The sequence below is a fragment of the Uloborus diversus genome, chromosome 8, assembly GCF_026930045.1.
Source record: "Uloborus diversus isolate 005 chromosome 8, Udiv.v.3.1, whole genome shotgun sequence".
Classification (NCBI taxonomy): Eukaryota; Metazoa; Arthropoda; class Arachnida; order Araneae; family Uloboridae; genus Uloborus; species Uloborus diversus.
Genome location: NC_072738.1, coordinates 70,372,831 through 70,444,919, shown reverse-complemented (window position 1 = coordinate 70,444,919; position 72,089 = coordinate 70,372,831). Strand labels below are relative to the sequence as shown.

General features: G+C 34.5%; 1 protein-coding gene across 1 annotated transcript; it reads right to left on the bottom strand.

The window, feature by feature from the left end:
- Nucleotides 1-33,467: 33,467 nt before the first annotated feature.
- On the bottom strand, nucleotides 33,468-63,244 carry LOC129228159 (decapping and exoribonuclease protein-like). The gene is made up of 6 exons (XM_054862814.1): nucleotides 62,387-63,244; nucleotides 57,658-57,869; nucleotides 49,198-49,420; nucleotides 41,954-42,089; nucleotides 38,333-38,418; nucleotides 33,468-33,765 (listed from the first exon to the last, which is right to left on the bottom strand). The coding sequence occupies exons 1-6, from the start codon at nucleotides 62,698-62,700 to the stop codon at nucleotides 33,606-33,608; spliced, it is 1,131 nt and encodes a 376-aa protein (XP_054718789.1). The 5' UTR covers nucleotides 62,701-63,244; the 3' UTR covers nucleotides 33,468-33,605.
- Nucleotides 63,245-72,089: the final 8,845 nt, after the last annotated feature.

The window sequence follows — 72,089 nt, the reverse complement described above, 5'->3', positions numbered from 1 at the left end:
TTCTTAAATTACATATATTGTGCCCTACATAATACATTATACTGAAAAAACATATTGTAATTTTAAAAATAATTATTATAATTTTATAACTTAGAAATACTTGAACATGAATGAGTAGTTTACTCTGTATGAAACCTGTATGGATTGACCCTTATGTGAAATTACGAGAATTCAAAACACTAGATAAAAGACTCAATGATGCAAAAGCAAGTATATCTAACATTTATTTCGATTTTTAAAAAATATACATTTTAGCAAATACTTCATAAACATGCTTTTGAGAAAATGAAACACGAAAGAAATGGTTAGTTTTGCTAAACTTACAATAAAAAGAACTAACTAATGAAATTTTGCCTAAGTTCAAGTTACTCTAGTAACAAAAATACGCTGATACCAATGATTAAAATTTAATAGCATCTAAAAGACACTTCAATATATTACATAAAAAAACTTGAGTGAGTTTAGAGCATTCCCTCATCTTCAAAAAAACATCTAAAATTTTCGATTTTTTAAAGTACGATTTCGTCATCAAGAAATTCATAAACAATAACTAAATTAGAGCAGATAGTTAGTTACAGATAGTTTTTCAATCTGAATCATTTTTACTCTTATATTTTCATTAAAAGAGCTAGAAGAGTGATTTGAAATCTGAAGTAAATTGGCAAAATTTCAATATTTGTTAATATCTCAAATTCAAAAAAAGATCCGAATATATTTTACTTTGCTTTTTCCCAATAGAGATTTGTTTATAGAATGCGGAAATATTTATTTTTTAAGTGTACGTTTATAACTTATGGAGTTATTGAGTCACAAACTGGCAGCAATGAACTCTGAAAATTTAGGCTTAGCGTAAGTATCAACTTCTAATGTCAATAACAAAGCAACAAACAGTTTTTAAACTTCCATACTTTGCATTCCCTCACAGATATGCATGGTTTACCTAAATAAAAATTTTCATTGAAATCTGTGACATGTCAGCCACAGCTCATTTGCTCATTTCGCATGGAATGACCCATATATGAGGCAGTGAGAAGCAAAGGGATGCAAATGGACTATTTTAAGTTTTGTGTAAAACGCGTTAAAGATCCTAGGTAGGCATTCATTGAAATTTATTTCTAAATCGTGCTGTACAGCAGCACCTACCAGGGCTACTAGTACCATCTCTTGCCCCGAGGCAGAGGCGAGGTTCATCTAATATTTGTACTGGTTATCTCCAAATTTTTAATTTTGCCACTTGCATCCCTTTGCTACTCACTACCTCATATGTCTATTTTTTCTATTTAAGAACAGTATTTGCATTTTCAAAATATCCTATCCATTATTTAGAACTATTGGAGTCCAGATACATGTCTCAAGTTTTGCTATTCTTTTCTGAATATTCTGAAGGAAAAAGTGGTGGAAAGCGATCACAGGTATAGCAACTTAATGTTCATATTTTGAGTGCTTATTCAACTTAATATTGATTTCTGTATCAAAATCTTACTACTATTATATATGCGAAAGTTTGTCTGTATGGATGTATGGATGTTTGGATGTATGGATGTATGAATGTTTGTTACTCTTTCACGCAAAAACTACTGAACGGATTTTGATGAAACTTTACAATAATATAGCTTATGCATCAGAATAACACATAGGGTAGTTTTCGTCCCGTTATGGGGGGGGCAAAACCCCCCTTAGGGGAGCAATAAAATACAATTTTCGTATAAATTCTCTAATATAGGGATGAAAAAATACTTGCACATATTTACATTATATGTCCATCGAAAGCTCTGATTTTTCTGCTGAAGATGGCACTTATTCGAAATTTCTAAGTAGAATAAAAAACGAGTTATGAGCTTTTTAGTTACATTTTCGAAGGCTTTCCTAAACTCAATACAGTATTTAGTGTATCATCTCAACTCTCTGTCGATAGCGACAATTGTTGTATTGTTGACTATCTTTGCTTTTCGTGACTGTTCAAGGCTTTTCTCAAGTCAAATCTTGAAGTAAGATTTTTGCACAAGATTGGCAAATAATACATGATTTGGCTGATCATTTTCCATTTAAACGGAACTTTAATGTAATTAATGGTTTTTATTATTATTTATGCTGATTGAACACTTACTCATTATCCAATCAACCAGCAGATCGCCAAAATTTTTGCGGAAATATTTTCGTAGCTGATGCATTTGGCAGTTTTTTTCAATGTCGCTGTTTTTGAAGCCGAAGACTACGTCATAATGTTTCTCAGTTTTCACAATGTAAACAAAATATCGCCAATCAAAGAATCTTTAAAAAACTTTTTTTACTGTGTTAAATAAATCCAGCAACTAAATTAGGCAAATCCATAAACAGCACAAAAACTTCCATTAATTTTTCCTTTTTGCACAATTTCAAACAATCGCCAAATTTTACTACTTATTTTGGAAACATTTCGGATGAAACTCTTTAGCGCCATTTTATGGTGACCAAAAGTATCTCAGCAGCTGGCGATAATATCTTTGTAACGAAAATTAATAGATCGTTTTACAAAGTAAGGAAAGAAGGAGGGAGCATCATCTAAGGTATCCCAAAACGATTCCCGTAAATTCGGTAAAATCGCACCAAGAGCCCACATTGATTGAAATTTCCCAAAATAACTAAAGCAAGTATAAGGGGATTACGAGCAACGTCAATAGCAATACAGAGAAGGTTTTAGACTCCATGTTAAAAAAAAGAGTATCAACAGATTAATCTTTTTAAACATGAGAAGAATACTTTCATGTTTTGGAAATTTGTATATGCTTAAATATAGTGCTTTCGTTTCTAAATCAATACTATTTTGTTCTTTATACTTATTGCTATTTTACTTTTATGTGTAAGGAAGAAACTCTACTTTTAATCATGTCAAAAAGATGTGTTTTAAATTCTTTCACTTAAACCAGAAAAAAAAGCAAGTAACGATTTTTTCTCATAATTATTACTGACCCAGGCAACGCCGGGTATTTTTGCTAGTACCATATAATTGTTTACCTTGTTATTAAAGAGCTGTTCGCGCGGACTGAAAAATTTTGCAGCTTCTTTGATTACATGCAAACACTTATGTAACCAACATTTTCTGTAGCCCTTTTTATTTTACTTCACCTTTTTACCCTGTAAAAAAAATTCCGAAATGTCGCTGATTATTTCTGTGTAACATTTCGGGATTTCACAGAATTCATCAATTTCCTGGCAAAATCAAGTATTTTTGCCAAAACGTTTCCTGAATGGCACTCCTTCCCAAATTTCGTGAATTCAAACTTCAACCTGATGTGAAAAATATTTTTAGCTGCCAGTTTAAAGATTAACTGAGCGTATTTATTAAGTGCATTGTCTTCAAGTTCGATTACTGCTCGTCTAGATTAACAAAGCTCCTAATAAGAGCTAAAAGGCCACTATATAACGGGAACTGACTTATCTAACATTTTGGTTCCAAAGCTATGGGGGGGGAGAAAATTAGTCTTTGTACAAAAGCATCGTTGCAGAAAACTGATGCCCAAGTTTTGAAAGTATTGAACGATGTTTGATTATTTTATTCCGTAAATGAAGAAGTGTTAATTAATATAAATATAAAATAAATACGGTGTGAAAGATTTACCTTAAATGACATTTTACTCAACTTATTATCAATTGTTTTACGACATATTGTTTTACGAATATATAAATACTAGAACAAGGATGGATCCAAAGTTGTCTTGGAACCAAAATGTCGGATAGGTTGGCCTGTCCCTTTCAAGGGGTTATGTCTTAGCTTTGGCCATGATTGCAGTAATGCTGTTGGGAGCTTTTTTAGTATATCAGGAAAGTATTAAATTATTATTTTTAATCTGAATTTTCTCTGCAGAGACATGATTGGCTTTAACCGGGGAGATTTCAAAATTCTTCAGAAATATTCCAAGATAATTTCAGGAAGGTTATTGAATTTTAGTGGAAAACGTTTCTGTTTTTGCAAAATATGTTACTGTCACAAATTGGGCATCCTTTTTACTTCCTTTCACAAAAGAGGAAGTATTGTATTCGTGAAAAAATTTTCACTCAAAAATCGACCTTAATTTCCATTTTACTCACCCCGAATGAATATTGAGGGTTTTTTTTTTTTTTTTTCGACTCGACCACACGTAAATAAGTGCCTAAGAAAGTATAGACCCCCTAAATATCCATTTCGACGATTCTCGAGTTAATTACAACGAGCATTCTCGTGACATCTGCATGTGCGGATGTGCGTATGTATGTCGCATAACTCAAGAACGGTATGTCCTAGAAACATGGATAAGTGCCTAAGAACTAGTGATGTGCCGGATATCCGTATCCGCGGATATCCGAGGGAAAATAAAGATCTGTATCCGTATTCGTATCCGTTACTTTTTTTGACGGATCTTTTCTGTTCTCAAATTCTTAAATATTTGTATAAAACACATAAATTCTGTTTAAAATAGATTATACTCCCTATTTAAATTATAAGATATTATTTACAAAGGCAATTTGTACCCCCCGTCACAAAAAAGAAGCGGTAATAAGTTTTAAAAGTGTATCTGTGTGTCTATTTCCGACATCGTAGCTCCTAAACAGATGAACTGATTTTGATAGTTCTATTTTCTTTCAAAAAGTGACTTGATCGAAAGTGTTCTTAGCGTGGCCTCGTCTTTGCTGAACTTTAATTACCAAAAATATTAATTAAAAACCGACTTAACGTTTTTCACACTTATGGTAGTGAAAACTTACCCGTACATTAAAAATATTGACAGTAATTTAAAGAACAAAGTTCTCTGCGTTTAATATTCACTTGAAACTTTAAAGTAATGTACAGTAGGCTCTTGTTAAGTAAATTTTAAATGCAATTCTAAGCCGTTATATGCGTGATTGTTAGAGATTTAATTGTTAGAAGAAAATAAGAAAAAGCTCAATGATTTAAAATTTCTATCTGCTGTCAGTTCATATTTGTTAACAATGTGTGTTCTGACCCGCAAAATTCATCTTAATCTGAAGTCGGCTCTCTGGGAAATTTTTTTTTTAATTTTCAATTTATTATTAGTTATATTGTTATTGATTTGGGGTTTCTGTTGTTCTTCATTTTGGTTTTTCTCGGCATTCTTAAAAAAAAAAAAAAAAAAAAAAAACGAGGCTAAACTCTTTATGTACTGTTTGTTAGACTCTTGCTCCTGTATTCCCTACTTCCACCGAGCAAGCACAAATTTTATTTAAACATTAATGCACCACTGTCATGTTCCTCCCAACAGTTCCTCTCTTTTAACGGATATTTCTTTAAAGAGTAAATCATAGTTTTGATTTTATTTCCGCCGTAGATGATATTCTTTGAAGAAACAGTGCCGTTACCCTGACGGGAATTCCTTAACTTATGAATTTGACACTTGGATAGTTGAATTAGGTAAACAAATTTTGAGCTCCGTATCCGTATCCGCGGATCCACACACTTATGATTAGGACTCGACCGATGCATTTATTTTGGTCAAGAAATGTCATTTTGCGTATTTCTTATACTTGTTTCACCTATATTTCGTAATGCGCCATCTTTTTTGCATCGTTAATAGCGCTCGATTTTTTTTCTGTTGTAAGTAACTATTTTTATGTATTTATATAAAATCAATGAGTAAGTTATTTTCGTTTTCATCATATTTTTAATAAGATGTTATAGAAACGTTTCAAGAATTTTCTACTATGCATTTTTTTTTAAGTTTCAGAAAATTATTGGTAAATTGAAAAATTTAATTTTAACTTGTTTGTAGTGCTTCATAAAAGATTAAACAATCAAATTGTTCAATACTATGTGTGCAAACATCAGATCAAGTAGTATATGTATTCAGTTATTAACTTGGTGTAAATATTGAGTTTGTTTATTGTACCTGCGTTTTAAGAACCTTGTTCTTTTCATGGCTATTTTTTTTTCAACAAAATGTATGTCACTGTTATAGCTTTTATGAAAAATGCAAACTTTTCTATTCATAAATTTTAAATAAGTATAAAAATATTCCTATTTTGATTTAATATTGTAATTTATCTGTTACCTTTTTTATTTAATTTGATGACTAAAAAATGTCTACGTGCAATCTTTCCACTTTAATTGCGTAATTTGTTGACGGTTTCATAGTTCTATTCTTATTTTTTTTTTTTAAATGATTAAACAACATAATTTAATTTTTTTAACTATGTTTAGTGTACCTAAATCCATACATTGCTACAACATTGCTGAAATCTTAGTTATATGCTCAATTTAAAAAAAAAAAAAAAAACAAATCAATTGGTTATTAAACAGTCTTTTTGTTTTTCTTCCTTCTTTTTTTGGCTATTGTTCTTTCTCTTTCATCATACAGCAGTCAAAAAAGGAGAAGCATAACTACACCCTATACAGATTGTACGTAGTACGATGCAAAAGTTCGGGGACAAGCTGTATAAAATCTTACCCAGAATAGTTCACATTACCGAATCACATCCAAATTCAAAAGGTCGCCTTAAGGGACTATGTACTTCTGCCAGTGGACTTTTGGAAACACTCCTGGAAGTCATTTTTCGCTACCTTCTATGATGCAGCTTCATCTTCTCCTGACGGAAAAAAGCGGCGTCTATGCAAATGTTTTTTTGCTGGGAACAGGTAAAAGTCACACGGAGCTAAGTCCGACGAAACGTTATGTTATTTGTTTGTCATATCAGAGTATTGACCAATCGAACCGTGCATCCTCAACATGAAAGTCGCCTTCTTCCCCACGATGAAGTTAAAGCAGCAGCGCAAGAGGCCTTACAGGAATTTGCGAAAAATGTCTTCCAGGAGTGCTTCTAAAAGCTATACGAACGTTGGCAGAAGTGCATAATCGTTCAAGGTGACTATTTTGTAGATAGATATATGCTTCGGTAAATTGAACTATTCAGGGTAAGGTTTTATACAACTTGACCTCGAACTTTTAGATCATACTACGTACGTATGAGTTTTCAATTTACTATTTCATAACGTTTTTGAGTGACGCAAGTTTACGCGCATGAAGACATCACAAGAGAATTTGCGATAATTAACTGAGGAGGCGTTCAAAATGGATATTTGGTTATCTATATGTTCTTAGGTACATATGTATGTACAGATGTGCCGAAAAAACTTGTGAAGTATAAATTTGGTGATAGTAAAATAGAAATTTAAAACGAAATCTCATTTTTTTTTTTTTTTTTTTGTGATTACAATTCTTTATTCGTAGAAAGGAAGTAAAGTGAAATGAATCAATGATCCTTTAAATCCCTGACAATCTTATCAATTTATTTCTGTTTGATTTTTTTTTTTTTTTTTTTTTTTTTTTTGCCATCGGCCAACGGCATCGGCCATCGGCCATCTTTGAACAATCGACCAACAATCGGCATCGGCCCATCGGCCAAAAAATGCCATCGGTCGAGCCCTACTTATGATCCGGATCCGTCTCCGCGGATCTACTTTTTTAACGATCCGGCACATCCTAAGAACATGTAGAACGAAATATCCATAACGACGATTCCCGAGTTAATTACAACGAATTTTCTCGTGACGCCTGTATGTACATATGTATGTTTGTGCGGATGTGCGTATGTATATCGCATACCTCAAGAACGGTATGTCCTAGAATGTTGAAATTTGGTACGTAGACTCCTAGTGGGGTTTAGTTGTGCACTTCCCTTTTTGGTTGCATTCGGGTGTTTTTAAAAGGGTCTTTTGCCCCTTTTGGGGGGTAAATCATTGTTAATTTCGATGTAAACTCAAGTGGTGTTACAACTTGGCGGACACTTGGCGATATATCGCCAGTCTTTTGGTCGCAACGTTTTGTCACCAATTTGGCGATTTTGTTTTTTAATCTGTTTTAATTTGGCCATTGTTGGTGATATTTAGAGAGTAAACTATTGAATCACATTAAAATGCCAGTAATGGGGGAAATGACATTAAATTGGAGTAAAAGGAAGTCGTTTTTTTTTCAGAAACGTTCCTAAATTATTTTTACGGTGTACGCTCGCTTCTGTTCATATGATTAAAACATACCACTACTGATCAGCTTTTTACCTATACTGTCAACTCTATAATATTACTAACTATGGTCAAATTGTCACTTAATTAACTGTCAAAATGGTATTAAATCCTGAATCCCGAAAAAGTATCATTGACGATAGTATTTCCTCTTAGTCGTTAAAAGTTCAAGCTTCTTGCTTTATTCTTTACAAAGTTCCAGATGGTGTCAAAGCGCCAATTTACGCCACGTGTGCAAATATTTACGTGAGCGAAGAACGAGACGGATTATGGGAGAAGAAAGTGACTCTTATTTCATTTATATATATATTTCATCAATTTCGGAATTAATGTAATGGTGGGCTCCTCTATTTACTGCTTAATTTGTAAACATTCGCTCTGAAGAGAGAAGTGCTGTAGCTGAGCTCCCGTGTGCTACCATGTATATTAATTCCTGTTTATAACCGTTAAAAATATTCTAATTACCGGGATATTCTATCATCCGGGAACAAAATGACATTCATCAACTGTTTGGTACATTGAAAGTTTGCTACACTGAGAGGAATATTCCATTAACCGATATTCTAATAAGCGAACTCGTCTTCGTCTGTATAGAGGTAATGTTGCAAATTCAATCTTTGTTTACAGGGATGGAGCACCATTCAATTTTAAATTAACTTCTTACTTTTTTACTTCCTTTTACAAAAAAGGAAGTATTGTATTCGCGAGAAAAATTTCACTCAAAAATCGACCTTAATTTCCATTTTACTCACCCCCGAATTGAATGTTGAGTTTTTTTTCGACTCGACCACACGTGAATAAGTGCCTAAGAAAGTATAGACCCCCGAAATATCCATTTCGACGATTCCCGAGTTAATTACAACGAGCATTCTCGTGACATCTGCATGTGCGTATGTATGTCTCATAACTCAAGAACGGTATGTGTTTGCGCATGCGCGAGCTTGCCACTCGGCCATAGTCAGTCAATTGATGAACGGACGCCTCAGAGAGAAGGCATATATTTCTGACGTGGGCATTGATATGTTTTCCTTTGAAGCCCACATTCTATTACCATTTAAATGTAAATTATTGTACGTAATTTTGTGTTGTGAAGTTTATTAAAGCTCATTAGGAAAAATCTATTGAGTCAAGGTTCATCAACCAAATATTACAGTCCACTTAAATATAATCGGCACCAGTATGTCCTAGAAAGTTGAAATTCGGTACTCTCAGTGGGATCTAGTTGTGCACCTCCTCTTTTGGTTGCATTCGGGTGTTTCTAAAGGGATCTTTTGCCCCTTTTTGGGGGAAAATCATTGTTAATTTCGATGTTAACTCAAGTAGTGTTATAATTTGGCGGACACTTGGCGACATATCGCGAGTATTTCGGTCGCCAAGTTTTGTCGCCAACTTGGTGACAAATTTGGCGATTTTTATTATTATTATTTTATTTTATTTAAATCTATTTTCAATTTGGCCACTGTTGGTGATATTTAGAGAGTAAACTATTGAATCACATTAAAAATGCCAATAATGGAGAAATGACATTAAATTGGAGTAAAAGGAAGTCAATTGGAGTAAAAGGAAGTCATGTGATGCACCATCAGCTCGTTTTTTTTTTTTCAGTCGTAACAATATGGTATACCTCCATTTTTACTTCCTTTTACATAATATGGAAAGTGTTGTATTCACGAAAAAAATTTCACTCAAATATCGGCCAAAATGTATATTTTGCTTACCCCTAAATGAATGTTGAGTTGTTTTTTTCGACCCGACCGCACGTGTATATGTGCTTAGACGTAGTAGTAAGAACGTATAGACGCCCGAAATATCCATTTTGACAATCCCCGAGTTAATTAACAGGAGCTTTCTCGTGACGTTTGTATGTACGAATGTATCTCGCATAACTCAAAAACGGTACGCCGCCGCCGTAGAAAGTTGAAATTTAGTATGTAGACTCTTAGTGGGGATCTAGTTGTCTACCTCTCCTTTTGGTTGCGTTTGGATATTCTAAAAAGGGTCTTCTACACCTTCTTAGGGGAAATTAGCGTTAATTTCAATGCAAACTCAAATGATGTTATAACTTGGCGAACACTTAGCGATATATCGCCAAGCTTTTGGTCGCCAAATTTTCTCGCCAACTTGGTGAGAATTCGCCCATTTGGCGACAAATTTGGCAAAAAAAAATTTTTTTTGAATCTGGTTTATTTATTTATTTATTTATTTATTTATTGGCGCTATAGGCGATGTCCATTGAATCACGTAAAAATTGTCAATAACGGGAAAATTAATCTCTGTAAAACGCTTTTTTGAATCGATTCGCGTCAAACTAGGGAAGAAAAATATTCAAAGTGTTTCCTTGTAATTTTTAGTTATTCAAAAAACATGCATTATTTAGGAGATAGATGTAAAAGGAAGTAGAGTGGTGTCCACATCAGATTTTTTATTGAACAAATTAATGGAAATTCTACAGTTTCCTACTTGTTTTTCAGAGTTGTCCACAAATTCGACTTCAGAGGAGGATCATCTCTTGCGTATCAAAGATTAATCTCTCCAGAAAAACGATTGCAAGTGATACCCGACTGGTATGCCTCTGCTTTCAATCAGCGATTTGTATACTAGACTTTCTCTTTCATCAAGCACATAGATTTCAAGTTCTGCTTTATCTCATCTATTTGTTGTGGCCGGCTTAAACCTCAGCACTACAAGACTGAAATTCCTTCAAATACCGATCTATCCATCTTTGACAAGCTGTAAGCTACCACCATTAATCCAGGTTAAAAAATTTCTCGTGGGAAGGAAGGTTGGGAGAGTTGTAGTTACCGTATTACCTAGCATTATCCGGCATGCCGCAAAATTCGGGAGTCACCAGATTTTCAATAACACTTGTCTGGTCTTTTCCGGCATGCCGGAAAAATCGAGGTTAGAAAAAAAAATAATACTTTAAAAAACATATGTTCAGCTTAAAAATGAATATAAGTTCTATACATATCTCATTAGTATAAATAAACAGTTTGATTTTGTAAAAATATTTACTAACAATGTCATTTGTTATTTTCACAAGAAAAATGTTGTTTAATGACGAATAATTTTATAAAAAATAAATTAAACTAAGTAAGCATACAATTAAGTAGTAAGTTACCGCCCCTAAACCAGTGTTAAAGAATTTACCATAGCTATTCAATAAATAAAAATTAAACTTACCTTTCTAAAAGGAACCCAAAATATTTTTATTTAAAAAAAATTATGAACAAATCGCAGTAACGATGATTGCTTCTGAATTGATTATTTTATTGGCATGTAATTAACATCCATTAATAATATCCCGTCATAAATAACAAGCACATATTATATGCAATACACATTTTTTTGAAAGAAGGTTACTTTCGGGATTTATTTATTTTTTCCTTACAGTGGTTTGCTTTCTGATTGGAACGGAATGGGGAAATTTACTTTTGTTTTGTTACAAAATAAACCTCGAATTATCCGGCATGCCGGAAAATTCGAATTTCCCGACATGCTGGTCAACCTCGCTTTTTCCCCGTATGCCGGATAATGCGGGGTAATATGGTAGTAAGTAATTTAATTAAACTTGGATACATTTACAGGTTATTTATTCATTTGGGTCAGCACAATTAAACATATTCCGCATCAGCGGCCAAGAACTACACCTTCCTCATCACATTGGAGAAAACCAACTGACCCACGACAAGTCCAGTTGCGAGGGATCACAAGAGATGTAGTAGCGCACTCTTAGTGAACGCATACAATCACCAGGGCTATGACAGAACTACAAGCAATGTACCGACTGCACCGGTTATGAGATCCAAAGACTGCAGTTTCAATCTGCAATAGCCAATAATCGAGCTGGAGGCCGACGTCGTTTCATTGAAGTTGAGATTATATTCAAACTGGAGGAGGGAAAAGGCATCTGCTCCAGTTCAGTTATTGGCTATTCCAGACTGATGAGTGCATAACAGGGCAAAAATTCAGTCTCTGGATGCCATAACCGGGTTGTCAGTGTATTGTTTGTATCTATCTTTGGACCGTGTATAGGATCCGAAAAATTCCGGACGACTAAAAATTAACCGCTGGCAACTAGTTCTTTCACAGCGAGAGAAAAAAAAAATCAATACGAATACAACTAATAATTTAAATAATTATTTGTTTTCTGCTCAACTGATAATTTCAGGTAAAATGATATTTTAAATAAAAGTAACGTTGGCAGTATAAAAATTTAGATTTTTTAATCATCATTACGTTTTAATTTTTTTCTGAACTACGTATTTTTAACGTCCGACAGCGACAATTTCGAAAACTGATGTTTAAAAAATTAAATTACTTTAAAATTTAATTCAGAATTGAAGAATTGAGTTTAGCCACCAGTTAAGTTCAGAAAGTTCTTACTTCACAAGAGAACAAATAAAATGGAACCTACATGGATACAGTTGTAGTGTAGCTATATCCTTTATTGTTAAGCGATTGAAGCTGAACAAACAAATTTTCTTCGTCTTTTAAGAAGCAGTATTGGTTTTTAATGCATTCCGTTTTTGCACAATAATCATTTATTTTCATAAGTACACGTGTCTAAATACAGGGGCGTGTACAAGGGGGGAGAAGGAACGATTGTTGGCCCAGGCCCGAGCCTGAAGAGAGCCCGATAGTTTTGAAATGAGGTGTGAAATATATGTAGAGACGTAGGGGTAAACAATTTGGAGGGGGCCGCACAATTTCTGTGCACGTTCCTGTCTAAATAATATATTTATGCAAAGATTTTTATAACTACTTCTCCAGTATTTGGAAAATGCATACGAGATTTTATTCTATTCCAAGTATTATGGAGCATATTTTACATGTTAATTTTTTCTTTGCATTGATACTCACATTTTGATTACTTTATACATGTACTTTTGTTATCTAACTATGTACACTCACTGCTACATATCGAAATGTTATTAACGCAAATATATTATTGCGTATCGTGTACTAAGTTTTTACTATATCCTGATTTGATGTAATTTACTTTTTAATAAATATATTCTAAATCTATAGCAGATTTTTAAGTTATACACCTACATGTCACATATTTTAACCGGTCCCTTTACTCTTTTATAGCGTAGTCTGGCAATGGGTGTACCCCCTCGCCTGGTATTTTCAACACTATGTTTGTCATGGTTAGGGATTGCAATACCGGACCAAAAATTCAGTACCGATATTCGGTATTTTAAAAACGTGATACCGGAATACCGGTATTAATACCGGTATTTGAAATTTTCCAAAAATTGCTTTAAAACATAGTGTTTCGTTGCCCCGTTTCATACTTTTGTAAAAAAATTGTATTTTTATGAAAACATATCGTGAACAAATATAAAATGAAGGAACAAATGTCATAATAAAAAATTAATGCCAGTAAAAAACATAATGCATTTATCGAATTGTCTCTAAGCCTGGAACACATTTCAGTGCTCAACTTTCCAACAGTTGAAACTACTCTTTCTGTATTCACGCAAGTCGGTGGTACTGTTAACAATGCGTAATACACCTCCTCTATTTTAATTCCCTAAAAAAATTTTATCTTTAAAAAAAATCGATCTGTTGCATGTCATTTTTGGAGAAACCATTTTGTGTGTGTGTGTGTGTGTGTGTGTGTGTGTATGTTTCTTTCGTATTGTGTATTTCTATTATTTTATTAATTTAATGCTAGTTGAAATTTCTATCCTGAGAGACGATACTTTTCCAATATTAACATCATTTTCTCTTGAACAGGAGAGGATGTTTACTTTTTATTAGCCTTTTGGTTTGAAATTTACGATAAACGTGACTAAACTTTATCTTATTGGTTTCTCTTATTCGTTTTAGCTTTCTTTTCGAAATTCTTTCCAATTATAATTGCGTAAATATCTGAAAATATCTTTGAATTCGTGGAACGTATCTATGCTTTTCCTCTATACAAATTTTCATGGCAATATATAATTTCTAAATATTATCTTGCCAAGTATGAAGCCAAATAGCGAGACGGCGCAACAAACCAATACTGGTGCCAACAAATTGCCATTTGTAATGCTAACAAGAAACAGTTTTTGGCAAAATTTAAGAAAAAAAATCATAAAGCATTCCTACAATTGATGATGATGGTTAGAATAAATTGTTCATCGGACAAAGGAGGGGGCATTCAAAATTACACTCGAAATTAACTTTCCCAAAAGTGAAAATGAGCGATCAGGGAAATGGAAAAAATAAATACATGGTGCACAAAATACTTTTGCTTAATGATATTCTATTAGTTCATGCTTTTGAAGCTAAATTTTTACATCAATAGATTGATTTCGGTTCTGTATCATGGGAAAATAGATAATTATTAAGTTAAATTGGAAATTCTTGAATTAAATCTTTTTTTTATTTTCAACTAATACTAAATATACCGGTATTTTCCTCAGCAAATACCGGTGTTACGAAATTGCAAAATTGCTCGAAATACCAATATTCGGTATACCGGTCTCTAGTCATGGTTGAATGGTTGTTATCCACACTCTCCTTGAAATCTTAAGAGTCATACTCATAATCATAGGCAGAACACAATCCATGTCGCAACAAAGCTAAATTCTTCGCCATGTTCCTCGTACATATTTTGCGACAAAATATCTGCGAAATTCCGGAATCTGGCAAAACATTGCGCAGAAACCAGCTGTATTACGACATGGATGGTGTTCTGACGATGAGTATGACTCTTGAGATTTCAAGATAACTGTACATAACAAACATTCAACCATGACTAACATTTGGTGAAAATAAAGAGGGTGAAAATAAATTATTTATTCTAATAGAGCGGAAAACTTGCGCATTAGCATCTTGATAACGGGGAAAATAATTTAAAAAATTATAAAATAACTTTGAAATCGCGCAAGAGCCCTTAAGTTGAGAAAAAATAGAAAAAATCGGCAATATTTAAAGACGTATATTTTTTAAAAAAAAAAATTTACTTGATTTCCAATACTATAAAAAATGCACTTTGTAGTTACCGGAATGTATAGAAAAAACTTGGGGGCACATTGTCGATAATTTGAATTCGCGACGAAAACTTTAAAACATCATTTTTAAAGTAAAAGTTATGTTGTTTTAAAAAATTTTAAGTTGACATAAAATTATACAAATATACTATTAAACATCCGTTTTAATATTTTACATTCATTTCTCTTATGCTGACATGACTCAGGATTCACCACGTGCAAGACCATCGTTTCAAGTTTTTCCGGGGGAAGGGGAGGGTCAAAGGGTGCAACTCCAATGAAAGTTCCAACGAAAACAGCCAAATCACGCCCATCCAAATGTAAATGCATTTATTTCTCAAAGTCGTGGTGGGAGGGCAATGGTCCACCCCCTGACCCCCTAAATGACGGCCCAAATCAGGTGACGGTGGCAGCAAGTCGAGTACAACTCACCAACCTACTCAATCAACCAACTAATTTGGGTGTGATTCATCATGCTGTAGTTCTTCAAATTCTGACTTCGTATCAAATATTCTTGATCTTATTGTTATTTGCTTGAAAACCTTCTGGGTTTTCATGCTCGCAATAGTTGCTTGCAGCCTCTGACACAGCTTTTCCACATCTCTCTACCGATTGAGTGTGGTATCAAATATTCAAGTTATGGCTGAGCTTTGACTTTCAATGAAGTTCAATGTCTTCTGTTGCCATAAATTACAACAATAATAGTGGTTATCAACTTACACTTGAGCCGAGCAATAAGTTCAGGATAATCTGTGGCTTGAATATTGATTTATGAAAGCTTGAGGAATCTAACGAAACGTACTAAAGGCGGTTCACAAGTTTTTCACATCTCTTTACCGAATGAGTGTGTTATCAAATATTCGAGTTGTAGCAGAAGATATGCTTTTAAAAAATATTAAACATCCGTTTTATTGCTTTACTTATGTTTCCATTATGTTAAAATGACTCAGAACTCACCACGTGTAGGTAGCAGCAAGTCGAGTTATCTCCCGCCTCCAACACCTACCCAATTTGTGTATGATTTTTCTGTTGAAGGAAATCTCATCCTTTCGTTGAAATTTCCATACCCCGAGCGCAGAAAAATTTCAACGAGTGATCCAGTATTAGCTGTTAAGAATATCCCTGATCTCTCAGTTATTCCCAACGGTTAACTGTGCTTACTGTGTGTTAGGACTTCATGTTTCCCAAATTAGTTCAGCAAGCGTAATGCAAATACTGAAAAAATTATAGCTCCTGTTTGGTTTGGTATTAAGATCCATTACACCATGAAAGACGGTCCGAAGCATATACTAAAGGTCATTCAAGCAACAAAACATTTTTCAAATAACAGTAAAAGAAATTCTTGATCCCGTCATTCATAGAACTCTTCCTTTTGCTATCAAGAAAAATATGATGTGGCGATGACATTAGACTACACACAGCATAGTCGAAGATTAGGCTCAAACGGATCCGGATCATTAGTGTCAAGATCCGCGGATACGGATACGGATCTCATTTTTTTTTAACCCGATTCAACTATCCAAGTGTAAAATTTGTTACGGAAGGTATTCCCGTCAGAATAATGGCAGTTTCTTCAAAAAAATGTCAACTGCGGCAAAAATATAATCAAGACTATGATTTACTCTTTAAAGAAATCTCGGTTAAAATTGAAAGAGAGTTGGAAGGAATGGATCAGCGCTGCATTAATGCTTGGATGGAATGTGAAAAATTATTTCTAGCTTACTGGGTAGATGTAGGATACAGGAACAAGAGTGTAAAGCTGCTACTGGACAGGCTAGAAATAATTTTTCCCATTTTATTCCAGCATAAATGCAGCGCTGACCCATTCCACCGAACTTCTCCGACCAACGAAATACAGATCCAGGAACACCTTTGCAAACAGTAAATAGAGAATTTAGTCTCACTTTTTTTAAAGGATGCCGAGAAAAACAAAAATGAAGAATAACACAAACCCCAAATCAATAACAAAAACTAATATTAAATTTAAAATTAAAAAAACAAAGCATGTCCCAGAGAGCCCATCCTCATAATTTTAATTCATTGAGCTTTTTCTCCTTATCTTCCGACTATGAAATCGCTACCAATCACGCGTATAAAGGCTTAGAATTGCATTTAAAATTTACTTAACAAGATTATAGCTTCTACTATATATAAGTTGGAAGTTTCAAATAAATATCAAACGCAGAAAACTTCGTTCTTTCAATTAGAGCCAACATTTTCAACGTACGGGTAAATTTTTGATATCATAATTGTGAAAAACGTTAAGTCGGTTTTTAATTAATATCTCCCGGTAATTAAAGTTCTACAAAAACGAGGCCAAGCTAAGAACATTTTCGATCAAGTCACCTTTTGAACGAAAAATGAACTATCAAAATCGGTTCATCTGTTTAGGAGCTACGATGCCACAAAAAGACATACTGAAACACACTTTTAAAACTTATTTCCCCTTCCTTTTGCAACGGGGGGGGGGGGATTTGGCTTCTGAAATGATACCTTATAACTTAAATAGGGAATAAAACCTAATTTAAACGGAATTTAAGAGTTTTTTATTCACATATTTAAAAATTTTAGAATAGAAATGATCTGTTTAAGATCCGTCAAAAAAATAACGGATATGGATACAGATCTTTATTTTCCCTCGGATATCCGCGGATACAGATACGGATATCCGGAACATCACTGATTTTCAAGTCGCAGATTAACCTGAACTTATTGATCGGCTCAATTGTAAGCTGATGCCATTATTGTCAAATATGGCAATAGAAGACTGAACTTCATTGAAAGTCAAAGAATATTTTTGATGTTGGTTGATTATGTATGGTGGTGAATTAGACTGGACTTGCAGTCACTGCATCTGATTAGGCCCGTCATTTAGAGAGTCAGCAAGAGGGGGAGGGGTCCATCGCCTCCCACCACGGCTTTGAGAAATAAATATGTATTTGCATTTGGGTGGGCGTGATTTTTGCTGTTTTCTGTTGAAACTTCCATTGAATTTGCATCCTTTGACCCTCCCCCCCCCCCAAAAAATCTGAAATGGCGGCCCTGCACGTGGTGAGTCCCAAGTCATTTCAGCACAAGTATGTAAAGCATTAAAACGGATGTTTAACAGTATTATTTTTTTATAGTTTTTTTTGTCAGCTTAAGAATCTTTAAATACACTGGTAGACTGGGTTATAAATTAAAAGATGGAAGGCATTTTCACACATTTTTCGGAAAATATCACAGGGTGGCGACAGATCAGGGAAATCAGGGAGATCAGGGAAAAGTCAGGGAACTTTATTAATCAGGGAAAAATCAGGGAAATATCAGGGAATTTTGAAAAAATAACAAAAAATCAGGGAAAATTAATTTTATGAAGTAAAAAAAATTTTTTTTGCTTTACAAAATTGAGTAATCTAATTCCCTAAGCATTTTCCGCCAATTATCAGTTTAAAAAAAAGTAAAATTAATAATGTGCGATTATACACTGCCGCATATTTGTGCATCTTTTTTCCTCAAAGTCAAATTATTGAACCTTACTTATTACAACCAGAAGATGAACTTCCTAAGATTGCTTCTGTGTCTGTTAGATTGTTTATTTTACGTAGCTTGAAATTTCCTTTTACGCTTTCAATGCTACGTAAAATAAACAACCATACAGGCAAAGAGGAAGCATTCATTAATGCCTTAGCTCCTTTGCCTTTATTCCATTGTCTCGAAGTAATTAAGTACTGTAATCACGATTTCAAGAAGAAATCTTTGGTTTTTAAATTAATACTATAAAAGCTCAAGAGTTATTACTTCTTCGGGTTTTAATTTAATTGCTAAAATTGAACTTTTAATTAAAAAAACTTTTTTTGCCGTTATTCTATTTGTGATCACCGCAGTTTATAAAGGTTTTCTTTTCTTCAGACTTAAGTAATTTTTTAATTTTGTAACCAAGTTGTATTCTTCTTTTATATATTTTGATATAAACTAATTGCTTTTGTTTTCCTTGCATTTCAAAGTTGTTTGTTACAAAAGCAATCTAAGATTTTTTTTCGTTACATACTGAAATCATTTGAAATAGAATTAGCTTGTGTACTTAAGTAAATATCTTTATTTTTTTTATTGTTAAAATGCTGTATTCATTCATTAAAACCTATGTTCTTGATTACAGAAAAGCTCCCTATAAATGGATGTCAAATGGATTCATCTGTTTTGCATAAATATGTCAATTAGTTATATAAGAATAACTACATTACTTCTATTCTTTCACTATTACTTGTTATTCTTGCAACAATAATTATACTGTTTGAAAACATAGTTCAAAATAATTTCAATTACTTTTTAGTTCTATCATAAATACACATATATTTTTAAGAGTAATTTTAATAATTTCTTAAAATTCTTATGCTGGTTTCTGGAAGTAAAGTTTTTTTTTTTTTTAATTTTCTATAATCTTTCCAATGTACAAAAATTTAATATACTGTTTTGTAGGTCCCCCCCCCCCCCCGAAAAAAAATGTCTTTTTTTAACCATTTTATTAAAAAAGTAGCATCTTTTAAAAATATATCTTTATTTTAACAACTTTACGCAACTTAAAACGTTTAAAATACTGCATTTTATGCAAAAATACAATGGATTTCAATTAGAGCAAGGAAAGAAAACCATTATTATTGGTAACGTAAATCAGGGAAATTGGTGAACTTAATCAGGGAAATCAGGGAAAAGTCAGGGAACTTTTTTTCACAGTTCCTGTCGCCACCCTGTATCACATAAAACCAGGACAGTTGGTTGCCATATAATGGCACTATGGTGTTGGTATCGCTGAGATGAGTTAACGTATTCTTGTGGGCGTTGCTAAGGCAAGAAGGAGGGTTTAAAAGTCTGCAGCCAGCGGCTTAGCTCATTTCACTCTGCAACACAGTAGCGATTTGTATTGTAGTTCTTCAATAATTTCGTTGTTGGTTTGTTGATTTTTAGGTGAAATGAGTGAACATTACGTTCAGACGAAGGTATAAGGTTGAGAATTGTATTTAGAATTGTGGTAGGACAGGGCCACGCTCAGGTTGCTAGGGAATACAGTGTAACTCCAAGCATTGGTTAGAATTTGTGGAGTCAGTTTAAAAACAACGGGACAATGTCCAGAAGACACAGACAAGGTCATCTGAGAGCAGCAACGTCCAATAAAGACCAGTATTTGTTACTTACAGACAAACACCAGAGGACGTCTACAGCGACTGGACTATCTAGGGACCTCGCTGCTGCCAAAGGAACATTCGGTTCAAGGAAGACAGTTGCCAGGAGGCTCGGTAAAAGAGGGTTGTATGCCAGGAAGCCCACCATTTGCATCCCCCTCACTCACTCCCACAAAAAAGAGCGTGTACAATGGTGCAGACAGCACTAACACTGGACACAGCTCCAATGGGCTAATGTTCTTATGACAGATGAGTCCAGATTCAGTCTACAGTTTCTGAATATTAAGATACGTAGTAGACATTAGCCATCGGCCATCTCGAAAAATATTCGAGCACGTTATTTCAATAATAATGGCTGAAAAGCATTAGTGCCCAAAAATGTCGGCGAAGGGAGAGGGGGGGGGGGTTCATGAAGCAGAATGCGCCTTTAAAAAGTTTCATGGTTGTTCTCGAATGTGGATTTACTGTCATATTTCTAATGTTTCCTTAGTGCCCAAAAATGGCGGGGAAGGGGGGAGGGGTTCATGACAGAGAATGGGCAGTTGAAAAGTTTCATGGCGGTTCTCGAACGTGGATTTACTCTCATTTTTCTGGGGTTTCCTTATTTTAGGGGGGGGGGTGCGCTCCAATTTTTTGAGGGCACCATTTTCTGGGGGGGGGATTTACCCTTCCTAAAGTTTCTGAATATTAAGACACGTAGTAGAGATCAGCCATCGGCCATCTCGAATAACATTCGAGCACGTTATTTCAGTAATAATGGTTAAAGAGCATTAATGCCCAAAAATGGCGACGAAGACAGGGAGGGGGGGGGGGGGGTCATGACGCAGAATGCGCTGTTTTTATTTTTAAATCCGATTTTTAAACGTGCTTTTAGTCACTCTTTTAGAGGGAAATTTTTTTTCGAGGAAGGGAAGGGAGAGGGGGGTTGCTATGCAACATTTGAGGAGGGGGAGAACTCTTTGGCTAAAGTGTGCAATTATTACTACGCACAAAAGAGATTAGCCATCTGCCATCTCCAAAATCATTCCAGCATTTTTTCCCCCAAAATCATTAGCTTAACCAGCAGCCCCCTTTATAGTTCAAAATCACCCCCCCCCCCGCTATATAGATCACCCCTTGTTCTGAAAAACAGGATGAAACACTGCCATATACGTGTACTACGTACACGCCCACATACGTAATCTCGTGACATAACTGTAACTAAAATACATGTATCTAAACACATCAATGTAACTGGTGTAATCAAATCAGTACCATATATTGTTTTGCGCGAAAATGCCTAATTTTAAACAGGAATAGCCAGATATGTGCTGCGTTTTCCTCACAAAATCTGGAGAAGTTCACCGGCAAAAAATTTGAAGAATTCTGTAAATATTTTAAAGATTTTAGGCAATACCTTCAGAAAAACTGCAGTTTTCATGCAGAAATCTGCAGTTTTCCTGCTAAAAATTGGTGATCTTTGATCCCCCGCCAGCCCGCCCGGTCCCTTACCCACCCTGGCAGACCAAGCTATAAATGCTTGGCTATGTATATACTTTCATTCCATACAGAAATTTTTAATGTACCTTATGAGTCCTTTTTTTTGTGTACCCAGCTCTTGGTCTAAAAGCAGGTATGGAACTTTAAAAAACAGTTTTTTTTTTTTTTTAATGATCTTATGTGTGGTGTGTAAATACCGAAGTGTTCTATAATAGGGTATAGAGATTGAATCAGGTAACAGTTCCATGTTCAAGCAAGAAGAAAAATTAGAGTGGCAGAATACAAAAAATTGTATTGATTCCGAGTCAACTGAAATATTTACCACTCTAATCTTTATTATAAATACCACTCTAATCTTTCTCAAACCGGTCTTCGTGCTTGGTCATAGCTGCCAATGGAAGTAGTATACGAGTCGTTCCTCTACCCTATTATAGAACTCTTTGGTAAATACAAAAAGACTATTCTTAAGTGATGTTACATCAAATTTTTATTTTTGATGAAATTATAAACTTTTTCCAGTTTTTATTTCGGTATCGTTTTATTCAGGAAGACTTCCATAATTGAGAAATTGACGAACTTTATCTCTCCTTTACTCTCCTGAACTTTGACCTCTCCAGTTTAATTTTATACCTCCAGTTTTGCTTACGGTTGTTGTGTTTTTAAACTGTTCTCTTCCCTGTCAGTTGACCTGACGACATGCCAGTCCCTTGTTCACGTATTTCATTTTGTCTCCTTCCAAATTGCTTTTTTTTTTGTAATTTTGCATTTTATATTACTTGTTTTTCTTTATATATATTAGGGTGCATCAAACCCCCCTCCGGAAACAAATTGCTTTGTACCTAGTCTAAAAATGTTCCATTACCCTTAAAACTTCTCCATATCAAATATTTTTGTTTTCCTAATAATTTTAGGTGGTCCACGCCCACTTTGAAATTTCAGATTTTCCGCCAAAAACGACTAAAATCAGTATTTTTCATAATTAATTCTTTCAAATTTTAATTATTTAAGTCTTAATATTCAGTAAGAATTAATTAGGTAAGTGTAAAAAGCAAAATGGATCATAAAATCATTTAATTTCAATAATTAATACGGCTTTTGTGCTTTTTAATCTGCCTCTCCGCCGATTACAGCGAAATTAACTTTTGCTATAATTATGTGGCAACATTGAATAGTGACTACAACTTCAACTCTGTTTACAAAACAGTGCATTATCTGCTTTTGCCAACTTGCAGTTTTTCCTTTAACTCATTTTTTTACTTTTAATTTTGAGTCATTATTTAACTTTTATTTTGTTTATTTTTTCTTTTCATTCTAATTTGAAAACATTAGTCTAAATTTTTAAGTGTTCTATTTTGCTTGATTTTACTTCTGGTTTTGATTTGGAAACTCATGCCTTGATTTAACTTAGTTTTTGTTCTGATTGCACAATGGACACAAGATCGTCGTCGCATATTTTTGGTCTTGGCGGCAAGATAAACAGTGACGATTCAAAAATAAATGGCTCCAAGCTTCCTACTAACTTGCAAGTTTTAAGATGCATGATGTATCATGTTGAAGAAGGTTCTCATGAAAACAGAACTAAATGGAAATCTTCAAGACTAAAATTATCACAGGTAAAAATCTTTTACGAAAAAGCAAATATTCCTATGATTAGTGAGCTAAAAGCCTGTCAAAAAATTATTAAACTTCTTGATGACAATGCTAAGTTGAGGGCTATACCCCTTAATCGAAGATCTTCGCTCACCACTGTGCAAAAAGTAAAACAAATGGAAAATAAAGTAGCCTTAACATTTCAGTTGTGGCCTGCTAATGTAGAAGAACTAATGAAGAACAAAGAAGATATTTTCTTTCTTCAGTCAATGAAAAGTGATCGTATGGCAACTTTTGGATCATATGATAAAACTCTTGGAGATAAAGTAAAAAGACGAGAAACACGGTTGCACCAACAGGAAGTAAGAAAAGCAAAGATAAATAATAAAACCAGTTTGGATTCATCATTAAATGACAGTCTTACTTCATCTGATTCTGATGAACAAAACATAACAAATGACATAGAAGGTGCTGGTTTTGAAGGACCCTCGACAAGTTCTAAAAGCCATCATCGCAATAAGAGAACAGGAACAAGTTTATTCATCCCACCATGATGTAATGAAGAAACCTAATCTTGTTTCACTTGCAACACGCTTAAATATGAGTCCAGCACAACAGGCAGTTTATACAAAGGCACTAGTTACAGAACTAGGAGGTGAGACATCTGCCATAGCGGCATCTTATGCAACAACAGATAGATCAAGAAGGGAAGTTGCAATGGAAATTTCAGGAGCCTGTAAAGAGTAGTGGTGCTTTCCTGAGCAAGCAACTTTGCATTGGGACTCAAAGCTCACAACCACATTGTCCAATAAATATAAAATGGAAGAACGTCTCACCATCGTCGTTGGAGATATCCACCAGCAAAAAATTCTTGGTGTGCCAGCATATCCTCTAGGAACTGATCGCAAATGTGGTTCAATCATTGCCAATTTAATATATGAGCATCTCATTTCTTGGAACTGCACACAAACAGTTGTAAACATGACATTTGATACAACTTCATCGAACACAGGCCATAATACTGCCACCTGCGTCAGTGTGCAAAAGAAGCTAGGACGTGCACTTCTTTGGTCAGCTTGCCGACATCATATAGGCGAAATCATTTTGACCCATGTATTTGATGATTTAAAAATAGATGCTTCAAAGTCTCCAGATATATCCCTGTTTAAACGATTCCGTGATAATTTCGATCATCTTGATCTTGATCATAGCCAGTTGACTCCACATGTCACAAAATTACTGAATGAAGAAGCAAAACACATAGCTACTGGTCTTAAAACTAATGCAATTGAGACAGCAAAATGTGCCAGAAATTCTGAACAATGTAGAGATGATTACATGGAGTTTGCAAAACTTTGTATACTATACCTAGAGTCTCTGAATATAACACAAGAAACAAAGTTGAATCGTCCAGGAGCCTTACACAAAGCATGGTGGATGGCTAAACTTTTATACACAATTAAGATCTGTCTTCTTGAGAAACAAATAACACAACTACCTGCAGGCACTATAGCTTCAAAGCAACAGATTATAAAACTGCGCGACTTTGCAAATTTTGCCACTCTTATATACAGCTCTTGGTGGATAACCTGTAATTCTGCCATAAATGCTCCTTGGAATGATTTACAAATGCTTCGCTCTCTAATAGAATATAAAGTTGTCCATCCCACCATATCCGACAGTGCAATCAGTGCCTTTGCAAGTCACTATTGGTATCTTACAGAAGAGATGGTGCCACTTGCTCTGTGGTGCAACAAAGTTCCGGCACAAGAACAAAAAGCCATGGCTAATGCACTGCTAGCTACGAAACCAAGTTTTACCAATACTGGTTTTAAGTTGAAAGGTAGATATGGCATGGGTTTTGGGAAACCGAAATTTCCCAAAAATGTTAACATCAATACAAAGCTTTCTGATTTAATTGGAGCAGATTCTTGGTTTTTGTTTTCCTTGTTGGAATTGGACTCTGATTTTATAAAAGAAGTTTCAGTATGGCCAAATAATACATCCTACATCGCAGCCTTTATGAAGTTAAAAGCACTAAATGTTATCAACGACTGTGCAGAACGTGGGGTCAAGCTTAGTAATGACTTCATCAAGTCCTCAAAGTCTGAAGATCACTACCAGCATGTTGTGCAAGTTGTTGAACAAGATCGACAAAAGCGAAAAAATCTAAGAAAATGACTCAAAAATTTAAATGAATCAAGAATGAGTGCTGACAAGAACTAAAATAAAGATCAAAAGCAATTAGTGCATGTACATCTGTTCTTTTGTTGCATCCTAAATCACTTGAATGTTTATATGTTTGTTGGAATAGATATTTATTTCTTTTTTCCTCATTAATGCTGTTTTTTTATCATTTTTTTTTTATTTTGGAGGACCGGTGGACCACATAGATATTATTCAAAACTCATGAAACTTTATGTTCATACTTTTTTTGGCATTTGGAACAAAATTAACATAGGTACAAACAATTTCTAGAAAGTTTTTTGAAACATGGGGGGTTTGATGCACCCTAATATATATATATATATATATATATATATATATATATATATATATATATATATATATATATATATATATATATATATATATATATATATATATATATATATATATATATATATATATATATATATATATATATATATATATATATATATATATATATATATATATATATATATATAGTATACAAGAGATACTTTTTAAGAACATGTTTAAATATTACTTCGAATAAATTGAAAAAAAAAACTAGTATGTTGTGGCCATCACGAAACTTTCTTCTATATTTTTCTTTTTTTTCTGATCCCTCCCCATGCTTGACGAGGAAGCAATATTCTCAACAAAAACAAAATTACACATGCAAAAACTTGACGACCATCCCAATGTCTGAATTATTGCAAAAGCAAAGCCAAGAGCGAAAATTGAAAGTTATTTTTAAAGCCTTGCTTGAATTAATTACAAATATTTTACTTGTTAACAAACATAAGATGGCAACAGTTAAAAATTTTAAATCATTGAGATAATATTTCCGATCATTTCCATACAATTAAAATCACGAGAAATACGCAGACGACAATCTATTACGATTTATCTTTCTTATTGTTGTATTAATAAAGCTATTTTTCTTCGGGGAAAAAAAAACCCACCTTGGAGCTATTGGTGTCAAAATTGAATCAAAGCCTGTTTACATATGGATTCACACATATTCCAAATTTCAACCAGAACGTAGCATTACTTCTTGAGATAGGGCACTCACATTGGAAAAAAAGAACGGGCGATTGCGCTACCCCCTTTTTAGCTGTTGACACCAAAATAAAATCAGCTTTTATACCCACTAAGGGCTACTTGCCGATAAAAAAATTTTTCATTCCGTTCATTATTTCATGAGATACAGCAGTTACAATTGACGACAAAAAACGTTCCATAGCTCAACCCCCGTTTGAGTTATTGACACCGAAATTGAATCAGCACCTGTTCCTGTTACTGGCAACATGTGGACCAAATTTTGTTTGATTCCGCCAATTACTTCCTGAGGAATAGCAATCACGCTTAACTCAAAAAACGTCCCATTGCTCCACCCACCTTGGAGGAATTCGCGCAAAAACCAATGGGCACAAGTTCACATAGGGGCACATATGTGTACCGAATTTCGTTCGATTTCATGCGGTAGTTTTTGCTGTAGAGCGGCCACAAAAAAACTGGTCACACACAGACGTGACACACACACATACACACACACACACACATACACACACACACACACATACACACACACACACATACACACACACAGACAGACAGACATTTTCCAAAAATGGTCGAAATGGACTCAGCACACCTCAAAACGTTCGAATCCGTCAAAATTCGAAGTTCGAAAATTTGCACGAATCCAATACTTTCTTCTATATATTAAATATAGAAGAAAGTAATAAAAGAATATACACCAAAGTGTACAGTAATGCTATCGCAAAGCTACTAGAAACAAAAACAGTACAAACATATTCATGAATAAACAAGCAATTTAAAATGGAAATTGCAAGCAGCAAGAACGCGGAAACAACACCAAAATGCAGGAGCACGGAAACAACACCAAAATGGAAAACGTGATCCAGGGACTGATACTTTCTCAAGAGGAGGACCAGTCCCTAAATTCACAGTCCCTAGGTTTGTGAACTTAGGGACTGGTCCTTCTCTTGATAAAGTACCAGTCCCTGTTAGACGTTTTTCATTTTGGTGTTGTTTCCGCGTTCTTTGCTTCTTGCAATTTCCACTTTATATTACTTGTTTATTCATGAATATATATAATGTATATATATACTAGCTGACCCAGCCACGCGTTGCTGTGGCGAAGTGGTTGGATTAAAATATTATTTTATTTAATATTTTAATAGAATCTAATTAATATTTTAGTAAAGCTTACAATAGTCTAGCCAATTTTAAAACATATGAGATTGATAATGGTCGTGTTAGACTGAATTAAGTACTTATTGTACTACTTATTGTGTTAAGTACTAACTAAATCTTCAATGGTAAAAGCTGTAGTTACGCTTAGTAAGTTTTTCAAGATGACTTCTGCCAAAAATAAAAGCAAAATAACTTGAAAGTGACAGTAAATATCGAATTTGATTGTAAAATATCGGAACGTAGAAATTAAGCATAAACCAACATATACTCTTAGAATGTACACTATATTTTATTCATCTCAGATTTCTCTATAGTTTATAATACCTAACTTCTTTACAAAACACATTAACTAAATTAAAAACATATAAAAATTAAATTTTGTAAATGAGGTAGATAACATTGACTTCGATCAATTGTTTCTATTATTTGAAAACTGAAAATTATCTAAGCACTAAGTTCTGCACAATATTCTTGCTTAACCTGTTTTGCTAACACGAATAGGTGTGATAACTTTCCCACTTGTGAGTAAGCGATAGATAGTTTCCCATAAGAGAAACATGTATGTTTCAAGTCCAAACCGAAAGTAGACATCATTTGGTCTTGAGATCTATTTATGATCTTTTCAAAAGCTAAACAAATCGGAAATTCAAGCCTTCCAAATGTGTTTGAAAATTATGACGCTATTAATGGTTTACGTGGCAACACAAAAATTTCTCCTTTAAACTTTTCCGTCAAAATTGTTGAAATTTTGATGAAGAAGCGTGTACTGTTGCATAATCTAGGTGGGTTTTTATCTGTGAAAAAAAAATGGTGAAACAATTTCCAACCGGAAATCGTCTAATGGCATTCCTGGTATATCCAGAGAATTTAAAAATTCAGTTGGAATGTTTACGGCTTTGTTTTCATCGACAACTGTATAGCCTTGTTCACCATCAACGGTCAGCACAATCTGATTAAGATTTTTATTTTCAGCTGTCAGAAATGGCTCATTATTCACAATAATTGTAGCTAAGACAGCGTCATTACGCTGTTTTTTCTTGTTGTAAATCAGTGTTAACTAAGTCGCTGATTAATCGATCAGGTGATATCACACCATAATGATTAAACAACAATATTTAAATTGAAATGCATAAATCTTCAATCACCACTAAAGCTTCATTATATATCTTTGGAGTAAAATCTAGATTTGGACATCGGTTTGTTTGTTTAACTCTATGGAGTACATCTTCAAGTATACATTTTTTATAGTTCCCCCACAGCAATGATGATTGTGTTGGATATTATGCCGTCAAAATTATCTTAAACAGTTGACGAATACTGCATTATAAAATGCAACTCCCAATGATTGTGTGCTACCAATAATTACAATTCACGAAATGCATCGTGATATGTATTAAGCACTCGACAATTAACTATCCGCAAATATTCCTGTCTTTTCGGGAATGTTTAACGAAAACAAATGCAAAAACAACATTCACTTTGTTTTGGATGCACAGTTTTGTTTTGGATGGAGTTTTGCTCTCAATGTCTTGGCTTTAATTTTTAATTACGCCCGAGATTGATGAATGTTGTGTTCTTTGTTTGCGTGGCTTCCATGATTTTTTTTGATTTTATTCAACACTATAAAAATAATTAAGAAACGTCCTGCAAAATAGTGGATAGCTAACAGACCCTATTTCTGCCAGTAACATATCTTGCAAAAAGTAGGAACGTATCCCCCTAAAGGTCAAAAAACCTCCTAAAAATATTCTGAAGTCCTTCTGACGAATTCCGAAACCTCTACCATTCGAGACAATCATTTCTTAGAAACTTTAGAGGGAAACGAAGTAAGATTTAAAGTAATAGCTTGGCACATTTTTCGACTAACCAAGAAAGTAACAAAAGTATTATCGCAACCATAGCCACAGCTAAGAAAGACTTTCAAGCACGCAAAAAAATTCTACGGTATCTAGAGACTCACTTGCTTCTATTTAAAGTTACTTCTTTCTAGACGGTCTACGACGACGGTAGTGAAGTCATTCATCACTAAAATTTATTAACCTCCGGAAATTATCCTAGAATCTTTTTTAAAAATTCAGTAATCTCCCTCGCTAAAAGCCAGTCGTGTCCCTGGACCTTCAGAGAAAACTTAGGTAAGTTGAATACAAAGCCTAACACATTTCTACTTTTCCAAAAAAGCTCCAAAAGTATTACTGCAAGCATTGCGACAGGTTTGAAAGACTTGCAAGCAAGTACCGTGAGTTAACTCGCCTGCGACTTCTGCAATTCTTTAGAAACCAAAATCTCATTCACTCGTACCGCCAGCTTTGTCAATGTAGACGCGAAACGTAACTGATCTTCACTCGCACAGTGAATGCAGACGGAACGTAGCTTTCCTGATGCCGATAAACATAATAAATACTTTCAGTTGATCTTTAAACTGGGAGCTAAAAATATTTTTCTCAACAGTGAGAAGTCTGCATTCGTGACATTTGTAGCAATTCAGGAAACTTTATGACGCAGATACTTGATTTCCAAATAAAATTGTTGAGGACTTATGAAATCCCGACATTTTCCACGAAAGTAATCAGTGACGTTTCGGATTTTTTTACAGTGCATGTAAAATAGCGTGGAACATTGGTAAATAATTTTATTTCTGAGAATCGGGCCAAACACATTAGGTTTTTGACAATGTAAAAAAAATAATAAAAATCAGGATCGCTTTTGGTGGTTCAAGTGCTCTTCGTTGAAAATATCTTCGGTAAAATATACTTGTTGACCGTTTTCAAGACGTACTGCACAATGATGTACAGAAGGGTCTCTTTTGTATGTAGAAAAACTAAGTTATGCCACATAGCTTCGTTGCGGGGCCATCGTGAAGTCAGTCGGTTTCCCTCTTTCTACCGGGCCTGCTTCAAGCGAGCGAATTCCTGGGATGAGTCATCCAAGTGATCCCATGGTCCCCAACCCTACGGCCAGCGGCTATCGACAGAACGGCGTTTGCTGTCAGTTTTAGTTTATATTTCCGGTTATGTAGGGTATAAATTATCACATAAGATACAGTGTTCAGAATGCATTTCTATGTTTGTGTCTGATAAAACATTAGAATTGGAGAATTCAGATGTTTATCAACTTCTACTACTGACTGACAGAGGTAAACTTAAATTCCAACAAAAATTGTTAACAGATGTGACTGTATACACTTTTCAAATATTTAGGAAACTTATAAGTAAAGATCACGAGAAATCATTTTTAAACTTTAACGACCAAAGAAGTTTATTAGTGCAGCTTTCAATAGAAAAAATGGAAATTCTGGGGATGGATTTCTTAGTTAAATGTACCTGTGGAACATCTGTCTTAAATCATATTGAATATTGTTTATCAGGAATATCTAATATATTTCTCAATGATTATACAAAAACAAAAAATGATTGCCATTCTAATAGCAATAAAAGAAAGTTATGTACTTTGACCAACTACCAAGCATAATTAAAATGAAAGGCAAATTTTCGTTACAGGAAAGAAAGTTAACAATAAAAATTGACAGTTCTAAAGGTTAATATGTTTGAAAATGTAAGATTTAGGTCATTTTTAAAGATGAGTCTAATTGAATTTATTTCAACTAATTTTATGCGGAAAGATTTTAAAAAAGGTACCTGTGTGACACGATGTGTAAATAGTATACATTAAAGCACAAGTATGTTTAAATAGACCTTTTCAGTTTCAATAGTTTTAAAGTACTGTGTTGAATGTACGAAATCGATAGGGGGTGATTTTGAAATATATTCATAAAAATAAAGTCCTAATAGATATCAAATATTTTAAACTGATCAAAATGCGTTTTCTAATTTTTCTGAGTTTACTATGAAATATGAACATATACAATGGTTATATATTTATTAAATATATAATCATAATAAGCCAACAGGTTTACACAGCATAATTTTTCAAACAATGTACTGTGTATCGCAAATAATTTCATCCAAGTGTTTGCTATTAAAAACTTAAAAGTACTTAAAAGACAAAAATACGAATTTCATTCTTAACAACTTTCAAGTATCAAAGTGACTGTCTCAAGTGTCATATTAAGGATTTGAATTGGTTAATTAGAAACCTCATGTGATTACATTTCTAATTTCTCATGAATTTTTTTTTTCCATAAAATAGTTAAAGAGGCAGTTATATCTCAGATTTCATATGAAACTTGGCTGGAATTCACATAAACAACCATTATTGCAATTAATAAATGTGTTGGGGAATTATGTTCAAACTCCTATGAACTTACATTTTTACGATCATTGTTATTTTTTTTTAATATTCAAATTTTTGAAAACTTGAGAACACAAACCCTTAGTTTGTAGCTTATGGGTACATTAGTAACTTTTGTGCTTATTAGTTTTGTCACATCGTTAGTAACAGATTATCACTGAATTTGTTCAACTTTAAAGCTGTTTTATGCTACTTTTTATGTTTGTAAATAAAGTGTGTACTCTCGAAATGTGTTATGTATTATTTGAAAACAAAATTTCTCACTGAATTTTACTCTATTCTTGAACGTTCTGGTTGAAATTTTCAGATTATTTCGATCAAATAAGATTAACATAATCATAAGCAAAAAGACGAAATTTTGTAAAATCAGGATCTTACTTCTAAAATGTTAATAAATTTTAAAAGGTCTGAGAATTTTCGAAGTTGGTCATTTTAAACACCAAATTTAAACTGATCAACTACCAAAAGATTTATTTTCAGATTATTGTATCTCACAAATTTCAAAAATGTAATGAATAATCTGTTTTCTTTATTTAAGTTTTGACGGCAGTAATCTGAACTTACAGCATTTTTGTCGCACTCAATTAAAATTTAAAAGAATTGCAATTCAAAACATAAAAAGTACATATGTTAAATACTTAAATGTATGATAATCAAAAATACCATTGCACTATTTATATTGCTTTCTGATCTTTTTTTCAATGAAATATGTATGAGAACTATTGTTTGCTGTGTATATGTCAAAATCAACTGAAGATACTGAAGTTTTAAGACTTTCGTGCTCCATATCGAATTGTAAGTTTGAAGAGAAGGGATGAAGCGCTTAAAAGTATGGGATCACGTGGATTGCGCAATTAAATCTTGAAGCAGGCCCGGTAGAAAGAGGGAAACCGACTGATTTCACGATGACCCCGTTCGTTGCTGCTTATATAACCACTTATCGCTCATCGTTTTACTTCGTCAATATCTCGTACCTCAAATGCGACCTAATAAGGACTGATAACACCATTTTTGACAAAGTATTTAATGGATTTCTTGGAACTGCAACACTCGACATTTATGTGAGCCTTATACGTTTTTAAAAGCAGTGGTGATTATGGAACTACCCGCTGCTTCTCAATTTTAACTTGATTTGTAGAATTTGACATTTACATTGAAAAGTGTGGCCTCTATACTCCTACTTTCTACGGCGTTATTGTTGATAATCGTCAATATCCGTAACATAGTATCATTTGTAAATTTTAATTAACATAACAATAAAATGTTTTAAGGATGAATTAACTTACAGCGCCATCTATTAAGAATTTACAGAACCAAACAATCAATACACGCTATTAATGTAAAATAAACATTTTATTCGCAATAAAAAATTATAAAAACCATCCTATCTTTTAAGTTAGACCAAATTACAGATACGTATGAAATTTGATAAAAATCGGTTCAGTAGTTTCGGAGTTTACCCCGAACAAACATCGTGACACGAGATTTTTATATATATAAGATATTATTTTATTTATTTTTCATGAATATATATAATGTATACATATATATTATTTTATTTATTATTTATTTATTTATTTATTGTCGAAGTAAGGGTTGTGATACCACAAATTATCTCTTTGGGTGACACCCGTGCTAAGAAGGCCACTGAGGAAGTGCAATTTGTTTATTTTCTACTACAGCAGTATGATTAAGGCATGGTAATATGTTTTTCTTACAGTGTAGTTACATACACATTCTTGCTTAGACACTGGAGGAAAATGATCCACTTGGAGGGTCGTTTTCCTTATATGCTGTGACATACCATTGAGGCAGAATCCTGTATTTTTCATCAAAATTACGCATTTCTGTGCACTGAATGATTTTTTTGCCATTTGGCTGGATTTCAAATTTGTAGACAACACTATGAAAAAAAAGAAAAAAACAAATGCAGTTGGTTAAATCGTTGAAAAGTAACTGCAATACAAATATTTTCAAACAGGCCAATATATTGAGCACAAATGGCATTCAATGGCATCTAACACCAACTATCATCCTTAAAATTTAGGAAAGGATAAGATTGACATGTTTTATTGATCGCCTAAAATCATATTACGTAGTTTAATGGAACGTCAGTTGAACTTCAGTTCGAACAAATTTAAATTAATAATAAGTAGTGATGTGAACATAATTGGCAAAACACCGATATAAGGCAGCGTTTCTTAAATTGGGTTCCGGGGAACTCCAAGGTTCCATAGAACTCTCTCAGGGGTTCCATAAGACTTGCAGGTTTTCTTTTCACAACTTTCAAATTTGTTCTTTAAAATATCGATAAAACAAACGCTTTTTCAAAATTAAAAATAACTTTCGTATACTAATCTGATCGTTATTACCTATCAGTGTTAGTCACTATAGAAATAATTTTATTTGTTGCCTAAAATAATGCATATTTTAGATTATCAAAAATAGCCTGAAATTGTGCATTCAAGATTTCAACTTCACAATAATTAGACTTCACAATTTCGAAGATCAATCCAAAAACACCTCCTTCTCACCTAATGTCTCCAATGATAGCTTAAAATTGCGTTTTAAAAACTTTTATTTCGAAAAATGTCCGGAAGAAAATTCTTATCCCTTAATATCACCAAAGATATTTAAAAAGTGATTTTAATAACGAAAAAATTTTGCAAGTGCACACCAAAAATTACGATTTTGGTCGTCAATTTCATACATTCTGCTCTTGATACTAGCCACTCTCCCTGTATCTCTAACAGCATTTGAAAGGACAATTTCAACATTTAACGAGTAAGGACCAATTTAAGGAGCGGTACTGGCCAAGGGCATCTAAATGTTCTAACTCTGTCTGACATTAACACAGTAACATAATTTATAATAAATAAAAAAAATTTGAAAAATAAGACATTTTTATATTTAAGGTTTAAAAACTTTTTTTGTGTAAATTTCAGTAAATTTGCTTGGAAATAAAAAACAGTAGTATTTTTTTCTCAATTAAAAATTGTTTTAATTGTATTACTCATTCATAAATTTTGCAGTTATTTGTCCCTTTTAAAAGTTACAAATAGGAGTGTATTGGTATTTTACAATACCAAATAATAACTAGCAGTGATCAATAATTCGCATAATCGTTAATGAAATCTATTTAATTAGCTATTTAATGACAAATAGTTAACGTGATAGTCTGTTTGAGGTTTGAGCCTGGGCCCCCTCCGAAACAGAATCCTGGCTACGCCACTGCAAACTGGTGACGAAAAACCAGAGGTTTCACAAAAGAGTGACCATTAAAAAGGATTCCAATAAAAGAAATTAAGAAACGCTGATATAAAGAATTGAAACATCGATGGTATTGATATATCGACCAAAAAACATGTGTGCTTTAAAATATCTCTTTATTATAAATCTCTTTATAAATATATAACGTACATTTTTGAATTCATTATAGCATTACATACATGATAATCTTTAACAAATGTTTCTAAGTGGGTCAGTGAATTAATTCTTTTAACAGTGCCCCGATGCAGTAAATTATAGCTAATATTTCATAACTTTCAAAGTAAAGCCAATAATAATTATATACAGTGGATTCTCTCTACACTGTAAAAAAAAAATGTAAATTTTGAAGAAGTTATCCGTATTTTTTACAGAAAAAAACTGTTCGTAATAAAATACAGGATTTCTGTTTTTTTTTTAATCTGTAACCGGTTATACTTTGTTTTTCTTCGAATCTTCGCCCGCCTGTTTGGATTTTGGTTCTCGTGCTCGAGTTTTTGATCTTATATTTATTTTAAAGCGAGTAAGTCTTAAATCGTTTGCAACTTCCATTTCATTGCATCCTAATCAATATTTTATTATTATGTTTTTTTGTCATCTGTTACAGAGGCATATTCGGAAATTTACCTTTGTATACATGTATTTCGTAGTAGTATAGTAAATATTGAAATGGATTTATGAAAGTATAGTTTCATTTTTTAATCTTCATAAAATGATAAATCAGCTTGAATAAATAATAAAAATACGGAAGATTTCTGTAAAATAAACGGAAGAAAACTGGCGTCCTGGCTGACAGTTTTTTTCTGTAAACTTTACGGATTTTTTTTACAGTGTATTCTGAACACTCATGGGACCGAACAAAAGTGTTCAGATTATGGGAATGTTCATTATATAGAGAGACTGGATAATGCATGCATATGTATTCCATTGCGTTTGCCAAGTGAGATATACCAGTAATTGGGATTAGAGGTGCTAAATTTTGGATTGGCTGCTAGCTAGTGCAGTGACTGATTAAACTCAGTAGGATGTTAACTCTTGCATTTCTTTCTTTTTTAGTTTAAAACGTTTTGTGTTACAAACAACTATAACTTATTGCAATACAGTTATTGGTGCAATACCTACAAGAAAAGAATTATTTTATTTTATTTTATTTTATTTTATTTTTATTTTATTTTTATTTTTTTTGCATTGTGTATCCTCATGCAAGATACGCGTTAGCATTCAATTGTTTAAGTGAAAAGGTTTCTGGGTGATGCTCAACCGCATATTTGCTTGGAGGTAATAATACTTGAATGGTCTTGAATGATTGGATTCTTGAAATACGTAGTGCAGTGACAGACACTTCAGGCTCATATTGCTCAGCTGAATGATTTTATAAAATGCAGCAACATTCACAAAAATAATCTTTCTTCTTCCTCTCTTCATCTTCTTAATGTTTTCCAATTATTGTGACAAAATTGAGAAAGTATTTCAGGTTTAACAATCTAATTCATATGAAATCTCGAGTATCGATTGTGAACCTGTTCAATTAGAGAGAGGTGATATTTGAAGGGAGTTAAAAACAGCGTTCATAATACAGAGTACAGAGAGGTCAGCCCATGTTAAGTTTATGGGGTCTCGCCGGGACTAGCACTATGTGTTCAGAATATCGGGGTATTCACATTAGGGAGTGTTCAGATAGAGTACGCTGTATAGTGTATTTATTTACGGGGTTCTTATTTCTCAACTTCGTTATTTCTAATGTCTCATGCCTTCGTTTTTTTAAACAGCGAGTCTAAAACTAACACCGTTAAATAATTGGGTCAGCCTCACAATTTTGAATGATGCTTCAGAGGCTGTAAACAGCACGACTTTTTTTTAAAAAAATGTCCTATTATCTTCAAATTTAAATTAAAAATAAAGTAAGTTTCTTCGTATCATAACAAACTAATTCAAAGTTAGTTTTAAACTATCCGCATGCACATGTTTAACTTTATAGAGGGTACGGCTCACGTGACATCAGCAGTTGTGGTCTTCACTTTTTCGTTATTGTCCCAATGAAGCCATTTCACAAGGTTTATTAAAAACAGCGCTAATGCGTCAGCTTTGAAACCGCTTGCATCTCATTGAAAGAGAATGAAATCAAATATTAATTACAAATAACACCTTCTACTAAACAAAGAAGGCGCAAGTAATTGGTATGAGACAAGCAAAATTCGTTGTGAACTACTCGCCAAATATGCAACTTACATGCTGGAAATAACCTTTTGGATATAGTATTCGCAACTCCAATAAACTATAGGGTGCATTGCAGCCACTGTCTAATGGCGGATAAAAAAGGTAAAACAAACAAATGCCGTAACTTATAACTTGCTTTGACGCTTAGTGAATGACATCAATATTTCATCGTGTTTGTGGGAAGCTTTCTTTTCTAGTCTTCTGAAATTACATTATACCATAAACTGTAAGAAGCTTGCAATGTTCCCCTAGGAAAACACGTGGAATGGAATGTTTTACCTTTATCGGTAGTATTGTTAATCACTGCAAGGTAGCGTATTCGAGCTCTGGAGTTGCGAATAGAAGCTGTGTGTGTTGTGACACCACAGCGGCAGATACTGAAATAATCGAAGTGTGCTATTTTAAATTGTTTTTGCCAACGGGATGTTAAGCGCGGGCATTCCGACGAAGAATTTAGTTAAGAAATCTTTGTAAAGAGCAAACATAAGAACATAAAATATTAATGCAAAAAAGATAATGATAATTACACCAAAACTGGATTAAAATGAACATGTTTTGCAAATTTTTACTTTCTTCTCTAATATACAGAAGAATGTGTGGATTCGACTTCGCGATTACAATTGAAACGGTAGTGCGATCCCTCCAATGGGGATCACACCACCTAATCTTTTCGTGTGCAACTACCGTTGGCGCGGATAGCCAATAGCATTTAAGAATTTTAATACCCAGAATCCTATCAGATGGAGACACCTGGGCTCTCACCACGCGAGATTTTTAATTTAATTAAGAGTATCTAAGCTCAATAAGTCATTCAAGGTTTCTATAACTTGCCACATAAATTTTTTGCATTTTGAAAATCCATCGACTGAACACTGGACCGTGAGTTAAATGAAATGCAATAGGTACATTTTTGCCGAAAATAGAGGCTGTTATCAAATAATTCTAAAGCACTCAATTGTCACTCAATGCTGATTATAAGGTCTTACTTCGGATCATCCTGCGTAACGTTGTCCTTCAGCAATGTCAGAAAACTGTCAACATACTGTAGTTGCTTATCCACATTCCAAGAACCCTGGAATATTTATCGGAATGTAGAAGAATAAGTTATAATACTTGTATAACCACGGCTCGGATTATGTTTACTAATAAAACATTAAAATTAGCACTAAAAATAAGTAAAATATATGCACTTTTTTTAAAAATTATTATTAATAATACAATAGAATTTCAATTATCCGAACTCCAACCGGGTCGCTTTCTAAATTCAGAAAAATAAATGAATAAATAGAAACCGTACTGCAATTTACAAAATATTGATTTCGTCAATGCGCTTTTTGACCGAAAGGTTCAGCAAGCAATGACTTTCCTTTACAACACCAGAGTTGCCCACCCCCCTAAGAGCAAGGGCGCACCCCCCTAAATATCGTAAAGACCCCTTAAAAGCAAGAGCCCCCCTCCAAAAAGGGGAAAAATACTCGTCAAAACAGCCCCCCCCCCTTAAAGTTTCAATGGCGTAGTCTGAGCCATAAACCCTCCCCCCTAGTTGGGCACCCCTGACAACATGATATGTACAGTAGTGTGGAGTGAAAAAAACGAATTGAGAAATATGTATTGTGTGGCTCTGGTAAGTTGAGCTACAACCTTGACAATGTTTACCACTTTTTGAGGCGTTCAATGAAGAAGAGAAGTGTTATTGGCGCGGATTTAAGTTGGAATACTCTTGCAAAAAGCTACAACGAAAGTAACCCAACTCCAACTGGGCATAAATTGCCCTTTCCTATTACACCAAAAAGAGGTAAACATTGTCAAGGTCATAGCTCAACTTAACAGAGTCATACATTCTTAAAGCCTACATGTGGAAAAGTTGCCTCTTACCAAGCTTATTTATCGTATAAAATTTCAGCTAAATCACATAATGGGGCCGTGGTAGCCTGATCGGTAAGGCAATGGACTCGGGGCCGGAGGGTCTCGGGTTCGATCCCCGCTGGTCGAAGACCAACCGTCGTCATTAAAGGGGACTGGGCGACGCTAAATATGCTCGTGGTCTCAATGTCCTCCAAGTGAAACGATACCTCTGGGGGTGCTAGCACCAGGTAGCTATTAGCTCTTGGACTAGTTCTAAATTCTCAACTGTTCAATCCGATGATGGTGCTGCCATCTATCGGTATATAAAATAATGGAGGCAAGGCACTTAGTATGCAGTCTTCGACATAAATACAGTTGTGACTCTGAATAGAATAGAATAAATCACATAATATCTTTAGCTGCCGATTTGAGTTTGAATTTTAAGTAATTAGTCGGATTTCCCCACAAACTGTCGAAAACAGAATGATAAAATATAATTACCTCTCATTTGAAACTTTTAATGTTTGAAATGAAACTCTTCAAATTCATCAGGTTTCTCTCATGTTCATCACAGGTGAAACCTTTGCCAATGATACATCTTCTTTCTAAAAGTTTACTACAGCCATATTTTCACAGGGTCTCCAGTTTTTTCTCAGTTCCAATATCCTTTTGCTTGCGGTTATTTCTATTCAAATGTTGGAGTAGGTGGCGTAATTGTAACTTATTTGTATGAAACTCATAAAGCATTACAAAGAATGTCCGATAGAAATCTCAATTTTCCTTATTACTCCACTTTTAAAGCCTGTATTGATCACTGTTTGCACTTCACCTACATCGTGTTAATAAGAAATATCCATATTTTTCTTTCAAAAAGTCAATATGCTTATTTTAATGTTATGAACCGGACATAGGATTGACAAGGATATCATACTTTGGTTTCATTTAAGAGAGTAAAACAACTTGGTTCTCTATTGTCTTTCTAGTTATATTTTTTCATTCCTTAATTTGAATTAAAATATTGCTAATTCGACCGTCATAGGACAGAATATTCTTATGAAAAATGTTATTCCTCATTTTTCTTTTCAAGTCAATGGGTATTTTTCTTCTTTTCCTGTTGATTTTTCGACGATCGACTTCTTTGGAGCAATCATCTTTGCCACTTATTCAAATACAAACACAAATGTGACGACCAGTGCCAGCTGGGATGGTCCTAAGTCACTTTATTAGTCCCCGATGAAGATCAATGATCCTCTCAAAGCTATCTCCCCGCCTTACTCGGTTGCTTCCATTAAGCGGTTCCAAGTGCCCACGATCCAACTAACGCAGCGGTTCCCAACCTTTTTAGTTGTGCGGACCAGTATTTTCGTAGAAAACACTGTTGCGGCCCACTAACTACTATATATTACTTGCACAGCCTAAATGTACTTTCTGGTAGGAGTGGGGAGAGGGTATCATCTGCTCATAACTGTCTTGCCAGTTCAACAACAGAGAAGCACTTTTAACTTGAAGCTAATACTAGTTTCTTCGGCAATTTTTTCAACGAAGTTTCCTATTCATTAGGTTCATCTTCAATTATAAGGGAAAGTTTCTAAGAAGTACCAAAAACCTTAAAGTTCCTTATTGGCTATATGAGACAGGGAGAGCTTTTAAGTGACATTACATCTAACAAGTGAATTTTCCCAAAAAAAAGGAAATTAAGACCCAAAGATTTTTTTCAGTTTAGATTCTTGACCAGTGTCTACGGCCCAGTTACACGCTGTTTGCGGCCCACTTCTGGGCCGCGGCCCATGGGTTGGGAATTGCTGAACTAACGTGATATTTTTTCCTAAATTCCAGATCAACCTGAGATTTGGATAGCTTAAAACAATGAACCCTTGTCCTGCTTTCCATGCAGAAATTTAACCCGTTAACATCTTTCATAATGATAAATTTAAGCAAGTGAATCATTTCCCATCTGATTCCTCTTTGGTACAGGCTATTAAAACTTTTAAGTCTGGCAACATAATCTAAATATGAAAGTCCTCTTACTAGCCTAGAAGACCTTTTTTGAGCCCTTTACAATGAAACAAACCCAATATTTCGTCGGATAAGGAGATCAAAACTGAACAGCACACTAAAGATGAGATCTTACCAAATTCATATATCTTTTAAAGCAGCATTGATAAAAATTGACGCTGATCTATCGGAGTCACCATCTTATGCTACATTTGGAAGTTTAATTCTCCGTTACGATGTTGAAGAAAAACCTTGACTTATGTTTCTTATTTCCCTTCAAATTTTTTTTATGTAAAAATAGTGTCTTTATTTACATTTGAATTAATAATCTAATTGTTTGAAACAATTCTAACGAAATGTACTTCTTCAAAAGAAAGAGACAACCAACTGGAGCAAAGAACGCAGTTGATAGAAATGATCGCAAAGAAAGGGCACTGGCAGAGCATGTGCGATTTGCGCGCTTAATGCACGTTTGAAAGCAATTTCGCAATCGGCTTGGTCATTCAACTAATTATTTATTAAGTATTTATTTTATCAAGAGTTTCATTTAAAAGTTTCAAATTAGAGGCATTTTTATAGCTAATATTTTATTATTATTAAAAAAACGGTATAACTCCAAGAATCTTTTTAACAATACGTGATGCTACTTTAGTTTTCACCTTTTATCAATTGCGCTTGAATTTAATATTAATTTAAGATAATGCGTGTACTCAAGGTGTTAAATCCAACGAGAAGTAGCTTCAAAGAGTGAAATAACGCTTTCATACTCTAGTTTTACTTAGCAAGTCAGATGCTTCCATTTCTTCAACTTCCGTAACGATTCCATTCTTATCTTTCAAACCAAACACTATAGTTTTAATTCCAGCAAAATGTATATGAATCCAGTGGTCAAAAAACTTCTTCCTGTGGGAGAGATAACGACAAATATTTACAAATGAAATACCATCATAGTCTATTTATTTATACAAATGCCAGGCATTAACACCTAAGTTGCAGTCGAGTCCCTACTTACGCGAGGGATGCGTTCCAAGACACCTCGCGTAAGTCGGAATTTCGCGTTGTGGAACAAGGTGTGTTTAGTAATTTTTTATAAGCATACCCAATTGTTTCAGACGTTTGTAAAAACCCGTCATATTGTTTCAAACCCTTTATTAGTTATATACTGCAGTATCTTTTACAAAGAACCGACTTTTTCTGTATTTTAGAAAAAGCGTTATTATTTGACATAAAATTCTGTAATTTAGCACAAAATCAATGATTAATGGGGGAGAGAAATTTAAAATAAAGCAGTATGGTACTTACAGTATGTACACTACAGCATTATTATAGCACTTAACAATATCGCTATAGTAAATATATTTGTAATTTTAAAAATGAAGTAGGTTTATGCAAAGCGATCAGACTGTTATCAACGTTCAACGTATTTTATCAACGTTCACATGTAAAATGAAAAAATAAAGAAGTTAAGAATCGGAGTGGTTATTTGTATAAACTAATGCAAAACGTTGCTTAGACTAATACAGTGGGTGGACTTCCGCTTTCATTGATGCTAAATGGATGAAAGTCCATTCACAAAACCAATATTTAGTGTCAACGAAGCCCATTCTAACTCTCCGCCGCTCTTTTCCGAAAAATTTCATGTTGCAGGCGAGTAATTTGTGTCCTCATTAAAAAAATTCATTACTCATGAAAAACTCGCGTTATAGCCATTTCGCTTAAGTCGGATCGCGTTGTAGCGGGATCCGACTGTATTCCTCTTCTGGCTTCCAAATACTCGGTGTCCTCCCCCCCCCCCCCCCCCAAGTTTCACCGACACATTTCCTTCCCTCCTGTTTTTCAGTTTCAATTATACCCCCTTGACATAATATGTAAGGGAAAGAAAATTTTAAATGTCGGCGAAACTGAGAATAAATCAAATATGTTCGGACAATACAATTAAAATCTGTATGCGCAATGCACGTGTCCAAATGTAAGCTGTTCATTAAAAGTCCAGAATCGCGAGGCTGAAAGCCGGTGAGTCCTCGAGTCCAATTTTAAACAAATGGGCATTTAGAAAATCCTGTCCAGTTAGCACACGAAAAATGGGAACAGCTTCGTGAAAGGTCCTAAACAGTCGAACCATTATTCCAAAGACATTCCCAGGCCTTTCCCTTAGCTAATGTTGAAATATCCAGTTTCAATTTATCCTCAAATTTCATTTTGGGGAGAATTTTAGCTGAATGAAAGGTCAACAGATTATTTGGTCTCTGCTAAACAGCCTTTCTTTTCGAGGAAATCAGCTCTTTCATTACCGTTTGGGGATCGCCCTATCGCCCGTAGACTGAAATTCGGACCAAATATAAACTGAGATAATTTTTAAAAAATATTTATTTCGATGAGATTTGGAATGTGAAATGTGATTTCAGTTTTCAAAATTTTTGTTGCTCTCGCTTATAACTTGTCGGACTGCTGTATTTTCTGAGACTTCAGTATAGGTACCTAGACTTCAGTTGGTGAGATTTTTCTAATTTTCAAATGTTTCTGTGTCAAAAACTAGGCAGATATGAACGTTACCTACATTTACCATGTTGCACTTTATTAGTCACTCGAGACGACAAGTGATGATTAAACCTTAAAAAATTGAAAAGAAAAAAAAAAGCTAAATAATGGGCTAAAAATTTCTTTCTACATTTACCAGCATAGGACAACTTGTAGCCTCAGACAACAATGTTTTCTTTTTTTGATACACATTCATCTTCAAATTTTTAACTCTCAATCAATCTCGAATTTCCTTTTTCTCAGTGCAATACAATATATTCATTTCTAACCTTTTTATACTTTCCGCTTTATTCATCATTTTTTCTTTAACCGTTGCAGTTCATTTGCAATTTTACAACGTATCCTTTTAGTAATGTTTTGTGTAATAAAAATTTGAACAACATTTATATATTCTTTGCATTAGCTATTATTTTTTGAAATTTTTTTTATTTTTAATCTTGTTGTAAAAATCATCACAAACTAATCCGATATTAATTTTACAAGTCAATGTTATAAATCTGTACTTCAGAGCCAGACTAACGTAAGTAACATAATCGCTGCTTTGCAGGAGATAGGAAAACATTTGTCTGGCGCATGCAAAGGATAGGCCGCGCGCCTTTTAAAACCTAGTAAATAATTACAAAGTTTTTTTTTTTTTTGCAATTACGTGAATTAATCGATGTGGACTGGTATTCTACATACAATACAGTAATAAACAGAAAATGGCAATCTTTGGGCTTGCACCAGTCTGGCTCTGAGGTACAGAAATGACAAAGTTATTATTTTTTACACATTCCTTCACATTTAATTATTTTAACACTTTTTGGTCATCTGTAATCAATTTTATCTTTAACCGGAACATGAAGTAAACCGGCTGGGATCCCGGGATTTTGTCTAAAAACCGGCATTGTGTCCCGATCAATGCTGGACGTTTGGCAAGCCTACCTATCATCTACTATCTGCATTGATTTGGCATTATTTTCAAGTTGGTTGGCAACTTCCAAGTCGCTTAAATTCAACATTCAATATCCCGAGATTTTTAATAAGGGTTATTACTGTCTACCCCCCCCCCCCCCCCCCGCCCTATTTAAAAGGGTGTTGTGCTTTTTCCTGTTCTGATCGGTACTTTGGAATAAGTTTGAAGCTCCCTAATATTAAGGTGAGTCTTTTTTTTTTACATATTCTATTAATACTACTATATGTATATTATACAGTGCTGTAGCTGGGGAAAATATTTCGAGGAACGCACATTTTTTCTTTTATGTAGATGCCATGGTTGAAAGATGCTTGTTTTGGGATCAAAAAAGGTCAGTTTCGACAACTTATGCCAGTTTTTATTTAAAAAGCAGATGTTTACTTTAAAAAAAATATTTTTTTTTTTTTTTTTTGAAACCAGTTTACAGTAAATTGGCTGTAACTACGTTAATTCTTTTTAAATTAATGTCATCTTGTCTTTTTTCAAATCGTATTCTGAATCGCTTTAACGAACATTAGTTCTGTGTTTACTTTAACATTGGTTTTATCTTTATCTTCTTTACTAATAATAAAGCAGAAAGTCTCTCTGTCCGGAGGATGTCTGGATGTCTGTAGGATGTCTGTAGGATATCTGTAGGATGTCTGTGACGCGCATACGCCTAAACCGTTCGGCCGATTTTCATGAAATTTGGCACAAAGTTAGTTTGTAGCATGGGGGTGTGCACCTCGAAGCGATTTTTCGAAAATTCGATGTGGTTCTTTTTTTTATTCCAATTTTAAGAAAAAAAATATCATAAATTACGAAATTATCATAACGTGGAACCGTAACATGGGCCCAAGCCAATGGGTGAGATACGAAATTATCATAACGTGAAACTGTAATGTCGGTACAAGCCAATTGGCGAGAAAATTCACCATACATTATTTGTAAATATACAAGCGAACCAAAAGACCTTTAATTTTTCTATTACGGACGAAGCCGTGCGGGTGCCACTAGTTACTAATAATAAAGCTGAAAGTCTCTCTGTCCGGAGGATGTCTGGATGTCTGTAGGATGTCTGTGACGCGCATAGCGCCTAGACCGTTCGGCCGAGTTTCATGAAATTTGGCACAAAGTTAGTATGTAGCATGGGGGTGTGCACCTCGAAGCGATTTTTCGAAAATTCGATGTGGATCTTTTTCTATTCCAATTTTAAGAAAAAAAATATCATAAGATGGACGAGTAAATTACGAAATTATCATAACGTGGAACCGTAACATGGGCACAAGCCAATTGGCGAGATACGAAATTATCATAACGTGGAACCGTAAGATGGGTACAAGCCAACTGGCGAGAAATACCATACATTATTTGTAAATATACAGGCGAACTAAAAGACCTTTTGATTTTTCTATTACGGGCAAAGCCGTGCGGGTATCACTAGTAATAAATATATCAAGAAATGCTTTCGCCTCGTTTACTTGCTGACTCGCGATGCGTTCCGAAACCTGTGAGGCTTCTTTGAGTGTTTGTTGCTCCCACCCACTGACAATGAAGCGGTTTAATTGTGCTTGCATTCTACGTCTAAACCCAAGTAAAATTTTTTGATTAATTTTTCATAGACATTTTTTCTTACTTTTGGATAATTTTAGTTAATTTTTCCTTCAAAGAATATTACTGTTTAAATGAAACATTTTGAGTGTTCGTGAGTTTGTCGTGCAAAAAGATCACCTGCAACGTTTTAAAATGAATGAAGTCAAATGAACAAGTTAAATGAACGGATCAAAAGAATGAACGATCCTCTAATGAACGGATCATTAAAAAGAACGACATTGCCCACCTCTACTTTAAATTGACTCCGATCAAAACGGAATACATTTGTTTACGAACGCGCGAGAACTGCTACAACGACTGCTGCAGTTTAGGGAGATTACGATGGGTTTACTAACTGTAAAATAGTTTCTCGCCAAATATTGTTTTCACCAAAAGGTGCTATATGGAAGCGGGACAACTCCTGGGCGGGCGGTGAGGCCTATGCAGTGTTGCCAGATGGTCAAATCCAGATTTCCCCAATTTCCTTCCAACTTTTCCCCAAAAAGCGATGTTTTCTACCAAAATTCCCCAAATTCAAAAACTATTTTTCCACTAATATTTTCATAAAATGAATCTACTTCCTCTAATATTTTTGTCTCTTGAAAGCGTTTTTTTCCCCCAAATAGCCAAATTTTTTTATAAAATTCCCCAACTTTTTTTTTTCTTCGCATCTTCGCTTTTTTTTTAAATCTTCTTTATCTTGCTTTATTATCTTCTTTACTAATAATAAAGCTGAATGTCTCTCTGTCCGGAGGATGTCTGGATGTCTGGATGTCTGTAGGATGTCTGTGACGCGCATAGCGCCTAAACCGTTCGGCCGATTTTCATGAAATTTGGCACGAAGTTTTTATGTAGCATGAGGGTGTGCACCTCGAAGCGATTTTTCGAAAATTCGATGTGGTTCTTTTTTTATTCCAATTTTAAGAAAAAAAACTATCATAAATTACGAAATTATCATAACGTGTAACCGTAACATGGGCACAAGCCAATTGGCGAGATACGAAATTATCATAACGTGTAACCGTAACATGAGTACAAGCCAATTGACGAGAAAATTCACAATACATTATTTGTAAATACAGGCGAACCAAAAGACTTTTAATTTTTCTATTACGGGCGAAGCCGTGCGGGTACCACTAGTTACTAATAATAAAGCTGAAAGTCTGTCTGGATATCTCTCAGTACGGATCTCTTTCTGTCTGTCAGGATCTCTAGAGGATCACTAACTCGCATATAGCGCCAAGACCGTTCGGCTGATTTTCATGAAACTTGGCAAAGAATTAGTTTGTAGCATGGGGGTGTGTACCTTTAAGCGATTTTTCGAAAATTCGATTTTGTTCTTTTTCTATTCCAATTTTAAGAACTTTTCACCGAGCAAATTATCACAACGTGGGCGAGTAAATTACCAAAATATCATAACGTGGAACCGTAAACTGGGCAAGTAAGTCAATTGGCGAGAAATTCATCTTGCATTATTTGTAAATATACAAGAGGACCAAAAGACCTTTTAATTTTCTACTACGGGCAACTGACTAGTGCCACTACTCATAAATACAAGCGCCTGACCAAGAGATAAGAAATAACCAAATACTTTTTTTCTACTCGTATTTACTACTGTGCTTCTGTATGTGCATTTAAACTATGATTTTTGTATGTATTTATCCAAGAACACTCTTCATCACACTTGTTTTTACCTGATTCACGTATTAACTAGTTACTCACGCAGAACATTAATGCGAATTCCATAGCATAACATTCCACGTAATGCAAAATGCGAATTCCATAAAGTTCAGCAAAGCTAACCAATGCTGTTTGATACAAACCCACTACTTCTAGACGCAAATTTAAACACGAAAAAAATTCTTTTTTCCCCGAGGTTTGTTTTTCCCCAGGTTTTCCCCAAGGAAAAAATTTTTCCCCAAAGAATTCCCCTCAAAACCCATTTCCCCAAAAATTCCCCAGAGAGCACCAGATTTCCCCCAAAATGGGGAAATTTCCCCCAATCTGGCAACACTGGGCCTATGTCCTACACGTTCACAGACAGCACATGCTTACACACATACAAACACACGCTTAGATGCACACACGCATCTGCACACGCACACACGCCTTCATCCACACACACACGCCTACACACATACACGCAAGGACGGATACAAGGGAGGAGGCGATGAGGGCGATCGCCCCTCCCTTGAGGGGCCTTCCTATATTTTCTTTTTCGAATTAAGGTCCTAAAATAAAAGTAGGCCTTCTTTAAAATGACGTTAAGGAAATAATTGGGTTCAAATCCCCCTCTTGGAAACCTTTTGGAAACTGAAGTTCCGAAAAGCGCAATTTTTGACGACTTTCGATGATGTTAAGTGGAGGGGGTTGGAAAAATTCCGCCGAAAATATAACGAAATTGAATTTAACCTCTATTAGCAGAAAGCTTGGCTAAATGTCTATATTCTAATTGTTTAAAATGAAAATGATGTCTCTGGCACTCCCTTTTCAGCAGGTGTAAATCAGATTCGTAGTAAGAGGTCAAGTAAAAAAACAATCCCTCCCTCCTCTGGATCCGCCCTTGCATACACGCCTACATACACAGACATACGCCTGCACACACTCGCACGCCTACATACACACACAAACGCCTTCATACACCCACACACGAATACATACACAGACACACACACGCCTACATATACACACACACATGACTGCACGCACAATCGAGATGGAGAAAAAGATAAAAAATGTCAAAAATTTATTTATTTATTTATTTGTCATTCATTGCTTTATTGTACAAGCTTATTTGATTTCCGCTGAAAATAAAGCACGAAAAAAGCGTCAAATTCCAACAGTTCCCTATTGTTAGTACGAAATCCAAAACGCGTTTCTTCGAGCATCTCAAAAACTTATCTCTGCATATACTACTGCTCTTTACCTTCCCAAGGCAGCACATACCTTGTTTTATAAGAACCCCATATTTCCTTCATGAGAGTCCTGTCGAAGGTCTTCAGCTCCACGTAGCACTGAGGAGATTCTTCGTCCAAACGGTCACTGTGAATCCCATCAATCTCCACTTTGTAAGCCAGAGTATAATCACTCAATTTAGATTGGACGACAATGCAAAATTCCTCCAGTTCATGTGTCGTTGAATCCACTCTTGGTTCTCCTCCTGGCTGATCTGTTAAATAAGAAATAGGTGATGATTTCAAATCGTTATAAAGATAATAATTATACATTCCATCTGCGCTGCTCAAAACTACAGTAGAACCTCTCAGTAAGGGACACTAAGGGGACCAGACTTTTGTTCCTTAGAGGTGTCCCTAATTCGGAGGTGAATGAATTGATGCTTACACTAAGTAGCATAATATCACAATAAGCATTAACTATTAAGACTTAACATTAAATACTGAAAATGTCTTATTATGTTAAATAAAATTCATAATTATTTTAATTTCTAAGTTTATATTATTTTATTAATTAAAATTTAATAAAAAAATTTGTAATGGCAAAGTTTTGTAGCATACAGAAATAATTTTGAAGTAATTCATTACATGTAAATGCTTTATGTTTTCCTTGATGAAACGAAACCCTTTGGATTACTTATTCAGTTGTAATGGAGGTACTTAGATTTTCTTCCGCTCATGTTCACTTGTAAGTATTAATGAATATTTTAAAACATGTTGTTATATACATTTATATTTTTGTTGATTTGCATTTGATGAGGCTCCAATTGTAAATGTTTTTGGGCTTATCGAATTAATTTAAAGTTATCCTACATAGCTATGTGCGCGGTGTACTATTTGTTGCAACTAACTGAAACTGATTAATTACGCAAAAGAAATAAGATTTATATTTGAGAAGCAATCACAGAAAAGTTATCTCGAAATACTTGGATGTACATACATTTTGGTTCAAAGAGAAAAAAAAACAATTGTTTAATTCATTAAAAATATGGTAATGCAAATATTTTCTAGTATTGTAATATGCTTCACAAAAAATGTGCCAGTATTATTTATCTTTTTTTATTATAATTTATTCATTCATTTAAAAAAATTTTATACCATTAGAAAATGACCATGTTATCTATTAGTAAGAACAGTTATGCAATTAATTCATCTGCTTATTAATTTTGTTAAATGTGGTTAAAAATAAAAAAAATTCCTTGACATTAGTTATTCCGAAAATAACATTTCCTTCGTGGATATACTAGTTTAATGTAGGACAGTCAGGAGGAATGAGTCAGTGGCAAAAATGGAACAGCTGTATTTACATGCCGAAATAAAAAGTAATATTATTTCATGTCATCGTTTTAAAAGTGATCATTTTTTAAATACTACACTGTAAAAAATCTCGGAAAACTCTCTGAATATACAAAAAATTCCGTAATACACAGATTCGTATGCCCTCAGCAGTTTTCTGTTATAATCAAAAACCTTTCCCGTTTAGCAAGAAAGTAAGAGTCGACGCATGCGCAGCTCACACGGCAATTTTATAGTCCAGCAGCAAATCCAAACTGAGACTTTCGAAAGCACGCAATGAAAACAAGTGCTGACTCATGTATGCGAAGTAACACTCATCAAGGGGATTAGTAGAAGTTTTGTTCCTCGCATGAATTCACTGAAGATAATTTTAAAGTCTTATATTTTCTTGCTTATGTATCGTCATGAGATTGAATTTGAAGCTATGTCACTTATTTTTAAGTACGAAGTGCAAATTCTCGACGCATGCTCGCGGAAGGAATACAAACTGAAATTAAAAACCAAATAACTGCCGAGAGGACGCCATGTAAATTTGTTGCGTCGCATAACTTGTGTAGGTAATTTACTTTTTTCTTGGATACTTTTCTTCTTTCTACCAAATGGGTAATTTTTGTTGGCAGAATTTTATTCTGTCATAAAAATCACCTTTTTGGTGACCAAAGCCTGCAAAAGACCACCACCGACGAATAGGTAAGTCGCTTTGCAACTCTATTACTTTAAAGAGATTTAGTTCATATAAATCTCGTTAAAAAAAACTATTTTCCTCAGTATCATTTTTTCGTTGTGAACTATTGCAATTTGAAAATATTTTACATTACATAGAACACATATTTAAAGTGCAAGTGTGTCTAGTTTTATTCTGTAAAATTTATGAATTGAAGATTATAAAAAACTTTAAATAAGTGTTATTGTGTACTTTGTTTTTATGTGTCAATCTCAGTTAATATTTGGCTGAACATTTATGTATTAAGCATTATGAATTAAATGTTATAATATGCAAATTGTCAGGTTTGATAGTTCGTCTTTAAGGTTGCATGTTTTCATTCTCTTGTAAACAGTGTAGCTAGATTGTATGAAGTAAAAAAAAACTATCTCTTGTAATTAGGAACATAGTGCTTCAGTATTATCTAAATGACGATATCTCTTTAAATATTTGCATTAGCGAAACGCTTTAAATTAGTTAAATGTGTATTAATTTCTTTAACAAATAGATACATATATGTATTTAAAAGTGTCTTCATTTTTTTCGTTTTACGAGCCTCAATTTTACCAAAAGCAAAAAAAAAAGACTTAATAAAATAATTTTGTATTTTTACACCATATTAAAGTATTTGACTTATAATTTATATGATACTATGATTTATAATGTATATGATACTTTGATTTATAATTTATATTATATATGAAATATTATTTATCTCAGCAGAGCTTCATTAGTACGATTTATTTTAGTTGCAATGTACCTGCTCTTAAGGGAAAGAAGCTGCAATTATAACAAACAAGAATTATTTTTCAATAATATATTTTTGTATATATATGAAATACACAAGCAATGAATAGCAATGAGAAAAAGAAAATTAAAAGTAGCAATTATTAGAATAAAGTTGAAAGGTTGAATTCGGAGCTCATCAGCCGTGGAAGATTCGATAAATATGGTCAAAAGACCAAAAAATATTAAACTATTTACTAAATAGAGAGTTTTTAAGCTCTAATATATGCATTACATTGGGCCAAACGCACCATATGCTAAACTATATGCAATAAACAAGAGCTTAAACCTAAAATTAAAAGTAGGGTTTTTTTTACCTTGGCTAAATTAAGAAACAAGTCCCTATAATTTGTCGTCCTCAGGACAGTACCTACTGCATGCATACTAGTTTAATGTAGGACAGTCAGGAGGAATGAGTCAGTGGCAAAAATGGAACAGCTGCATTTACATGCCAAAATAAAAAGTAATATTATTTCATGTCATTGTTTTAAAAGTGATCATTTTTAAAAAACTATGTTATTAATATACAATGTACATATATGGGGAAGACGAGGGGCGTTCATCACGCAGACTGTGCCATTGACATTTTCAGGAGGTTGCTTTTTCAAGGGGGGGTGGGTGCTTCATAGCATTTTATGGCTGCACCATCACTCTCATGGTGGGGGGGGGGGGGATTCTCGTATATATGAAATGGAATAATCATGTAATAGAGTTCAATGTTTTAATAAATAAAATATATAATGCATTTTGCGCACACTGTAAAAATAAAATCAGTAACCTATTTTGAATAAGTATTTATATTTGTGATAAGCTGGAAAAGGCAAGAACAGAAGAATCAACCCGAATGGTTCCAGCAGGGTTACTTGGTGTCATATTTAAATTCATCAATTTCTCTGTTGGTACTTTTCGGTACACTTTGTTCGTCAGAGAAATTGACTTGAGGTGAACGAATTCCGGAACGCGAAGGGTAGGTAAGTCCTGTCAAATTTTATTCGAAAATAAAAGCTATCAAGTTTGATACAAGATATGTTTTTAAGTTCTGCATTAAAAATACAATATGTTGATAGTTTTGTCTTGAAAATATTGAGAGAAAAACTGAAGTTTAAGATTGTTTAACAAACAATCTCCACTTTTCAGAAGGTACCCCCACTCCAATTCCCCGACGATTTTGTGATTAGGAATGAAACTATTAGATTATTTCATAATTTTTCAAAAATTTATAACTGTGCATATGTTATGCTGTTAACCATGCTATTTGTCATTAGAAATTCAAAAAAAAAAAAAAATCCACGAATGATTCTAAAATTGCTTGTATTATTGCTCTTAGATATGAAAGAATTGAAACTGAATGGTATGCAATACTATAATAAAGAATTATATTTTAGAAAAAATCACGGAAAAAGGATTCCGAAATTCTCGGAAACGTTTTTGAAAATTGTTTGGAGAATTCCGAAATACTCGGAAACGTTTTCGAAACTTTCATGAACCGCAGCTGCACAGAATACTCAGAAACTTTTCTGGAAATTACGGAAAGAGGATTCCGAAATACTCAGAAACGTTTCTGAAAATTACAGAAAGAGGATTCCGAAATACTCAGACACGTTTCTGGACATTACAGAAAGAGGATTCCGAAATACTCAGAAACGTTTCTGAAAATTACAGAAAGAGGATTCCGAAATACTCAGACACGTTTCTGGACATTACAGAAAGAGGATTCCGAAATACTCAGAAACGTTTTTGAAACTTTCATGAACCACAGCTGCACGATATACTCAGAAACGTTTCCGGATTTTTTTTACAGTCTATAACGCAGTTCTGTTGCGGTTTTTATGTCGAACCTCCATATATCGAACTTCCACATATCGAAATTTTCTATATATCGAAATCCCAGAAAATTTCTATTTTCATTACATAGAAAAATTGTTTCTATATATCGAAAAAATCTCTATATATTGAATTTTTTTTCGAGACATTTGTAGATTTTTTTTCCTCTTTAGACTGTTTGTCTCATGAAAAATAAAGGCTAGGGGAGAAAATTATATTCACTAAAGGTTGCTACGAAACTCGAAAGGAATCTGGTGTTGAGGGGTGTATAGATAGGTTGTCGTTTCGTTCTAGAATTCTTAAATTCCTTCAAGTTTGTTTCAAATATCTTAGTTGTAACCAGTAACATTGTAAAATCAGTTTCAATTCGTCCCTTTTGTCTATTGATTATCGTTCCTAGTCGTTTTATCTGCAGTAAAAATCATTCAAGTTACGTAGATTAGATTTTTACTTTTCTCTCGATTTGTCAAAACGAAAATCTCTTCATGTTGCAGATCAAGTTGAATTGCCGAAGAATGAAGATGTATGAAGGCGCAAAAATGTAATTTCTGTTACTTTTTTAATTATCAACTTTCATTTAATATGATGCTCGTATAAATTAGAAATTAGGTTTCATACACGAAAATTAGCTTTAATTTTAATGTTTTAGGTGATTTATAGGATAAAATAAGATTGTTTCTATATATCGAAATTTCTACATATCGAATTTTTTCCCGGCAATTTGCTACTTCAATATATGGAGGTCCGACTGTAGTTCGTTTTCATGTACAACATTTACGGCAAGTATCAGGTTTTAAAAATTTGAAATAGAATTTAAATCTGGACAAATTCCCCATCGTTACAAGACAGTGATATTACTGTCTTTCCTACCAACGAAAATATAAATTTTTACAAAAATATAAGAAAATAAAATGAAGCTGTGTGACGTGCATCTTTCAATGTAAGTTACTTTTATCCAATTTTAATCCATGGCATGGTACTAAATCGCCATGGGAAGTGCAAGCAGACACATTTTGTAAAGTAATTTATACTAAGCGAATGTTTTCTACAAAATGTGCTTGCATACCTGAACACTTACAAAAATTTATAAAATGAGTCTACCTAACACGTGATACCTTGATACGAAAAACACCGCCAGAAAACCGAAAAGGGGCCGTGGTGGCCCGATCGGTAAATGTCGGATTCGGGGCCAGAAGGTCCTGAGTTCGAACCTCGATGGTCGAAGATGCACCGTCGTCATTAAAGGGGACTGGGCGACGTTAAATATGCTCGTGGTCTCAATGTCCTCCAAGTGAAACGATACCTCTGGGGGTGCTAGCACCAGGTAGCTATTAGCTCCTGGTCTAGTTCTAAGTTCTCATTAACTGTTCGATCCGGTGATGGTGCTGCCATCTATCGGTATAAAAAATAATGGAGGCAAGGCACTTAGTATGCGGTCCTCGACATAAATACAGTTGTAGTCAATTGTGACTCGGAATCGACATCGAAAACCGAAAAACGGAATGTTAACGTCTATTAATAACAATGACTGAATTCTTTATTTTCTGTACTGTTAAAAGATTAGTGTGCCGATCGACGGAGAAAAAGCGAGGTCAGATCTGAGGAAAATCCAGATGGTGCTGCGTCCTGGGAGCACGTTATGTTTCTCAATCAGACTCGTTTTAAATCAGGGATTACATGCTAATTTCGCTGCTTAAAAGCCCCGTTTTTCGGATCGAACTTATTTCATTGTAAAAGATAGATTCTGGAACAAGTTTTATGTCTGGCAGGGGTGTTAATTTATTTTTCGAAGCCACAAAAACATTACATGACTTATCTTTAATGAATATAATACACTATAAGCTTTTAAAGCATTTTTTTTAAAAATAATTTATTGAAATTTTAGCACTAGTTTGTTAGCAATTATGGTTTCGTATTTTACTTTATTTCGTCAGATATTTCATTGGCAATTGGCGTGACCTTTCATCGTTCCTGGAAAGATAAAAGGAAACTGGGTAGTAAAATTTGTCAAAAGAAATTTTTGAAGGACTGCATGTCTCTTATTTAATTATTAAACCTGCTTCTGAATTATTTCAGCTAATTAAAATACCATTCGCTAAAAGTTGCAGTCCAAATTTGCAAATTTGATACAAAATAGAGAAGTTAGTAAATTTAGAATTTATTTCACGATTTAAAAACAAAAGAATAGTTTAGAGAAGTTGTTTTTTAAAGGATTTTGTGTCATTATGAGGGTTGCGTTTTGGGGGGTGTTTGGTAAAATTTCAGGTGGGGAAGAGCATGACTTTTGGGGGTGGGTACCTCTTGTTAAAGTTACTGCATTCTACTCGGTAAATAAATATTCCGGTAATTTAATCAAATAATATTAGCTAAATCAGGGGGGCTGTCGGGGGGAGTGGAAATGGGGGAGGGCTCATGATGGAGACTACCGAGGAGGGGGTGGAGAGGTTATGGTGCATACAGCACCATTGAAATTTTTAGAGAAAATCAGAGTTTTACTCCTTAAGTCAGTGGCGTCATTAGGGGGGCGGTCCGGTCCGGATGCCCCCCTTCGAGGGGGGTGACACCCAAAGTGGAATCGCAAGTTTCTGAAAAATATGAAGCTAAAATGCATTTTTAAGGCTACAAATTGCGAATTTTTCTGGAAGTAAACCCCCAGGACCCCCTTCTTCCACCCCACATCATGGGGTGAATACTATACTCAGGATTAGGTTCATATTGACAGTACTTGGACTGAAAATTGTATGCATTTCATGCTTACAATGAATATTATTATTATTTTTTTTTTTTGTCGAAGGGGAGGGGGTAGGCGTGACACCACAAATTGGCGCCCCGGGTGTCACCCATGCTAGGTACGCCACTGCTTGCGTTTCTCCTCATCGTCGGTAACTTTGGAAAGCGAAACGTTTTCTTTGCCTGATCCGTAACCACTTTTGCACCCTGGTAGAAAACAAGATGTAGCTTTTTTTCTCTTAATATTTGACTTCGATATGTCCATTAAAATATTTTTAAACTCTTTCATAATTATTTTACGAAATGCGGAAAAACAACAGTAACGCATAACCGAATTATAACTAAATCCCGCATCAACTAATGTGAACTTCGTCATAAGTAACGTGCACGTGCTCTCTAACCGCACTGCCCTCTAGCGGAATTCCTCAATTTCGTCCTCAAGAATCGCGGGGAAAACAGCGGCGGTCGGCGCACTACTCTTTCTAGGCACTATAGTACGGTGGACAATCTGTTTAGTTTTTGAACCATTGAGGATGATTTTCAATTAATCTGAAACTATTGTAACGGTGTCCAATAAGCATAGCTTCCATATATGTGTGCATGATAAAAGCCATTGAATTCTATCCAGGACTCTTTCTAGGAAGACATTCCATGTTTTTTTTTCCAGAATGAAATTTATGTGAAGAGTTTTTTAGTACTATAGCATGGTTGGGGTAAACAAAAACTTCTAAAGTAGCATTCTAAGCTAAGGTTTCATATTCGAAGTATCACGTAAAAGGTTGTCCCACAAAATGTGCAAAAGACAATCATTTGTCTTTGCATTAAGACACTGGATGTGCCGCCCGTCTGATTCAACAGCAGACAACGTGCCAGTGGACACGACAGAACCCCAACAACATGCCTCATACTTTTTCGTTTTTACTAGATGTTATTTCTTCTGCAAATGCTCTACTTTCTGCGCTATTTACAAGGATTTAAGCCTTGAGAGTGGTGTGAGTGCAATTTTTTACCCTCATTAAGATAGAATTCATCCATTTAATTATCTAAAAGATATATTACATTGAGAAGCAACCGGGAAACGCCGCGTAGTAAGCTAGTAAATAAATAAAATACCTGAAATCATGTATTCTTCAAACTTGTATCCCCAGGCTGAGCTTCTTTTATTTTGCTCCGATACTTCGCTTCCCGAATCGTTAAACACGGCAACCATGTAAATTCTTCCCTTGAATCTCGTGGCACAGATGGACCATTTATCTTCTGGATTATCAATGTCCAAAAGCATGATTTTCTTCAGAGTACCTCTGTGGGATATGAAATCAACACGGCTGAAATAAGAAAAATATTTCATATTATCTAGGAGATTCAGTAGAAGGTTTTGCATATTGTTATGAGTCTGGCACACTGCAAGAAATTCCATAAATAAGGACACAGCTCTTACGAAAACACAGGAAATTTATTCACTTTTTTTAATAAGAACAAAAACAAACGTTGCAGAAAATAAGGAAAATAAAACCCAATAGAAAAATTCTGCAAAATCAAATTTTGTACCTGAATATCGGAAAAAAACCGCATTCAAAATTCAGTTCGCTTACCACAACAGTCTCACAATAACGTAGCTATCGACATTGTCGGCCAGCGCCCTCTCGAGTTAACTTACCCCGCCATCTATTAGGAGTTCATAGAACTAAACTTACCCCGCCATCTGTTAGGAATTCATAGAACTAAACAATTAATTAAACATTTAATTTGCAATTACAAATATTTCTGGAATGCGATTGAACGGGATAAAAAGTATCCTATGTACGTCTCCTGTAGGGTTTCGAATCCCGCGGGATCCCGCATGATATTTAGCGGGATTAATCCCGCAGGATCGAGAGCCAAATCCCCGGGATTTCCAATCCTGCAATTTTTTTTTTTTTTTTCCGATGCAAAGTTTTCTCAACTTGTGCCGCTAATAAAACGACAATTTTCACGAGCATCATCTGAAATTTGAACCACCTCGTATGTCTGTATATGATGAACGGTGGATTTACCATTTAAGAACACAATAAAAAGCGAATGTTTTTTTTTTAATTTTTGTATTTATTTATTTTTTTTATTATTGAGATTGAATTGGTATTCTCAGGGGTCTCAGTTTTCATAAATTTAACTTTTGAGAAAAGGCGTAAAATTTATAAACATTTTCATAACCATGACTAAAATTTAAAATCTAGAAAATTACGCTTTTTAAAAAATTGAAAAATAGTAATTCAGATTGCAACACCCTCTGGAATAGCCAGAATGCAATGTTGGAGCTCTTCTGTAAGCTTAAGGAAGGCATTCAAAAAGAGCCCGACTAATTAAGAGACCCTAGGCCCACAATGTTTTGGAGGCCCCGTGAAAACTCTTTAGCGCAATGCAACGGTTGTTTTACTGGTTTGGGGACTGCCTGAACGCATTTTTGGCTTTGGGGCCCCCTTTGTTTATTACAGAACTATGTAAATCATGTGCATTTATGAATCCTTTTTGGGGCTCCACATTATTGTGACATTAAATTTGCTACTGGCAGAATGAAAAAAGATGTTTTTTTTTTTTTTTCAATTAACGAGTCATACTTTATTATTATTTTGAAAATACACGTATTTTTTTTGTATAGTTCTAATGCTATACATAACTCTTTAAGTAATTTGGGGCCCCTTAGGAAGATAGGGCCTCAGGCCCAGGCCTAGTCGGCCTGTGCTGTAGTGAGGTCGTGCACTCAAAACCTTAAACTTACTAAAAGTTCACAATATCTTTCTTGAAAGAAGAAAGCAATGAAAAGTCCGACATTGTTTATGTATTTGTCACGACTCTAAAAGAGGCAACAGAAACTTGTATGAAGCACAGGATGACTCGTTTGAAAGTGTAGTAAGTTAAACTGCTCAAGAAGCTCAAGTTTTTGAATGTCTCTTTAAAGTGAGAGGTGAAATCAACGAAGTTATCCAAAAAACTTTCACTCAGACTGTGACTCGATATAACCAACTAGCATTTACTCTTTCTGTAATAAATCAAATGCATTGATACAATGACCAACATTAACGCAGAAACAAGGGTATTCTAATTACAAGTTAAATTGGATAGAGCAAAACACATATCCAATTGACATCCTTTTTCTTTGAAATCTTGATCAAAAACTCAGCATAAGAAAAGAAAAACCTATTTCAAAAGGTGATGAAGTTAATGAGGATTCATATGCAGAAGAGTACACCCGCATGTAAATCGCTAAGAATTTTTTTACTAGTTTATTTATTTATTTATTAAAAGTTTTTTTTAAGTTTATTTTATCTATTTTTATTTATTTTTTATTTTAAAGCGAATACTGAGATGCCTTTTCATCTTTGTTAAAATTAATTAAGTTTTTAAACTTAATAATTAGTTATTAAAACATTAAAAATAATATTATTATTAAAAATATTAGATTAATATTGCTTTCCTTGCAGTCACTTACAGGTGCAGCAAGGGGAGGCGTAGTGCAATGCCTGAAAGCTTACTGGACATAAACGTGAGATTAATAATTTTCGTGATGTATTTTGTAGCTTTTCCCTGTCTGATTAATTAAATTTTTTTTTGTAAGTCAGGGGGTGAACCACCCTGCCGGCAATCATGGACATAAGCATGATATTAATATCTTTCGTGATTTACTTAGTAGTTAAAGTATTATATAGTTTCTCCTGTGTTTAAAATGAATTTTATTTTATTCAACACAAATTATTATTTTAAGAAATTTAAATAAAATGAGTTTAAAAAAAACATTTATAAACAAATTAATTTGAATTTTGACATCTGGAATTCAGATTATGTTTTTCACAATCACGAGTGTGTGTGTGTATGTAGGCGTGTGTGTTTGTGTCTGTATGCAGGTATGAGTGTGTGGGTAGTTGTGTGTGTGTATGAGTGTTTGTGATGGGGGGAATGCGTATGTGTGTAGGTATATATGTAGATGTCTGTATGTATGCGTGTGTGTGTATGTGTATGTGTGTAGGTGTATGCATGTGTGTTTATGTGTTTGTACGTGCGTGTATGTATGCGTGTAAGTGTAGGATATTGACGCAACCTGGAGATGGCTTTTGCTATAGGAGCAGCATCGTGAGGAGCCGGTAGACGGTGATGCTGCAGAGGGTGCTAGTGGGAAAATAAAATGATGACATATCGAAGCAGTCAAATGAAAGCAATAAGCAATCGTGATTGCTCAATAAAAAAAAATATTTTTACACTTCTATTTTTTTTTATTTTTCAAAAACCGTAATGGAGGGGGGGGGGTGCGAGTGCACCTATGATCTGGCCCCCTCAGTTTTTCGAGGCACTAGCTGCCTCTGTAAAAGATTACAAACCTTACTTAACATAATTCAGTGATGAAATGTGGTTTGGAGCTATTTGAACGCCGGGTTCAAGTAGCCCCATTTTGAGTCAATCAGTGCACTTTTACTAACTTATATTAGTTGCTGTGTTAATTATATAGCTATAACCTTAAAACACTGTTATTTTATTAAGAAATAAAATGCAAACATAAAACTATTTTGACCTTGATAATATCAGATATTTCCCTGAACTTATATGCAAAGTTTGCACACACAAAAAACAACTGTTTAGACAACTTGCAATCATAACCTCAATCAGAAAAAGGTGGGAATAGCAGAAACTTTGTTTCATGCTCCAGCTTCTACCTAGTACAGCTACCTGTCATGGAGAAAGTTTTTTACGTCTATACATTGAGCTATATAGAACCAGAACGGATTTTAAACACTTTTTTCTCATGGGTTCATGTAGTGCCTGGAGGCTCAAGTAGCCCCACTTTACGGTACTATAAAGGCCTACTAACAAGAAAATCCTAGGCAACCAGCTGGCTTGATTGTTTACCAAACTTTCTGTAATGAATACCTTCGCCGTCCCCTAGTTATAATCACCTAATGGGTGTCGACACCCCCCCCCCCCCTTTCAAGAAAGGCTTTTTGATTTTGCAAATAAGCTTTTGTTCCCTCAAGATAGTTTTCAAAAATTGAAAGCACACGATTTGATCAACATCATTTCGTTTAGCATTAAATGGGAGAAAATTAATCTTTTTGAATTTTTAAAAAATGTGGTAGTAATCTCACTTTTAAAATCGCAATTATTTGAAAGTTTGATTTTCAGACTGAATTTCTAACGTTGTATGCATCTTAGGTTTACAATAAAATACAGTATCAGAATTTCATAGAAAGGATCTAATATTTAATCTCTGTTTAGGGGCTTTTCCCCCTTCCAATGGAGGGATTGAAAAAAAAATAAATACATAAATAAAAAGCTAGAGTCGTGCAGTTGGAGTCGGGCTTTTCAAAACCCAGTAGTCGGAGTTGGCCATTTTCCCTCCGACTCCGCAGCCCTAAATTTTTCATAGCGAATCTTTACTAAATTAATAAAGCTGAAAGTCTCTCTGTCTGGATCTCTGTCTGTCTGGATGTCTGTGACGCGCATAGCAACTAGACCGTTCGGCTGATTTTATGAAATTTGCCACAAAATTAGTTTGTAGCATGGGGGTGTGCATCTCGAAGCGATTTTTCAAAAATTCAATTTTGTTCTTTTTCTATTCCAAGTTTAAGAACATTTTCCCTAGCAAAATTATCATAGAGTGGACGAGTAAATTACCAAGTTATCATAACGTGGAACTGTAACATGGGCAAGCCAATTGGCGAGAAAAACACCGTATATTATTTGTAAATATACAGGCGAACCAAAAGACCTTTTAATTTTCTACTACGGGCAAAGCCGTGCGGGTACCACTAGTAATAATATAAATCACAACATGCAGAAAACACAACTAATAACATTATTTCATAAAAGCACATACTTATCTTCCTTAAAAAGTTTAAACTTGTCTTCAACAATCCATTTCAATATGTGATCCATTTTTTCGGAATCGTCCAATATATCTGCTCTTGCTTGATATGAAGGGTTTGTGAGTCCAACATTTAAATCCAAGTATACTGGATTGTCGCGCGGCACGTAAAATTTCAGTTCAGATGCATCATGAAAATATACTCTGTCTTTGTTAATAGAAAAGCTACCGATTTCTTTTGTAGATGTGAGTTCTGCCTTTTTCTCTCTAGTGGTAAGGGGCAGCGAAAATGTTTTCACCACGTTTTTTTCGGTCTTTTTCGACATGTTCACTGTATTTGTAGCCTAGTTGACTGCATTTGTAGCCTAGTATATTACAATTATGTTCTTCCTTCTGCTTTCTCAATCCTTTCCTTCTAGAATTCAATTTATTTATGAACACTATTGAGCAAAACTGAAAGAGTAGAAGTCTACCGGACGCAGGTATACTCTGACAATAGATGTGTCAAAATCACCAGAAGTTTTCCAATATTCTAAGTATATAGTTAAGACCTCTTTGACAGAAGAAGAATAAACTGACTATTCTTGGTAAATTCTTAAATTAAGACTGAATTCTAATATGAAATAAAATAGTTATTAACAAGCACGCGATTGATTCCTTTTGGCTATGCATGAAAAGTAAACACATTTTAAAAATTGAATTAACTGCAAATAGAATATATTTCCCAAGATCAATTAAAAATTTTTAACGCATACTCCATAATCTATTGCTACGTGAACATCAATTCACGCAAAATATTGTTTTTAAATTAGCGAAAATCGGCTTTACGCCAAATAACACTTCTCGAACACTTCTCCATTCAAAAACTCGAGAAGAAAATGAACGATTTAACAATCTACAAGGAAGCAGCTTCTGTTTATTCCGAGAGAGAAATTATCGGGTCACCTTCCGGACTCTACTTATTTTACTTGTTTTTCTTGCTCTGATTATAGTGCGTAGAAAGAGTAGTGACGAAAAATGAGATCAAATTTGGAAAATCTAGATGGCGCAGGAAGCACGCTATTTTAAAAGCGCCGTTTTTCGGATTGAACTTATTTCAGCGTCAATGACAGGGGTTCGAGGGCCGGGCAATGCAGGCTAGCGCCCAGGACCCTGAAGTAAAATTTACTACCTTCGGATTCCAAAACCATCAACCACTAAGGCTATAAAATCTACAGAAGAAAAGGTATAAGCAGTTTTATGCAAAGGAACATCAATATTAAATCCGAAATTCATTGTCTGCTTCGAGATTAAAGTTTTGATTAGCCTGAATAAAATCTTTGTTAAGAGAGATCTGTTGTCATTTTCTTTCTCGACGGTGAACAAATAAATTCTTGCTCTTGTTTTGAGGTAAAAATTTCCCCTTTTGATTATTTTTTGGTCATTTATCTTTTTTTTTTTTTTTTCGTCACTGCCAGCAGAAGATAATTAAGGATTTTCGTTACATTAATGGACGGTTGCGTTTAATTTATTCGGGACTATTAGATTTGCGTTAACGTTATTTAAGAATCATTATTTTGGCAAAGAGTTTTACAGTATTGTTTTTTCCTATTATTTAAGCCTAACTGTTCAACTCGCGTCTCTTGACAGAACTTTTATTTTTGAGGGAGACCGTGCAATGCCTGGCAGCGCAGTTAGTATGCAAATAAATGAGATTAATTGTAATAAATATTTTCAGTAACTATTTTGAAAAGCAATTATCCATAAAATAATTTCATAGTTGATTATATTAGAAGAAGTTTTCTCCCCATTTTTGAGTTATTGTAAAGGCGTTGTTTTGATCAAGTTGGAAGTAACATTTCGACACACACACACATTTTAAATGTTTTTTCTATTTAGCATTTCTTTTCCTAGAAATACTTCGAAATGACAAAAAAAAAGAATAACTTAAATGAAGGAAATTATATTGGAAACATTTAAAAGAGCGTATTTCGAAGAAGATAATTATTCTTATGTTTGTATAAACTGCAAATCAAATTTACGTTTATCATCTAACACGAATTACAACGTCAAAAATTTTGTGAGAATCTTCTTTCAAAACAACTCTTTAAAACGTCCCCCCCCCCCCCCTTTCATTGCTTATTACGCCCCACTGTTAATTCGTTTGTGTATCAACTTGACCCACCATAATGGATACAGTTCAAAATTTCGAAAACAGTTTTAAAGATTTTTTTTAATGCAAAATAAATTATGTCGAAAAAGGTTTTGAAATCGTTATTTACTCGGGCAATTGTAATACTATTGGGGAAAATTTTGTTTTGGTACATAACATATGAAACAAAAATTAGAAAAGTGAAAGTGTAAAATGTGTATCAACTATGATTGGAGACAGGGCCAACAAGAGCCCATGTCAGCCTAGTCAGAGACTATGGGCCTGGACCTTGGAGGGGTCCAGCTCGGGGGGACGTGAACCAGTATTAGTTTTATTAGTTTTAACAGTCCTGGCGACCAAACTGAGAATGGGCCACCTTGGCTCTTGGCGGCCCTGGCTTGAAATGGCGAAAGTGATATTATAGGTAATAAGGGTGCAAACAGGGAGTCATCGAAATTTTTGAGGGATTTTTTTTTTTTTTTAATTTTTAAATTTATTTATTGATTTATTTATAATTTAAATTATTTGTTTTATTTTATTTTTTTCTGTATGTACAGTCGAACTTGGTTATAACCAGTGCGAAAGGACCGCGACATTTGCTCGTTATAACGGAGTGCTCGTAAAAAACAGGTTCGCCCAAAGATCCTAAGAACTAGGAAATACTTACTTTTTTTTTCTAATTACAGTACCAAACGAGCTGATGTGTGCATCGCATGACTTCCTTTTACTCCAATTTAATGTCATTTCCCCCGTTACTGGCAATTTTAATGTGATTCAATAGTTTACTCTCTAAATATCACCAAATATCACCAACAGTGGCCAAATTGAAATCAGATTTTTAAAAAAAATATATTCATTTGAATTCTGAAATTTTGAATTCAAATTATGTTTTTCGCAATCATGAACTGAGACAGGACCCTACTCATTGGAGTTATTGTTTCTAGAAACGGTTCCTGTCAACACCCCCTCAAGCCTGCCTCTCCTCCTGGGCAGTTACGTGTGCATAGTTGTGTGTGTAAGTGTGTAGGCTTGTGTGTGTGCGTAGACCTGTGTGTATGCACGTAGGCGTGTGTGAGTGTATGTTTGGGAAGTCGTGTGTGAGCATGCGTGTGTGTAGGACATGGAGAAGCGACCAGGAGAAGCGGATAGCTCAGAACCGGAGCAGCCGCGCCGCCTACAGAGAACGGTGGACGATGGTGCTGCAGAGGCTTCTGGTCCAAGCTGAAAAAGGCACGGACCTCAAAAACGGTCGAATGAGAACAATAAGCAATCGTGATTGCTCAAAAAAAAAATCGCGAAATTTCTCGCCAAGTTGGCGACAAAACTTGGCGACCAAAAGACTGGCGATATATCGCCAAGTGTCCGACAAATTATAACACCACTTGAGTTTACATCGAAATTAACAACGATTTCCCCCCCCCCCCCAAAAAAGGGGCAAAAGACCCCCTTAGGAACATCCGAATGAAACCAAAAGAGAAGGTGCACAACTAGACCGCACTAGGAGTCTACGTACCAAATTTCAACTTTCTAGGACATACCGTTTTTGAGTTATGCGAGATACATACACACATACATACGTACATACAGACGTCACGAGAAAATTCGCTGTAATTAACTCGGGAATCATCGTTATGGATATTTCGCGTGTCTATACGTTCTTAGGCACTTATCCACGTGTGGTCGAGTCGAAAAAAAACTCAACATTCATTCGGGGGTGAGTAAAATGGAAATTAAGGTCGATTTTTGAGTGAAATTTTTTTCGCGAATACAATACTTCCTTTTTTGTAAAAGGAAGTAAAAAGTTGGGTATTTTGCTTTGAACTGTCTTATTGTGTCTTTCTTCTGGTTTTATGTTCGAGGAGTGCTCATCGCTCGAAATCTGTGGTCATTTTCACCCCTGGTTTTGAAAATGATTTCTACAGATCAAAAGCTATGGTGTATGTTGAGGTTTCTTCCTCTTTAAGTTCTTCCCATTTGTCATTCTCTTCGTCGCTTTCTATCTTTCTTTGCGTCAGACTTAGCTTGAATTTGAGTTACAACATCCTCGGAAGATTTTTAAATCCTTTATTGTAATTATTTAACATGAAACAATTCTTCAAAAAAAAAAGAGAAAAAAAAGAGGTGTAATAATTGATAAAAATATCAGTAAATAAACAATTCATTTTGATTTTAGTCCCTGTACATATGTTTTCTGTATTATAAGCTATGCTCTTCCACAGAAACAACATTCAGGAATGATACTGTACGAAAAGACCATCAACTGATACAGCACAGAAATCACTATACTTGAGTAACAATATCCTTGTTTTCAGGGTGAATTAGGTTGAGATTTTTTCTCAACTGTCCCTGTATTTGCTGCAAGTGGCATGTTTTTTACTTCCTTTTACGAAAAAGGAAGTATTGTATTCGCGAAAAAAAATTCACTCAAAAATCGGCCTTAATTTCCATTTTGCTCGCCCCCGAATGAATATTGATTTTTTTTTTCAACCCGACCGCACGTGAATACATGCCTATGTCCTAGAAAGTTGAAATTTGGTACGTAGACTCCAAGTGGGGTCTAGTTGTGCATGTTCTCTTTTGGTTGCATTCGGATGTTCCAAAGGGGGTCTTTTACACCTTTTTGGGGTAAAATCATTATTAATTTCAATGTAAACACAAACGGTGCTATAATTTGGCAAGCACTTGGCAATATATCGCCAAGCTTTTGGTAGCCAAGTTTTGTCGCCAACTTAATTTGGCCGGTTTTGTTTTTAAATCTGGTTTTAATTTGGCCATATTTAGAGAGTTAACCATTGAATCACATTAAAACTGCCAATATTGGGAAAATTTATCTGTATAAAACATTTTCCTTGCTTCTGTTCGCAACAGACTTGGAATAAAAGTATTTAAAGTGTTTTTTTTTTTTTTTTTGCTTACTCCGAGGCACTATTATCTTTAAATTGGAGTAAAAGGAAGTCATGTGATGCACACACATCAGCTCGTTTCTATTTAACTAACTAAAAGCCATAAAACCTATTTAAAGTCGACTATGACCCAAGAAAGGCCCATATAAATTCTATGCCGATACCCACACCCAGAGGCGTGCACAGGGGGGAGAAGAGACACCTGTTTGCCCGGGCCCGAGCCTGAAGGAGGCCCAAAAGGGGCGAAATATACGTTGGGACGTAGAGGTAAATAAATGGAGGGAGCACTTAAAAGTCATTTATGACTGGCCCCAAAATTTCTGCGCACGTCCCTGACCATTCCTTCAATCCAAAATGAAAAGCGAAGACGATTGACTTTAAAAAATCTATAAAAGTATTCGCATCTCAGGAGTACCTACCACGGGGTGGGGGGGGGGGGTCATGGCGCAGACTGTGCCATTGAAATTTTTAGGGGGAGAGATTGTTTTGAACGGTATTTTTCTCATTTTTGGGGGAGCTCTTGCTTTGGAGGTGGAGGTCTTCGCGATATTTATTAGGATGAGCCCTTGCCCTTAAGGGGGGTTGGTATCTCTGGGGTAGACTGATCAGTGAATGAACACTCGTATTTTTTGTGAAAAAATAAAATTTAAAACTTTTATTTTAAATGAATTGGCAGAAGAAACTTCCTACTTCCCATTTCCAGAAAGAAAAACGATGAATATATTAACGTGTTTGCAGGGAACGGATGCAAGGGAGGAGAGATAAGGGCAATCGCCCCTCCCTTTCTCCACCTGTAATTTTTCGAAAATGAAGTTCAAAAAACGTAAATTTAGACGAGTTTCATTGATGTTGGGAGAAGAGAGGTCCGGGTTTGGGGCCCTATCTCGGAACTGTTTCGGAACGTAAGTTCAAAACCTTTGTCATCAATACTTTAAAATCAGTATGCACAGTAAAAGGTAAGTAATAAAAATCAATTGCCCCTCCCTTGAAAATTTTCTGGATCCGCCCTTTATCCACTGGTTGGGGTGGTCATTCACTGGGTCGGGGCAATTTGTTTCATAAAAGTTCTCACATTTTTTTTTAAATAACTACATAGATCATGTAATGTGATTTTACTGTCATGTGGCAAATACAACAATTTTTAACAATGCTGTGTACTTTTGAAAGTGAAAATTCGCTTAAGTGTTCATTTGCTGGTCGGTCTATTCTACGAAAGCAAGAAAAATGTATTTTAAGCTTCAGTCGTAGAAGTCGTATCCATTAAACGATTGTGCTCATTAAAAATGTTAAATATTCACCGAAAAAGAAAATTTATTTCTGTAATTTTTAGGCGTTATGCTTTCATTAATACGATTAATTAGCTCTCTTAAACATTTTATGCGTAAGTTGTTATTGGAAATCGATATGTTTCCTATATCAACATTTCATTTAGGGTTGAATATATAGTTTTTTAGATGAAGTATTATATTTCAAAATAAAAGGAAATTATCTACATAAAAATTAGAAAAATAAAAATAAAATAGTCATTTATGGAAAAGTAATTTGCATTTTAGCTTTAAAAAGCATAAAACTACTCCAGAAAACTCAATTTTATTTTAATTCTTAATTTCGTCTCTTTCCCGAAAAGTGTATTAAGTTCACTGTCTCGCCTGAGGAGCAAAAACGTCTTCCGTCGGCCTAAATGAAACCCAAGCGGCTACCTCAAGATACTTTGGGGTAAATAATGTAAGTCGTATTCATGCCTAAGTGTTTCTTCGGGAAAAATATACATAATTCATCATAATCATCATAAATAATCATTAAATTAAAAACATAACACATCAAAATCTTAAAAAAAAAAAACCGTGAGTTAAGCTGTTAGATTTACATCAATTACCACTCATCATGTGCCCTCAAAACCAGCTTTAGCAAAATTTAGTACCTTTTTTTGTCTTTTTTTATTTTTCTTTTCTTTCTTTTTTTTACATTTTATTTTATTTTATTTTATTTATTTATTTTATTTATTGATTTATTTATTTTTTGCTGCCGGCCGCTAAAAATTTTATGGCTTTTAATCGTCGTTTTTTTTTTTCTTGCCCCTCCCCCTTTCAGTCCTAATCGCTCTATTAACACTTTTAAGTTTTATGGGCAAAAACGCAACTTCATGTGCAACCACGTCAGTAATGTACGTTCCGAGTTATTTCAATTATTCCTATTCAGAGTCACAACTGACTACAACTGTATTTATGTCGAGGACTGCATACTAAGTGCCTTACCTCCATTATTTTATATACCGATAGATGGCAGCACCATCACCGGATCGAACAGTTAATGAGAATTTAGAACTAGTCCAGGAGCTAATAGCTACCTGGTGCTAGCACCCCCAGAGGTATCGTTTCACTTGGAGGACATTGAGACCACGAACATATTTAACGTCGCCCAGCCTATTTCAATTATGAAAACTTTTTTTTTTGCCTATAATGATTGGCAGCACAGGGGGAGGGGGGCATTTCAGCATTTCATTTCGGGGGGTCGATTTTCTTAAACATTAACTACCTTAGTATAGAACAAAACACACTGGCTAACAGGAAGTGGTCATAAAATGTGTTTGATATTAATACAAATTAGGGTTTTAAAACAATTTATTTTTGTGACAAATATTTTCATTCATTTTACTATAAGTTATCATATGAAACATCTTGATTGTACAGTTTTTACCTTATATTAAAGTTTTATTGCGTGATTTTTGCAATCCGAAAGAACAGAAAATCTTTGTAACTAAATTAACTATACGCTTGTTACTATCAATGCCCAGTGTCGTGTTCTTTTGCCAGTACAGCAAAAGATAAAAGTTTTTTTTTTTTTTTTCCCATTATGCTTCGAAATCAATTCTTTATAACCTTCTAAAATATGAAAATGGTCTTTCTTGACTAGCCGAGCTGATTGGAATAGTTAATAACTAATTGAATTAACAAAAGTTATGTATGAAAACACGCTTTGCATATCGTGCTCTACAAAATCACCCAAGCAACTTTAAAAATTATGTGTTTTTTCATCATTGAATAGTCTAATCTCTTTTTGCAAACAATTTTTCTTGCCTCATATAAATTTTACTTATAATTGAAACATTTTGTTTTTCGTTTTCAATATCCAATCCAGATAATATAGAGCAAAGAATACAGAAAAATATTTATCACCAACTCTTGTGCTGATATCATTAGAAACTTCATATCACTTGGAATTTTTTCACCGCTTCTAAGTTAATTTTTTTCCCGCGCCATTTTTAAATTGGCTCGGAATAAGAATTTTGTTTCTGAAAAGTTCCACGCTTGTTTGAAAAACACATCTATGTGTAATTTATTAACAGTTTCAAGTGTAGATTGAACTGAAGCTCGAACAGACAGAAAGATAAAGTTAGCTACTGAAGATGTTTTGATCGAGTAAAGCATTATTCAAAAACTCTCTACAATACAAACGAATTGAGTAAAGATTTAAATGAAGTCCTACATGTTTAGGGGCATCCGTTTTTGAAAGCGTGATTTCTTCCAGTATTTAATCAGTGCTTTGGAATTATTGTTACGCGTTCGATGCAACTTCAAACTTTCTTTAAATGACGACACAGTTCTTGAGAACACACTGAAGATTTATTTACAGCCATGTTCAGGAAATGTAGTTACAACTGCTAAATCAACCATCAGCAATTAAGCAAATATCAATTAACACAGTAAACGCAACGATCACACACGTTTTTACATCAAAATACGCAAAGCACAGCGCGAAGGCTAATACACACAGAGCTAAATACATGCTCTCCAGCGCACAGCTGATACGATTCACAAGCAAAAACTAATTCTCTCATTCAAATGCCACACGGCTTTTATACTGTTTTGGAAAGTTCGACAAAATTCGCAATGCTTCTCGATGTTTTCTTTTTATTCCACTTACAAATCTTATCTTTCAGAAATGGAGGGACCACATACTTCATTCAAATGTACGGGGGCTGTATATTCATTACAAGAAACTATTTATAGGTTAAGTTACTACAATAATTTTAGATGAAAGATAATAGAATAAATGCCAAACTTAGGCAGATTACAACAAATTAATCATAAAAATAATTACTATTAACAGAATTTGTAACATTGCCCCCTTCCTAAGGACTGCACGTTCCGGGTAGTACAATCCCCAGAAAGGATGCCAAACTTATATCACAAGTTCACAAATACACACGCTCCCGTACGAAGTTATGAACGTCTTCCAACCAGGCCTGGAGATCCTGGATGTACTCCTCAGGCGATGAAGGCACATTCGGAGGACGACCGAGGACGAGATCACAAAGTAGCCGAAGCTCTCGTCCGAAGAGCATCTGAGATGGGGCATATCCGGTAGTCTCGTGGACAGTACTGCGGTAGGTCAGCAGGAACTAAGGTAGCTTCTTGTCCCAATCCTGTTGATTTCTAGAGACCATAAGCGAGAGATTATTCAGTATTGTGCGGTTAAACCTCTCCACCACGCCGTCCAAATGTGGGTGTAGTAGTGTTGTCCTAGTTTTCTCAATTCTGAGAATTTGACATAGGCTCTTAAACACGGCAGAGATAAAATTCCTCCCTTGATCGGAATGAATTTGCAAAGGTGTTCCATATCTCGAGATTCAATGCTGGAATAGTCTCTGCTACGGTGGTAGCTTCTTGATCTGGAATGG

Excerpts from the sequence above, each read along its gene's own strand:
- LOC129228159 (XM_054862814.1), bottom strand. The coding sequence starts at position 62,700 with ATGTCGAAAAAGACCGAAAAAAACGTGGTGAAAACATTTTCGCTGCCC. Across the intron at positions 49,421-57,657 it reads TGAAGAATACATGATTTCAG|ATCAGCCAGGAGGAGAACCA; the intron begins GTATTTTATTTA and ends CTTATTTAACAG. Across the intron at positions 42,090-49,197 it reads TGGGGTTCTTATAAAACAAG|GAAGAAGTTTTTTGACCACT; the intron begins GTATGTGCTGCC and ends TCTCTCCCACAG.